The 51,346-nt window shown below is 51.8% G+C and overlaps 1 protein-coding gene across 1 annotated transcript; it reads right to left on the bottom strand.

Moving 5' to 3' along the window:
- Positions 1-3,374: 3,374 nt before the first annotated feature.
- Positions 3,375-47,176, bottom strand: DKK3 (dickkopf WNT signaling pathway inhibitor 3). Its single transcript, XM_034995078.1, has 8 exons — positions 47,053-47,176; positions 46,300-46,541; positions 38,169-38,303; positions 35,269-35,352; positions 8,364-8,456; positions 7,046-7,190; positions 5,915-6,071; positions 3,375-4,958 (listed from the first exon to the last, which is right to left on the bottom strand). The coding sequence occupies exons 2-8, from the start codon at positions 46,510-46,512 to the stop codon at positions 4,739-4,741; spliced, it is 1,047 nt and encodes a 348-aa protein (XP_034850969.1). The 5' UTR covers positions 46,513-46,541; positions 47,053-47,176; the 3' UTR covers positions 3,375-4,738.
- Positions 47,177-51,346: the final 4,170 nt, after the last annotated feature.

The following is a 51,346-nucleotide window of genomic DNA, read 5'->3' as shown; positions in this document are numbered from 1 at the left end:
TGGTTCTAATACAGGCCTACTTACTTGGAATGTAGGGGTTAATAAATTGAGTTTCTGCTCTTGAGGACCCACTCTCTGGAGCAGAAGAGGCTGATTGTAAACAAAATGGGCTTTGGGTTTGGTTTGGTTTGGTGTTCCTTTAAGAGTAAAATGGTAAAATTCTCACACCTGCTCCTCATTTTGTGCCTTCTGCCCTGCTTTTTGTTTTTGTGTTTGCTTGCAGGCATACCACAAATATCAAGAGTAAAGAAAATATAGAAAAGAACAATTTAAAGCTTCTTGCTTTTCAGTGCCTGATAGAGTGAGAACACAATGCTGCACTTTAACAATTTCAGCAAAGGGGTGGTGAACTTTTCAAACTCAATTTGTGGTGTTGGGAGTGGTAATTTACGTGAGGGAAGTGAACGTGTGTCCGCCTCCCTCAGGTTAAGAGAATCCTGTGAGGACCCGTCAGCCGAGAGTTAGAGCACGGACTGTGTGGGGCAGGCGACACAAGCCACATGCAATAAACTGTGACCCTGTTCCTCACAGGTCACACCAAGGTTTTGAAGAGCTTCTACCATGGGAAAGATGGGTTTGCGTCAGCCAGGCACGCCAGGTGAGAACCAAGTACCTACATATCTGAGACAGGTGCTGAAGGCGAGGGGTATGTTCTGGTCAAAGAAAAGCTTGTGGTTTCATGACATGCTGTGTCTGGCTGGTCTGTACAGAAGCTTGCAGCTGGAAGTCCAGTTGCCAAACCAAGGAGGTGTGAGTAGGGCCTGATAGTCATGATGAGATAAAAACAGTGAAGGAGCCCTACACTAGAGTCTTAGACGGTCTCTTCCATAATGGATGGAAAGTACTTAGAGAAGATGGGGGCAGGGGGAGGGAGGCTGTGAACCTACGCCTGAGCTAGAAAACCATTGCCAGGCTGCATGGTTGGAAGGGTGTTGTGTCCACTGTAGGCCGGGAGAGCGGGAGAGAGGGAGAACTTACAGCGTGGCCTAAGCTAAATGAGGGCATGGAATCAGAGCATTGCTAATCAGTGTCGTTGCTAAATCTGGAAGTGACCTGTGAATGTATGGAATACAATAAAATCATTTATTCTGGTTCATTCGCTGGTATTTGCTTTCCGATTGGAAAAGATCTCCCTCTGAATTTTGTCCCGTTGTTTAGCATCAAGACCCTAGCCAACTCTCGCATTTGTGACTTACAAATTATAGTCTAAAGTATATGGAATAGAGGATAATCTGAAGTAGCAGGGTTTTTTTAATTTGCTAAATAAAACTATTCCATCTAAATTGTTTAATTTTTGAAAAGCAAATCAATATTTTGGTCACTAGTATAAGGCAATTCAAGTCTTTTAAAAAAGCAAAACTGTGTGAAACGTATAGTTTTCTGGGGGGCTAGTAAACTTTTTATCAGGTTTGCAAAGGAATTGAGGGCCCAAATAAAGGTTGTGGCCAGTCGAGACTAGGTATACACGAAACCAGAAGACACTCCTTCAGGGTCGTTCCTGTGGGGAAGAAGGGTGCTATATGACCACTTGGTTAGATACAGTGTTTTCAAAACTTGACTTCTAGGAACAAGGGTACATGACAAAATCGAGAGTGTGTGAAGGCATGTGTGACCATTTAGAAAAGAATGCAGCAATCATAGTGGCAAAGTTAGGAGGGCAAAAAAGCGTCGGGGAGGAATGCTCTGCCCCTTCCCCGTGACAGCACCGGCTCTTCCTCCGCTTACCAGCTACTCTCTACTGGAGAAGCAGGTCTTCCGACTGGTCAGAGCCTGAGAATTCACCAGCCCAGGAATTATTAGTAGACCGTATAGCCTTGCCTGAGAAGTGGGGACCATGCTCCCTCTCTGCTTTCTTTGCTCCCAGTCTGCCTCTTTCCCCAGTACAGAGGGCACACTTAGTGTTCAGCATCTTTTATGATGCTTGAGTAACCCATTTAATTCAGGAGTACCGACTTGTTGAGATACAAATACGCAGGGGTTCTGTTTTTCCAGTAACTGTGCCAACTGTGTTCTGTTGATTGCAGTTTCCCCCTGGAAGGGGGCTCTGATGACAAAAGTGGTGCAGGATAGAATTCCATGGGGAGGACCTAGTCTTATCTCATGTTCCACCTTCTCCTGGCACTTAATATAGGTAGGGCCTGACATACAGTAGGAACTCAGTAACATTTTCGTCGACTGAAACCATTTCAAGCCTCTTCTTCAAACACTCAATTCAAATTTACCTTGCCTTCCAGCCACTGTGAATTACTTTGTTCCCTCTATATACCATCCCTTTTTCTGCCCCTGGCTTGGAGTGCCCCTGCCTACTCCTTCGGACCGCCTGATAAACTCCTCTGATCTTTGAGAGCCAGTCCCCATGCCAGTGCTCCCAAACCAAGTGCTCCTTTGAGGCTCCCATAACACTGTTCTGACACCGGGTTGACTGCTTTTGCTTTGTGGGTGCTGGGTTTAGTGTGTATGCCTTGGGAGGCCGTGATGCGTTCAGGGTAGGAGCCCTCTCTGGATCCACTTGGCACCCCCAGAGCCTATCACAGCACCTGGTTCTGAGCAGCTCTCAGTAAATAACTGTTGAGTGATAAGGATGTAGCGTGGTCGTGATGACTTTGACATTGAATAGAGAGCAGCTCTATATTTGATCTTAAAATTAATTAGTATATCCTGAGCAGACTATACTAGATACTATTTTTGTTTGACTTTTAGCTCTATCACCCAATATTTTTGAGCTTCCATTTTTTTCATCTGTTAAATGAAGAAAATATCCCTAGATTCAATGAAGATTAAATGAGGTAATATAGGTAGCCTACCTAATCTGGCGCCTGCCACCCAGCTGACCTTAATATATAGTAGTTTTATGATTACAGTCCCTAAAAGATCTGTGTTATGATTGGAACATTTGAATAGAAAGAAAATAGCCAGGGGCGCCTGGGTGGCTCAGTTAAGCATCTGCCTTCAGCTCAGGTCATGATCCCAGGGGCTTGGGATCGAGCCCCGCATCAGGCTCCAGCCCCACATCGGGCTCTCTGCTCAGTGGGGGAGTCTGCTTCTCTCTTTCTCCCTCTGGCCCTTCCCCAACTCCTGCTCTTTTTTTTTTTTTTAGAGTCATATACATTCCATTTACTCTTTCAGAAGACAGTGAAGTATTCCCACTCTTAAAATTAATCCCTGACAAAAATGGTTAGCATTTCTAAAATATTTTGGTGCTAAAACAGGTGTGCTTCACTTGTCTGGAAAATTCGCTTATGTGGAAGTCTTTTCGGGTTTTGTTTTTTTTTTTAACAAGGCAGTTCATTTCCATTTTATTTTTTCTGGCTCAAAGTGTTTTTTACTTATTCAAAGTCAAAAGGAAAAAAGACATCCAAGAACTACAAAGGAGAAGTTTAAGTGATTTATGCTTGATTTTTAAATGCAACATAGGTGTTTATACATAATTTAAAACTCAAAGCATGCTTATACAATCATGTGCAATTTTAAAATTTAATAACTCTGGATGAATACTTGATGGAAACAGTCCATGGCACCTGCAAATATCGCTTACGGAATAACATGCAGCCCAGTGCTCTCAGTTTGGATATTACAGCCGTATTTCATAAAACCTTGCTTTGATTTTCTCCATGTGGTTGATAATGGTCTGCAGTTGCTGGTAAGTGATTTTGCAAATTTCATTTATAATCCTGGCCCTACAATTACTTAAGTACTGTTTCTGGCAAGTGGACGTATATATTCTGCACCAACCAAGCACCTTCCAAGTCGCTAACATAACCACCTGCCATAGGGGGAGAGTGTTGATACCATTTGCTTCTGCACTGGGATGATGGCCACCCCCACACAAGGGAGAATGCTACGTCTAACAGTAGAAGTTTAATCTTACAGTGAACTAGACTGACCTCAATTCCGGATATGCCTCAAAAGAAAAATTCCCATCCAGCCACCTTTTAGAGGGAACTTTAGGTGGCACTGGCCTGGTGGGGAGGGGTAGGGAAAGCATGTGCTTGGAATCACACCTGGGAGCCATCCTGCACTGGTCTTCACTCGCTGTGTGACCCGGGCAAGCAACTTGGTGTCTCTGAGACTCCAAGATGCTGACAGATGGGGAGACCGCCACTGTCCTTGCCAGGTTGTGGTGAGGGGTATGAAACTGCTGCCCCCAGACAGACGTAGGAGCCGAGGAACACTGCTGACAGGACAGGGATGCACATGACACGGAGCGAGCGGAACACGTCACCCACAGCAGCGGAACGCACAGCTTGCCTGTGCCCATGGGAAGAAGTACATGGAAAATTCATTTGTTACATTTCGCCAGGCTCACATTTGCAAAGCAGGGCACTGTTCTCCATATGTATGAGTCCACATTTCCCCAAAACCCATCATGGGGACATCTGCATCCTTTTCCGGCCCCTCCCCTCCTCCAATTCTCAAGGTGATATAGAAAAAAGGAAACGTGCCAGGTGCCAGCCACGAGAGGCCCAAGTGGCCAGTAATCTGGACCAGCGCGGCAGCCCTGCACCCTCCCACACACTTCCCGCACCCCTCCCCCCTGCCTGACCCAGGCACCCGGACTGTGATGGATGGTGTACAGTCCGCGGGAGCTGGACAAATGCACAGCACCTCGTTTTGTTTTAAGCCAGAGGGAAAATGTACTGGGAAGAGGCCATGGAAAAAAGCCCACACCTAGAGGACACAGCTGGGGAAATAAATTAGCTATTTCTATCGCATGTCTACCCGCAGAACAGGCCTCCGTCTAAATCTCTTCTCCTTCCAGCAGCTCAGAGGCAGCACCGGGCTCCCCGAGTGCCATTTCCACAGACAGGCTCCTCTCCAGGTTCTCCAGCTCCTGGCGCACCTCTTCAATGAAGCTGCCATCCTCGTACTCGTCGGGGGCCTCCCTGGGCCCCAGGCTCTCTCCGTCTTCAGCTCGGCTCCCAGGGAAGGCCGGCTTGCACACATACACCAGGCTGTGGCTGGGGAGAGACCGGGGCTGGGCTCAGCCGAAGGCCCTGGCTCTGCGCTGTGGGGGAGGGGTGACGCGGGGGCCCTCAACACGCCCGCGCCCGAAACAAGGCCCCTCGCTTTGAGCTCACCCTCACACCTCCTCTAACACCTCAACGGAGTCTTACCTTCCCGTCCACATCGTACCTTAAAAAAGATGGCTGAGGGATGGTCACTTTTCCAGGGGCACCCCCACCCCGCACCTCCAGGGGAGGTCTGTCTTCCGGTGACACTCTCTGGGGCAGGCCCTGAGCACTGCGGGGCCTGAGAGTTTACGGCAGTGTGTGGCCCCTCTCAGCCGCCTGCCCATCTGGGCCTCCACGTGGCAGCAGCCCCTGACTGTCACATCAGCTGCACCTGTGGGCAGCCCCGGGGCCTCGTGAGGCGGGGCCGGGGAGTCCTGTGTGTCTGCCCAGCCACCCTGGATGCTGCTGGGCAGCGAGGAAGGTGAGTGGTGACTGCAGGGAGGCCACACCTCAGATGCTTCATGGTGTCTCAGCAGCTTAGGACACTATTAGCAGAGCCCAATTTGGGGGCCCTCTCTCCCAGTTTCCCTTCTACTTCTGTGCCTTCTCAGGCACCTCTGCTGGCTCTTCCTCGGTCTGTCCCTTACTGTGAAGGGCTTGGGTTCCCGCCTCAGCTCCCAGCTCTTCTGCCTCCTCCCCCTCCCCCTGGATCACCTCCTCATGAGGCTTCAACCACCATGCAGACGAGCTCCAAATCCGTAACCCCAGCCACACCTTCTCCTGAGCCCCAGACCGACGGTCACTGACTGCTGTGAGACTCAGCCTCTGGATGATCCAAGGACACCTCCACTTAAACCTACCCTAAACTACCCTAAACACATCACCCCTCTGCTCCTGAGATCCCACTGGGTGGCACCTCATCTGCTCTCGACCTCTGATAGGGAGGGCAGGTGGAGCCTCACCTGTGGGGCTGGCAGAGAAGGCCACGGGCACACGGGCATCGGTCCAAAGCTCCGTCAGACTCTAACTCCCAGGTGATGAGGTCCAGAAGCCGGCTGGCGGGGTCATGGCACAGCTCACCCTCCACGGGCAGGGGTGTGCACACAGGAAACAGCAGACCTGGGGCCAGTGGACAGTCATCCCTGCGTGCCCAGCATCGAGCAGGGGGGCACCACGGAAGGGAGCAGAGAAATGGGGGACAGCCCCGACCTTCCCCCCTCAACCGCAAAGTGGAGATTAAAACTGAAGAGGTGGGATGAGAAGAAACAAGGGCAGGATGGGCTCAGGAGGGCTGGAGCACTTAGGGAGGACTGCGTGGAGACGAGGGCTTATGCTGGGTTTTGAAGCCAAAAGCCTGGAGAAATCAAGAGTCTAAGAAAGGCCCTCAAGGCTGGGACACAGCGCCAATAAAGGCCTGGGGTTGGGCGTGGTGGGAAAGGCTGGGAGCCCTGGAGAGAGAAGGCGGACAGAGAAGCCGCAGCTGGTCGAGGCCTTGAAAGGCAGACTGAGGAGCCAGAACAGAGCAACCACGCTGCGAGAGCTGACCTGGGGAAAATGGCTGGGACAGCAGGGAGCAGGTGGACTGGGGGCTGCAGGGGCTGAGCTGGGGAGGCAGCTAAGGGAGAGATTTTCAGAAACCCGGCAGGAAGGGGAGTGCCTGAGCAACCTCACCCGGGAGGGGCAGTGAGAATGGAATGGGAATAGAAGGGGGCTGTACTCAGGAAAGAGCACGGAGCCAGGTGCTACCTTTGGGGCCCGGGAAATGAGCTGGAGGGTGGAGAGGGGTTGTTCAAATCCCACCCATCTGGGGGTGTTCCTCCTGCCCTGAGCTCATGCATCCTGAAGGAATTTAACTTCTCTAGGTGTCAACAGGGGACAGAGAGAGAGCAAGAGAGATGGTGGTCCCCTCCAGGCGGGGGCCTGCCTCAGGCAGAGGTTGTGGGGCTGGGACACACCCTGAGTGAGCATCTGGGGGCCTGCCCAGGCGGTGGGACCCTGAAAAGGTGTGTCTGGCATGGATGGAGCCCCAGGAAGCCTCGTGTGGTGGAGTGTGGGACAGGGCTTGCCCCGTACTCAGCGCAGAGCCCACCCACCTCTCTGGAAGGCACAGCACAGCCCACGCTGACAGTCCCTCTGCTTGTCACAGATGGTCCCGTTGCCGCCTTTGGAGGCTGTTTTGGTGCAGTGACCCCAGACGCACAGCTGGTCTCCACAGCACTCACTGTCCCGGGTGCAGAGCTGCAGAGAGGAGGGCAAACGCAAGCATGCCGGCTCACGCACTTGAGAGAACCCAGCCTGCTTGGCTCCTAGCCCTGAAAGCCTGAAGACGCCACAGGTGTGTTAAGCACATGCTCTCATCACCCCGGGCGAGGGGGCAAGTGGGGTGCGGGGGGCAAGTGCCGAGGCCTTGGTTTGTGGGGCTTTCAGTGGAAGGCAGGGGGCAGAGATGGGAGATGTGAGGGGTCTGACACTGGGAAAGTGGCAGCTGAGGCGAGTCCTGTATCTGGGTCTTCCTAGGCAACTTGAGATTCTGCAAAGGACGCAGTGTGTCCCGCAGTTTCCCCCACAGGCTTGTGCCTTGGCTCCTTTCTGTTAGCTCCGTAGTCAGGACGGAAGGTGGCTTCTGGCCCACAGAGGCAGGCAGCAGCCGGATTCTGAGAGCTAACTCAAGGCCCAACCCGGAGGCCTGGTGGATGGGGAAGGCCCGTGGGTGCCGCCGCTGGGAGTGGGCACAACAGCCTGGGACCCCGCGGTCGGGCTCAGACACGGCAGGCGCGAGGGACACCTGCAGTTGCCTGACCACGGACAGGGGAGTAAGAAGCCCTCCACTTCCCACATTTGTCATCATGCTGTGTTACTGTCTTAATCATGAAAAAGGACGAGAGAAGCCAATGAGCCCATATGGCTTTGTCCAAAACAGCTGTTGGGTGGAGGGAGTTTCCGCTTCCCGGGCTTCGTGCTTCTTTGTGAAATGCCTACCGGGGCCGCACTCTGCCTCCCTCCTGGCCTCCTTCTGCCTTCTCTGGGCGGATCGGGAGAAAGATCTGGAGGGTGGGGGTGGGGCTGCAGTAGTTTACAGCCTGGGGACGGGTCTGCCCCAGGGGAAGGGGCAGGTGTGGGGCTCTGTCTTCCCTCTCTCCCTCTGTCACCCACGAGGCAGGCAGTGGAGCCAGGGACCATGTGGCGGGTCTGCACATGGCTTCCTAGTCCCTCCAGGAGGCAGCCCCCCCGCTGGGCATCATGGAGAGGCTCTTCCCAGCATGGCCATGGTTAAGCCCACTGAAGGCTTCCGGAAGCCCAACTGAGAACCATGGGGCTGCTGGCCTTCCCCCCCAGGTCCTCCTCTCTGGGACCCAGCCCAGCCCCCATGGCTCCCATGCTGCAGCTGCAGGGGCCTCTGGGCGCACTCACGGTCTGCTGGTCCCGGCAAGGCTGGCAGGTGTACTCGAAGCTGGCAAACTGGCAATACCTGGTGGGCCCGCAGTCCTCGTCGATGATGCACTCCTGCGGAGAGGGAGGGAGCGGCTTCATCAGTGAAAGGCCAGGCAGCGAGCCCGCGGTGCCCTGCAAGGGCAAAGCCCCCCTGCATCCCAGGCCCCGCAGGCTCTGGGGGCTGCAGAAGGGGCTCCAGACCCCCCTCCCTCCAGAGCCCAGTTAGCTCCTGCGGCTCAGCGTCCGCACCCTCCAGGCCGGGCGGGGCCCTCGCCCCCACAGCACGCCTGGGCGTCTGCCCTCCAGGATGCCGTCCCAGTTCACACAATGTCATCTGTGTGCAGCCCCCCGCCACATATCCAGGGCGGGGAGCGCCGAGACGCCGGGCCGTCTCCAAGCAGAGCAGATGGATTTAATAAAAGAGTAATGACTTCCAGCCCCAGGGCGGTGGCACAGGAGGAGGCGGAGCCCAGGCTGTTGACCAGGAAGGAAAGGGCTGCAGAGGGCTTCGTGTGGCCCCCTCCTTAGAGTCCTGGGTCCGGGTTCGGGTCCAGGTCCGGGTCCGGCAGGCCAAGGCAGCTTCTAGCTTCCCAAGGGCGGAGGGGTGTGGCTGCCATGGGCGCTGCGGCCCAGGTGCCTTCTCAGGGCTGCCAGCCCGTGGGGCTGGAGAATGGAGAGAGGGAGGCCACGGAGAGGGCCGGTGTTGGGAAGAGTGCCCGTACCCCAAACTAGCCATACCATGTTGGGGAACCTCTCTGAGCCTCCATTTCTAGGTCAGCGACAGGGGAAAGTAATCTCTCCCTGCTGCCTGTCGGTCGGAGTCACGAGGCAGATTGGGGGTGTCGAGCCCCCCCGGGGGCTGCACCATGCCGGGTCATCGGTGGTGGGTCTTGTCAGGGCCTCAGCATAGCAAGGTGGGGCAGCTCGGCGAGAGGGGCCCTTCCTCGCAAAAGGAAGGGTCAATGCTTGTCCTCTTCCCATACGGGCAACCCGAAAATGCCAGCATGCCTGCCGGAAGGGCTGGGCCAGAGGCGGAGGGCTGCGCCCTCAGGCTGTTTGACCCCAGAGCCCATCATGCTTGAGAAGTCCACGGTGCAGGAAGTAAGCCACCAGACCATCACGCCCTCTAGACACACTCAACTTGGCCAGTTCGGCTGGAAGCGTCCAGGTCCAGACACTTCTTCCAAAGCAGAAGAGCAAGAGAATGGGGTGGGAGTGATGGAGGGAGGGCCAACGGGCTCGGCGGAGCTTCTCTGAATCAGGTGGCATCTGCAGGCACTCAGATGTAAACATGAATGTGAAAAAGTCCTTGCCCTCGGGGCGCCTGGGTGGCTCAGTCATTAAGCATCTGCCTTCGGCTCAGGTCGTGATCACAGCCTCCTGGGATTGAGCCCCGGATCGGGCTCCCTGCTCGCATTGGGCTCCCTGCCCAGTGGGAAGCCTGCTTCTCCCTCTCCCACTCCCCCTGCTTGTGTTCCCTCTCTCGCTGTGTCTGTCAAATAAATACATAAAATCTTTAAAAAAAAAAAAAAGTCCTTGCTCTCAAAAATTTATAACTCAATTGAAACCAACAACAACAAAAAAAAGGCAAATAGATAAGGAGACAAAAGATGCGAACAGACAATTTACGATAATAGAAACCATTCCGCCTCCTCACATAGAAAAAGATGTTTAACCTCACAAATAATTGACAAAATGCAACTTAGAAGAGCAGGATACCATGTTTTCACTTAGAGCGGACACCACTAAAAAGGCTGATAGTATCTGCAGTAGGCAGAGAAATGCCCCGCTCCCAAAAGGTCCACATTCGACTCCCTGGAACCTGTGCACGCGTGAGGCTACAAGGTAAGGGGACATTCAGGTTACAGGTGGAATTCAGGATGCTAGTCAGCTGACCTGATAAGAAGAGAATCCTAATTATCCAGGCGAGCCCAAGGTAATTGTAAGGGGCTCTGAAAATGGCAGGGGGGCAGAAGAGTGTCAGAGTAACACCAGGTGAGAGAGACTCCAGACTTCGCTGAGTTTTTAAGATTTGAGAGAGAGAGAGCATGCGCATGAGTGGGGGGAGGGGTAGAGAGAGCGGGGGAGAGAGAGAGAGAATCTCAAGCAGACTCCCCACAGCGCAGAGCCTGACATGGGGCTCAATCTCACGACCCTGAAATCATGACCGGAGCCGAAACCAAGAGTCAGAGGCTCAACCGACTAAGCCACCCAGGTGCCCCCAGACTTTGCCGGTTTTGAAGATGGGAGGGGACCACGGGCTAAGAACAATCTCTCCTAGAGCCTCTAGAATGATCGCAGTCCTGCTGACACTGTGATTTCAGATTTCAGCCTGGTGAGACTCGTGTCAGACTTCTGACCTCCGGAACTGTAAGATGACAAATTTGTGTTGTTTTAAGCCCACCAAATTTATGGTAGGTTGTTACAGCAGCAATAGGAAACGAATATAATATCCAATATTGGTAGGGATTTGAGGAAATAGGCATCGCCAGATGCTTTGGGGGTAATTAAAACTGAATGAGATGCGTTTTGCAGGCAATTCATCAGTATTCACACAAAAAATTTAAATGTGTATCTCCTCTGACCCTGTAATTTCCCTTCCAGGTGACAATCCTCAGAAACACTTGTCCAGATGGGCAAATATCGGGGTACAGGGATGTTTAAGGCTATAGTGTTGCTATATTATAATCCAGAAATAGTGCAAAGGCCCAACAAGAGGGAACGGATAAAATAGATATGTGGTCACTTCCCAGGGAAATGCCACTGGGCAGACGTGAAAAAGAATGAGGTAGTTCTTTGCACTGCACTGTTCACAATACCTCAGTAAGTAAATTGAGCAAGTGAAAGACCCATTGAATCCCACTTGTGTAAAGCCGGGTAACTATGTGTGATCCGCGTCTGCGCCCCGCATGGTGCCTGGCGTCTAGGGGGCGCACGAGAGTTCGGTGTGGGATGGAAGAAACCACTTGCACGGCACTGTGACCATCAGGCCAACAAAATGCTGATCATTAGCAAGTTTTTGGGAACCAAGGCAAAAAACCTACACCTTCCATTAATCTGGCTTCTCATTTCCCAAGAATCCTATAGACTTGGCATTTTCACTCTATGCTTCCTTTTCCAGATCTTAAATTTTAAAAAATAGGCCCTAAGACCCCACAAGCATCAATCCCTGCAAGGCACTGCTATTTACCACTCTCCATCACGAGGAGTGCACATGCATCCCTCGGAATATCTTCCTTCCCCTCATGACAGGGCATTCCCTGCAAAGCCCCAGCGAAGCAATTCAGTTTCTTCTAGGTACGGGAACATTTTTGGCACGGAACCTTGCCAAACACCTTTGAAAAGTCTCAATACGCTAAAACGCTAGGTTTCCTCTGCTGACATGTTTTTGCTAGCTACTAGAGCTCTGGAACGTCAGCTCAGCATGACTTCCCCTGCAGAAAGCCCGGGGCTCTTGTCCTGATCATTGGCCAGCCTGTTTGTTGTAGATATGTGCACTCGGGAGCCCCTAGAAATGTTCTTTAAGACCTGTCATCACTGGAAAACCTGGAACTCCAAGGTGTGAAGAAACCACAGAGGCCAAAAGAGCATAAACTTTGAATCCTGGTTTTGTCACTTAACAGCTGTGTGACCTTCGGATATACTGATTCAACCCCTTTTGAAAATAAGGGTGGGGGACGCCTGGGTGGCTTTGTCGGTTAAGCATCCAACTCTTGATTTTGGCTCAGGTCATGATCTCAGGGACGGGAGATCGAGCCCTGGGTTGAGCCTAGCGTGGAGCCTGCTTAAGATTCTCTCCTTCTCTCTCTGCCCATCCCCTTCCCACCCCGGCTCACGCTTTCTCTCTCTCTTAAAAAAAAAAGAGGGTGATAACAGGACCGACTTCACGGGGCTGTTGAGTTAGTGCCCTGTGAACGGTGGCCATAGCACCAGAAAGCCTTACCCCACGGAGCCCCCCTGCCAGGGGACCAGCTTGTCAGCAGAAGGACAGTCTAAACAGGGGCTGACGTCTCCACCAGCAGCTCTCTGTCTCCATCCCTGGCAACACTTGGGGATTTCACATCTAGTCCTGACTTATCTCGATCCAGAGGGTGTCAGATCAATGGGCTGTGGCCCGTACACACAATAGGAGTGAAGTTCCTGGAGCAGAGTGGCCTCTCCTTGTCGGACGACCAGGCTTTCCATATGATAAGCTCGTTAGTTTGGGGTCTCCTCTGAACACCTTAATTGCAGGAGACAAGGTCCCACCCTTCCTGGCGTTAGAGACCTGGGGGGCAGGGCAAGTCCTCCCACTGTAAACAGAACGGAGTAGGTGGGGGCTGGGGGGACATGGGTTGGTGCCTCCCACGCAGAGCCAGGCCTGGTGCTGAGAAATCCAAGATTTTATTCTATTCAGTCGTTCCAGCTTTTCTTACCTGCTCCCATCTGGGCTGATGTTTTCAAGGGGCCTCAGCACCCCGCTGGGCACAGGATGGCTGCTTCCCTATCTAAAGGGCCGTGGAGGCTCTGTGCTTGGGGTACCTCTGAGGCCATGAGGACTGGAAGAGGACCCCATGCCTCACCAAGGCAAAATTAAAGACACAGCCCGGTGCAGACCTCGGCCAGGGGTCACCTGGGAGGAGATGCCAGGCTGAGTGCCCGTCCTGCAGAGCTACACGACAACCCACGGCGTCCTGACGCAGCCTTGGCATGGCTGCCACTGGGCACACGTTCTCGCGGATCCCCTCAACAGGGTCTTTCACCCCCACCTCCCAGACGGGGAACTGAGGTGTACCGTGAAGGATCTGCCCTCACCCGGCTTAGAGGTGGAGTCGGGAGTTCAACCCTGAAGGCAGGCTCTTTCCATCTCCTGAGAAGATCATCGTTTTTCTCTTCCTTCAGCACTGCCTGCCTAGTCTCCTGTCCCTCGGTCACAGCTTAGCAGAGCCTGCCTGGGACAGGGCCCCAGACCCCACACATCCCCAGGGACAGAAGGCAGGAACACAGGGCCAAGGCCATGGCCCCTGGGCATCGGGGCCTCAGCGTCCCTTCCGAGCCGGCTTCGGGCCTCCTCCCCAGCCCTGGCCGCCCCCCGTCTGTGCTGCCCCTCTCCCCATCCTGCTGGGGAGGTCTGCCTAACAGCCGAGAGCCTAGCCATCAGGACGGAAGCCTTTCAGAGGCTCTGGTCTTTGCTGTCTGGAGGAGGAAGGAGCTATATTTAGAAAGCTCTGGCCAGAGGCCCCGCAGGGCTCCGTGCAGAGGCTGTGTGAGTTGGGGCTGGGGCTTTGGCAGGATGCTGGGCCTGGAGACCGCCCTGGTGCTTCGACGCTATCATGAAATAGTGGAAAACGGCAATGGTGCTGTTCTGCATCTTTGATTTTCCAGTTCAGAGTTTATCAGAGGAGGCAGGAGCCCAGGGTAGTGGGGAGAAAACAGCACATGAGCCCTGTCAGGCTTTCCTTAGCGTCCGTGTGGGGCGAGCGGCTCACGGCTTCTCTGTGGCCCTGGGGCTGCCACACTAGGCTTTCTCGCGCCGGCCAGGGGCATTGCCCACACTCCCTGGGGACGCCGGGCTGTCTCGTTCTTGTGAGGCCCCAAGGAGGAGGTCCCCTGGCTGGACGCCTCCTGGACCAGGGCCATCCACAGTGTCCACTCAAGCCCAAGGCTCTGGACAGAACACATGGAATGGAGGCCCAGGGGGCCTCCACCAACCCAAACCCGCTCGCCCTCAGAGCTTTGCCCACTGCAGCTGGAGGGGAGAGGGCAGCAGCGGATGCCCAGAGAGCACCTACTGTGTGTCTGCGCTTGCTTGAGCTCTCGCGGGTTCCCTGGTCCCCACAGCGTCCTGTGAGGTCAGCGCCCACTACGTATCCCCCAGCACGCGCTTGGCGCACAGCTGCCATTCTCTAGAAGGATAAAGGAGGAATGAACAGATGAACGGCTTCTCCGGCTCTACTCTGCAGAGAAGGAAACTGAGGCTCAGAGCCCAAGGCCATTGAGGGAGTCCGAGAAGCTAAGACGTAAACCCAAGGCCCTCAGACCACCGTCCCCCCAAGCCAACGCTCACTCTTCCCACCACACCTGCTTCCAAATGCCCAGTGTGGGGTGAATTATATGCCTCCAAATTCATAGGCTGAAGTCCTAACCCCCAGTACCTCAGTGACCCTATTGGATACTGAATTATTTTAGATGAATTTTTTAAGATGAGGTTATTAGGGTGGACATGGTATCCTTATAAAAGGGAAATTTGGACACAGGCACACATGGAGGAAGGACGATGTGAAGACAGAGCGAAGACAGCCATCTACAAGCCGAGGACAGAGGCCTGGACGTGCCCTTCCCTCACGGCTCTCAGAAGCAACCAACCCTGCCAACACCTTGATTTCGGACTCCCAGCCTCCAGAACCGTTCGGAGAATACACATGAGTCGTCCAGTCGGAGGGGCTTTGTTACCTCAGGAATCGAGTACAGGCCCTGCCCCCGGCAAGCGACGGCCCACATCTTCTCTGTTTTGGATCTTCCACCACATTCAGCCCCTGTTCCCGAGCATCAGCCTCTCCCTGAGGTGACAGACCGGAGGCCAGTGGGGACGCACTGGCACATTGTGAAGGATGTTGAACCTCAGGGACCAGAACGTGGTTTCCTGGCTGAGCCCACCATCAACCAGAAAGTTCTAGGCTCTGGTACCCCAGGCGAATTCTCTTGTTATTGAGGTTTGGGTGGACGGTCATTTCCTGGCCCCGAGCATGGGGTGGATCTGCCCCCAAATGCTCCCAGGATGACAGACGGTACGGTCTGTGAGATAAACAATGTCCCTCCTGCACGTTCGGCTACTCTCTGACCCCCCTGCTCCTCCTGAGCAGAGATGTTCCCCCAGAGAAAAGCGGACTATGGGGAACAGTCGTCCTGATTTGCACAGGACTGAGGGCTGCCAACGCAGAAGGTCCCGGGCACCCAGGAGAGCAGTCCCCAGTGAGGTGCCTGCCCCCATACCACCCTCTGCAGCCGTGTCCCCGCACTCCCCATACTGCTGACTTACTCCTGTTTCCTCCAGCCCCTCACGGGCCCCTGGCGCCAAGAGAACCTGGAGAAGCATGAGGGGCAGACACAGGTTTGGGGCACATGCCTGGGCTTGAATATGGGTTCACTTGTGTGATCTTGGGCAAATGACTGAGCCTCTCTCTGCCTCAGTTTCCTTATCTGTAAAATGAGAACCTCCTGTGGTTGTTGCACAGATTAGATGGGATGATAGGTACCTGTGTTTAGAACAGCACCTGGCCCCCAGGACTTAACCCCCGGGGTGCACCTCAATCTGGTGCTCACCTCACTGCAAGAGCTTCAACGTGCCCATGGAAAAGGCTTGAACAACCTTCTGAGCTTAAGCTTGTGCCAGTGGATTTTGTCCTATGTTTCTTTAAAGATTTTATTTATTTATTTGTCAGAGAGAGGGCGCGTGCACAAGCAGGGGGAGGGGCAGGGAGAGGGAGAAGCAGGGTCCCCGCTGAGCAGGGAACCACGATGTGGGGCTCGATCCCAGGACCCCGGGATCATGACCTGAGCCAAAGGCAGACGCTTAACGACTGATTTCGTCCTATTAATGGAATATCTTTTCTACTGAAAAGGCCCAGAATATCAGGTCAAGCCAGGGTTCCTCACCCATGCCCCCAAGACCGCCTCCTGCCCCCGGAGTCCTCTGCTCTGGCAGAAGGAGGGAGCAGGACAGTCACGCAAAACTACAAGGAAGCCCAGGACTCGCCATCTGACCAAGGAGGATAGCAGGAGTGCGAGGAAAAACAACAGAATCGTCCGTGGGTGCTAGGCACCTTGGCATCCATGATCTATCCTCGCTGTCTTCCGAACCGAACGAGAGGAGCCCCATTTTCTAGACAAGGAAACCAAGGCAATGAGATGAAATCACTCATCAAGGTCATGGGGAGGAAGTGGCAAGGCCAGGGCTCAGTCCAACCTAGTGCTCTGCAGAGGCAGGTCAGACCCCGGGGTGCAGGCCTGCTGGGGGCCCAGGTGCTGCTTCTGCAGGAGGGCAGGTCCCTGAGGCTGGAGAGAGGTGCTGAGAGAAAGCTGCAGGAAGCTGCCCTTTCATTCCAAGGGATTTCCAAGTCAGCTTTTCCCCTTCCTCAGCCTTTGTTTGACCTTAAAACCAGGCCAGTTGCAGGAATGTGTAAAATGCACATTTGTCTCGAACACGGCAGGGCACTCCCCCCCCGCCCCCCCACCCTGGATCCTGCACTGGAAACTTTCAGCCAGCTCAGGACAGGTGGGGGCCCCAAACCTCACCAGGAGTTCTGGCCCGACCACGAAGCAGAGCTTGCCCTATGGAAAAACCCAAGCAGGAGCCAGGAGCTGATGCTAGCTATTCTTATCCTGAAGTTCCAAGCATCTGCGGCAGCTTGGGTCCCCTGCGTCCCTTCCCGCCAATTCTTCCTTCCCCAGGTCACCCAGGCCAGGGAAGAGGAGCGTGCCTCCCCAGCTGGGCTGGCACACCAGGTATGGAGAACACCCACTCCTGACCCTTTGCTGCCATGGAGCCTTTGGGAAATAGTCCTGGAGTTCTTGCTCTCCTCCCGTCCCCCTCTGTCCCTTCCCCACCCCCCCGACCGGGCCTCTGGCAGCCTCCTCCCTGCACCAGCCTTCACACCACCGAATGTCTTCAGGGCTGGAGACGGGGTGTTCCAGACAAAAGCCTATTTCCTCCTCCAGGGATCCTGTCCTGCTGCCAGCCTAAAAAGCCAGCCAGCCCCACGCTCAGAACTTTCCAACACATTCTTTAGGCCTGAGTGAGGTTTCCCCTGTCAAAGTCATGCCTGTATTTAATTCCAAAGGAAATTTCCCCATGTGCCTGAGTCCTCCCTAACCGAATAAGCACTGTTGCCCCACCTCTGTTAGAAACAGTGCAGGGGCGCCTGGGTGGCTCAGTCGTTAAGCATCTGCCTTCGGCTCAGGTCATGATCCCAGGGTCCTGGGATCGAGCCCCGCATCGGGCTCCCTGCTCGGCGGGAGGCCTGCTTCTCCCTCTCTCACTCCCCCTGCTTGTGCTCACTCTCTTGCTGTCTCTCTCTGTCAAATGAATGGATAAAATCTTAAAAAAAAAAAAAAAAACAGTGCAGGGAGCCCTTTCCAGTCCCCACCGTTTCTGGGGTCTTGGGATCTACACAGCCTGCACCCCCCATTTCCCCCGCAGACAATGGAGTGGAACCACTGGGCCTGGCCTGGGTCTGACCTTTGCCAAACACACCTAGGACAGAGCGCGCCGTCTGCACAAGACACGTGCTGCTCTAGTCATCAGGAGCCTGCCAGGAACGTGGGGCCCAGAGCACCAACAATGTCAACACCCAGGATCAGAGCATCTCCAGGCTCCCAGCATGAAGAAAGGACCCAGTCCTGACCCCTGCCCTCCACACTGACTCCTTGTTCGGACTTGCATGTGACCCCTGAGTTTTGGGGCCTCACAGCAGGACTGCTGCAGTTAGCAACTAAAAATACAGGATGCCCAGTGAAACTTGAATTTCAGATAAATGAGTAATATTTTAGTGGAGTATGGCCCAAACAGTGCATGGGACAGACTTATATTAAAAATTAGTTTAGTATGATACAAGGCATCTTGTGTTTTATCTGCCAAACCTATCAGCAAGATTCAACAGGAGTGTTTCTTGGAAGACAGCGAGCGAGAGTGGCCTTGGGCAGGAGGAGGTTGAAGAGGAAGGACCAGTGACCACAGAGATACCCATGAAGACAAGCCAACAAGGACCCCAGGGAGCCCACTGTAGACTCTGGGCCCTCGGCTGGGAGCAGAAGAACACCCAGAGGGGCCCCGTGTGCAGGCACAGTTTCTGTACTGGGAGGAAAGGCCTCTGGATTCCCTAGGATGAGAGTGATTATAATAACAGAACAATCCAAACAGTCAAAGCTATGTTCCGTTCCCTGCCTGCCAGAGCCGTCCTACACCTAAGCACTAATTTCTGTAATCTTCACAACAGTCCATCGAGAGAGGCACTATTATTATTCCTTTCTATTTCATAGACGAGGAAACAGAAGAACAGAAAACTCAAGTAACTTGCCCCAAGTCACACGGTTCTTGAGCAACAGAGCCGGGCTATGAACCCAGACCTGCTGGCTCCTTGCAAGGTCAGATGGCCAGTGGGAGCCACGATCCAGAAACCTGCCCGGGGCCTTCCTGTGGGGCCTTGGCCTTCCCAGCCGGCCCTGCCCTCTGCCCACGAGCATTTCCCAGAGGGGTAAGAAGACCAGCAACAGAAGAGGGACAGAATCCCCAGTATCAGGAAAGGCACAAATCAGCTTCCCTGGCTGCTCAGTCTTCTCCCATCCACGGGGGAGTACGGCCCACCTCTCCTTGTGCGTTCCACCCCGAGGGGGCCCCATGGCCCCCAGGTCCGGGAAGTGGAGGCCGGGCTGAGCGGGGCCTCTCAGGAGCCACCTCTCTTAGGACTGCTATTTCTGTTCAGGCCCGTGGTGGCTGCAGCCCCGGCACGCGACCCCCTCGGGCCAGGCCGAGGTCCCACTGGGGACTCTAATGCTGCCAGTAATGGGCAGAGAGCCAGGGGCTTGCCAGGTTCCCAGGACCTGAATCCGGACCGGATCCCAGGAGGAGAGGCTGAATGCCGGGGAGAAACAAAGCCGGCTTTGCTCCTTGAGGCTCCTGCCCCGAGAGGCCTCTACGCTTGCCCTGCTCCTCCGAGTGCCTGGACATTGGGAAAGAGGGGCTCCCTCTCAGACTCCCAGGACCTTAGCACCAGAGCTAGCATTTCTAGGCCACCCCCCAACCCTAGTCTTGACCCCCCATGCTGGAAGAGAGGTCCATGGCGAGGGTCTTTATGCTTTCTTTTAAAACAAATGTTCTGGGCAATGAATGGCAGATGTCGGAAGGAACGTCTGGGTGGTGATAGTGGGTCCTCCAGAGAACCAGCCGCACCCCCCGCCCGCTGAGGTCACACCTCACTCTTGGCACCACTGGGGTAGCAAAGAGGCTGGTCACCAGCCTCTCTGCCGGGCTCCTGTGGCAGCCTAAATTGTCTTCCTAAGACACAGACCTTGATGACGCACGTCCCTAATCATAGTTGTTCTGAAAGCTGCTCCAGCCGCGGGGCCCTCGAGAAAGCTGAGTTCAGACTAATCCAATCAACACCTAACGGAGGAGACAGGAGGTCCTCCAGGCCCAGGAACGGCCAGACGGCATCTGTGACGCAAGCATAATAAAATAATGTGACAAGCGGGGAGTGAGTCAGAAAGCAGGCGTGTCCCCCAGTGACCTGGGCTTCAGGCAGTGGGGAGCTCCCTGCTCTGGCTGCAGCAGGCAAAGCCTAGAACCCATGAATTGCCCTACACAATATCCACCTCCTGTGGTTTGCATTCTTCCCCAGCAAGCTTCAGACCACCAACCTGGCTCCCCAGGATCTTAGCACCAGATAGAGGGTGTCCTGGATGGGGTCTCAACATTTCTGTCACTGGAAAGAGGTGCTCCTCACTCTTGCAAATTAATAACCTCGATTTTTGGTTTACGCATCAGTGAGGTCTGGATATAGTTGGCAAGAGGGCCAAGAATGCCCAGTCTCTGGATCTACAGGGCTCAGGTGAACTGGATTCTAGCAAATTCACGAATGATCTGAGTCCCCCTCAGTCACCCTGAGGACACTCTACCTTGCAACTCACTCTCTTTCCACCTTCCCTGCCAACCATGATCTAGGTCCAAACTCTGCATGGCGTACAGAGCCTATAAGTTCAGGTCAGCCTATGAGGTCAGTTCCCAACCTGCTTTCCTGTTGGGGTTCCTCACCACCCCCTAAGATCCAATCTTAGTCCCTACTTCTAGAATGCCCTCACTGATTCATCTTTAAGGAGCAGCACGAATGTCTCCTCCTCAATGAAGCCCTCCCTGACTCTCCCCCTGACAGCGAGCACTGTGTCCTTGGTGGCCCTAGCCCTCCGTATCCACCCCAGTAAAAGTCAGGTCAAGAGAGGAAGGCATTTGGCCTCTAAGGACCAATGGAGGTTTATAAGACTTGTCAAGAGGGGCACCTGGGTGGCTCAGTTGGTTAAGCGACTGCCTTCGGCTCAGGTCATGATCCTGGAGTCCCGGGATCGAGTCCCGCATCGGACTCCCTGCTCAGCGGGGGGTCTGCTTCTCCCTTTGACCCTCTTCTCTCTCGTGCTCTCTGTCTCTCATTCTCTCTCTCAAATAAATAAATAAAATCTTTAAAAAAAAAAAAAAAAAAAGACTTGTCAAGACCCACCATGCAAAAGCCAAGGTTCAGGTTGTAGGGGGGTAGACCACAAAGAAGCACGGCCGGTTGTGGGCCCTTAACGATCTCAAGCCGCCATTCAGAGCGAGGCGGCCAATTCCACATCCCCCTACTTCCTCGCCGTAGAGCTTGGTGGCTGATAGTATGGCTCTTTCATCTCCACTTTGGCCCTCTCTGGCCTCGGCCACTCTACAGCCTCTGTGGCTGTTGGCTGCCCTCCAGGCCAAGCAGGTCTGATGTCATTTTCCTTGGCCGGATGACTCCACTCACCGTTTAAAAGTCCAGCAGAGCTAGCATTTCTAGGAATTCAAGTGACTTTTCATAAAATACCAATCCATGTTGATGTTGAGTCTCCGGGGTTGGCTGCTGGGGGTGCCCCTGTGGTCCTGATCAGTCTCCGAGGAAGAGGCCAACCTCCAATCCTAGTCTTGACCCCCTGGTGCTGGAAGAGAGGTCCATGGTGAGGGTCTTCATGCTTTTTGTCTTTTAAAACAAATCTTCTGGACAATGAATGGTGGGTGTCAGAAGGAACGTCTGCGTGGTGATGGTGGGTCCTCCAGAGCCATGCTGTGTCTGAGGAGCCAAGAGCGCTCCTTGAACTATGATGTGTCAGGGCCCTGGAAGGAGATAGAGAATTGTGCCAGCCCTCCTGGAGGGAGAGATGGATTGGGGATACCCCAGGTAGGTCTCCTGGGAGACGGCTCCAGAAAGCCATGACAGGAATGCCTATGGGAAGGCGGGTCATGGTTCCTGTTTCTCACAAGCTTTTCACCACTGGTCTGAAGGGCTGCAGCTGCTTTACCCCTCCTGGCCTCTCTTGAACAAACTCAGCTCCCTCAGGCAAATCTCCATCACCTTCCTCTTCCTCCTTTTCTAGCTCTGAACTGATGCAGCTGTCTGGCTCCCGGGCGGCCTCCCTGTGCCTCCAGTCCTCGGCCACTTTTTGTGACGCACGCAACCAGAATGGGAGCTCCCCCTGGTGCTGGCATCCGCCCCGGACAAACAGCGTTCAGCCTGGGAGGACAGCAGAGTTGTTGCCTGGGCAGCAGTGTCTTGGGCCTGTACACTTGTGTGACGAGAGGGGACCACAGCCAGAGCCTCGGGTTGCAGGGCAGGATGATGCGCCACATGCCCAGGGCGGGATCCAGTCGGGGCCTTGTGGGGTAGCCGTCACTGCGTGTCCTCACCCTCAGAAATCTTATACAGCCCCTAATGAAATCACCTTGCTTCCCACAAAGCAATTAATAGGTTTAAACTTAGCCACATTCCCATCAGGTACCTGCGCTCACTAACCCTGGTATTGTTCGTGTGATCGGTTGTGTGACCCCTTCACTCGTCCGAGGGGAAGAACAACGCAGGAAATGAAGAGTAGGCCTAGGGCAGGTTTCAGGGCAGGGTGCAGGGATCCGCTATGCTTTTCAGTAATTACAGCTGCCTCGGTTCTGAGAGTGTTCCTACTGCTCAGGGACATCTCGGTTACGTGCACAACTCTTCCTCCGTCATCGGGGATGGATAGAGTTTCACAGTATTTACTCAGTTGGTATCTTGTTTACTCTTTTCATATGAGTCAGTGAGCTGACTCAGCCCAGCCCAATCTCTTCATAATGATTTTCCTTTGCCTTGGGAGGAAAATACTAAATGTGTCATGTCCCTTTTTACTCTTAGCCCTTGGAGATGGTGCCTAGACAAGATCTAGTTTCTCAGAGTCTGGTGTTCTGAGACTCGGCCCCTAGGCCCATGTACTGGAGAGAACCGTGGGGTGGTGAAGACTAGCCCAGCTTTCTTCTCTTCTTGTCCATCCCAAAGGTGTGGGGCTGGAGTCTTCAGTGGGGCAGGTGAGGTCTTCTCTGGGAAACTACAGTACGGTGATCTTCCTGACATACTGAAGTTCCCCAGCTGGACCTCTTTTCTATATGCTCGAGCTGAGTCTTCAGTGAAACAGGCCTCAGAGGGAGACGGAGGTCAGGAGGTACTTCAGGAGGCAGTTCACCTGGCGAGCGGCAGCCAAGGCCTCCAGCCTTCCCGGGGGGAGGTTGACCTCTGCCGGAGTCCTGAGCAGCAGGAGTCTGCAGGCTTCCTTCCCATCTGGGCCACACAGGTGACAACAGCGACCTGGGAGCACCTGCACACCCCTCCATCTGCGATGGACCCCAATCCCTGCATTTTCAAGAGCCCCCACAATGCTGGCGACCAGGGTTTGTTCAAACTTCAGGGGCCTGCGAATGGGTCTTCATGGTCTTTAGGATTCAAGCCACCTGAATGGAGGCTGGCATTACTCTGAGGGAGGGGTGTCAAGTCCCATCTACAATGGTGGGGATTCCACTCGGAAAATGCAACAGACGGATCCCCTTCAACAACCCCTCTTCCTGTGAGGCCACATCTAAATCCAAATGACTCAGAGGCCCCAGTGTGGGCACTGGCCTTTTTCAAAACAGGGGTGGGGGGGGCGCCTGGGTGGCTCACTCAGTTGGGCGTCTGCCTTCAGCTCAGGTCATGATCTTGGGGTCCTGGGATCGAGCCCCATATCAGGCTTCCTGCTTGGCGGGGAGTTTGCTTCTCCCTCTCCCCCTGCCAGTCCCCCTGCTCATGCTCTTTCTCTAAAAAAAAAACCCAAACAAACAAAAAACAGGGGTCTTCACCTTTTTTGTGCCATGGACTCCTACGGCAGCTAAATGAAGCCTATGGAACCCGGCTCAGAATAATGCATTTAGATGAACAGAGGAAAACACCCAAGATTACAAAGAAAAAAGACTGAAACACAATTACCCAAGTACTTTGAGATGCAGTGGTATGAGCTTCTTTACAAACACGCTCCTTAGTGAGACCTACCAGCAGGCCTGACGACGACCTTAATTCCTAAGCAGTGATGAGTGCAGGTGCTATTTCAAGACACCTGCAGCAGTAGGAGAATGGGAGATTGGTACTGGTAACAAAAGGACCGCTAAGGGGCGCCTGGGTGGCTCAGTTGGTTAAGCATTTGCCTTCAGATCGAGCCCCACGTTGGGCTCCCTGCTCAGCGGAGAGCCTGCTTCTCTCTCTCTCCCTCTGCTGCTCCCTCTGCTTGTTCTCTCTGTCAAATGAATAAATAAAATCTTAAAAAAAAAAAAAAGCACCGCTAAGAACACTGTGCTTTGTTGGCTACACTCAAGATTGGAGAAAGCGCCACTTGAATTTCAAAGTTAGTGAAGACAAATACGGATTTCTTTTCCACGAGTTCTAACCAGGTTAAGGAGGTGATTCTCATGCATATCCAAGGTTAAAAACCACTGCTTTGGTGCCTCCAATCTTGTGCCCTCTTTTAAAAATACATCTCAAAGAATTCCTTCAACTTAAAAAAAAAAAAACAGGAAAGAAAGAAAATTTAAAGCAACATGAAACAAACACAAAGTTGTTTCCCCGTGCAGAAAAAAAGTCACTTCCCCAGCCCTCTGCCAGGCTGCTGGATGGGGGAGCCAGCCTGGCATCCACCCTGGGCCTTGAACGCCCTTCCAAACCCCGCAGTCCTGGCCTCTTTCCTGCCCTTAGCGATCATCCTCTCTCCTCCCGACACTACCCACAAAGCTCTACCACCACGAGGGCTGCAAAAGGGGCTTGTGGGATTATTCAACCTTCCAAGTTGAACCGTTTATGTTAATGAGCCTGGAAAAGACCTTAATATGTTTCAGGTGTGGAAAAACACATGCTTTGGTCTCCTCTTGCCAACAAGTTGCCACGTCTTCTGGTGCTTCCCTGGGGTGGGATGGCCGGGGAGAGGGAAAGCCGTAGCTGGGTGCAGTGGCCCATGGACGGTGGTCCCGGCACACCCACGTTTCCTGCCCCAGACACCCGGGAGCCACCCATCCTCAATGAGGCGCCAGCCCCGAGGAGTCCAGCCAAGCTGAGAGCCAGGTCCCCGGTTCTGGAAGGACCCACTGCCCCCAGGCTAAGCTCCCCAGGTCTGCTTCCTTCCTCACTTCTCCTTGCTGGGCAAGCCACTGACCATCACCGGGCCACGGGAAGATGAAGGGTGCTAAGTGTGGCCACCTACCATGGCATGTGCCCGGCACCTGATCACTATGAGTGGCCGCCCATCTAACCCTTCTGAAGCATAGTGTTGTATGGGAGGAGGCTAGGCTTTGGAGAAAAACGGACTTATTTCTAAATCTCAGCTCTGCCCCTAACATGCAGGTCATTCTGTGCTTCTTTATTTATTTATAAGATTTTATTTATTTATTTGAGAGAGAGCGCGCATGCACGAGTGGGGGGAGGGGGGCACAGGGAGAAACAGGCTTCCCCCTGAGCAGGGAGCCCAATGTGGGGCTTGATCCTAGGACCCTGGGATCGTGACCTGAGCCGAAGGCAGACGCTTAACTGACTGAGCCACCCGGGTGCCCCTGTGCTTCCTTGTCTTTAAAACAGGGCCAGTGACCCCTGTTTTAGGCGGGCTTGGTAAGCATTAAGGAAAAGAGCTTATATGAAATGGTCACACAGTACTAGGCACATAGTAGGTGCTCAGTGAATATTCTCTTTCCCTTCACCTTCCAAATCTTAGCAAAGCTCTTGGTGGGGGGAGGGGAGCAGCTCTGCCAGGCAGGCACTGAGTAGGACTACTGGCCTTTCTGCTGTACGGTGTGTGTTCTTTCCAGGGAAGGAGGTCCCCATAGACGTTGTCGGGGGGAAATGGGGCCCAGAAGCAATGGAAAAAGCAAAAGGGTGCTGGGTAAGGAAATTTGTGCACATGGGGTTGAACCTCCACCCCGCGGCTTCCAGGGCTTGAGAAGGATGGAGGCTGCTGGCCTCCGTGCACCTCGAGCCTCCCGGGGCCCCAGGGGCCCTGCGTGCAGGCCCTCCTCTGTCCTCCAGCCCCGACATTTTCCACCCTGACCGCTACTCACGAGGCGGAGGCAGTGGGCTCTCCCTACCCTCTGTGCCTGCTCCCTCTTCAGGGAGGCCCTGAGTCATGAGACCATGGAAAATTCGGGCTGTTTCCCTGTGGCTACATTTTCCACATCACATTGTTTGAGATGTGCCAGTGGCCAACTTCTTCAGATACGGGCACACGCCACCCACTTAAAATGCTTTTCTCCGGGGCTTTAGAATGTTCCTCTTCAGGGGCAGCAGGTCTCACACCCGATGGGTGGCAAGAACTAAAGAAAATGGGTGAGAGATTCCATGGCTTCCTGAACACCCCTCCTCTGCCCTCCTCTTCCCGTGACCCCAGGGGGCTGTGCATTCCCCAGGAAGGAAAGATTCCAGCGCTCACTGCCACGGAGTTGTCCTTTGGTGATTTTGGTTTTTCATTTTGCGGGGGGCAGGGGTGTTTAATGACTCGATATAGAGGACAGGAAGGTAATGGGAGGTGGACGGGTTGTGATAACCTCTTCCAAAGCACCTGGAATCACGGCTGTAAACGTTCTTGACTTAATCAGAAATACATCTTTTGATTCAAAAGGCCAACATTTATGGAGGTGAAAAATGAAACTGACAGCAGCACTAGACGGAGCCAGGAGGTCTGTGCCAACAGTTCCACGACCCCATCCCCAGTCATTTTCCTACAGTCTGCCAGATGTGGCATGGTGAGCAGGCGCTCCTGCCCGACAGGGAGACCAGAGGAGCTCATCAGCTGTGGGGCATGATGGTGAGTCCCCATCCTCACCCAGGTCCCTTCCACTGGCCCTACCTGTGAGCCAGAGGGGACAGGGCTTGACCAAGGCCTCCTTCCAGGAAGCCCTCCCTACACCAGTGGGAATTAAAACACTATCACCACCGCCACCAAGCCTCCTTCCTGGAAGTCAGAGCCCCCACCTGAGACCCCGACAGGAAAGTGGGAGGCCTCTGAATGCCTCCATGATTCTTTTAGGAGACCATGGTGTGTGTGGGGGGGGTCTTATAAAGGAGGGTGTGGAGAGGTCACAGGTTGCAAATGGTCAAGAAAATCACATCTTTGGGTCCTAGAGCTGAATCTCCAAGATGTAGCCTGAGGCTGCATACAACCCGCCTGGGGTGAGAGGCTGGGGCAAGGGTGAGGACCTCTGGGGAGTGGTGGCAGATACACCTCAAAGACACCCCTTGAAGCTGTGGCTGCCATATGGCAGAGGCAGCCGCTGGGGCTGCTGCTGGGAAGGCAGTGTCTTGGCCAAGGGAAGCAGAGCCCAGGGATTTTTGTCCAGCCTTTCAGCTCACATCGGGCCCCTGGGTCCCCTAGCGCCTACGGTCACGGAAACCAAGAGGCAAAAAAAGTGTCCCGCCTCATGCTCCACTGGTGGGAATGTACATAGGGCAGCTGCTATGGGAAACAGTATGAAAGTTCCTCAAAAAATTACAAACAGAATTACAATATGATCCAGCAATTCCATTTCTTGGTTTATACCCCAAAGAACTGAAATCAGGGACTCTAAGATATATGTGCACATCCATGTTCATAGCAGCATTATTTACAATAGCTAAGAGGTAGACGCAACCCAAGTGCCCACCAACCAATGGCAACAGAATGTGGCGCATACATACAATGCAATATTATTCAACATGAAAGAGCAAAGAAATTCAGACACATGCTACAACATGGATGAGCCCTGAGGACATTACACTAAGTGAAATAAGCCAGTCACAGAAAAAAAAATACTATCTGATTCCACTCATATGAGGTCCCTGGAGTGGATAGACTCATGAGACAGAAAGCGGAAGGGTGGCTCAGGGGCTGGGGGAAGGGAGGCCATAGGGAGTTAGAGTTCAATGGGTATAGTGTTTCAATTCTGCCGGATGAAAAGATTTCTGGAGATCAGTTGCACAGCAATGTGAATGCACTTACTACTGAACCTTATACACAAAAATGATTGGGATGATAAATTTTAAGTTGTATATATTTTGCCACAATTTAAAAAAAATATTCCTAATTAAGAACATGGGTTTTAGGAGTTTAGGAATCAACAAGACCTAAGTGATTTGTTTTGTTTTGTTTTCTTTTAGTACTGGCTCTGCCACGTAGCTCTGTTGTACAACTGCTCGGGACCTCAGTTACGTCATCTGTAAAATGGGGTCAAAAGGGTATTTGCCTTGTATGGTTGTCACGTGGATCATGGGAGGGGAAGTTGGTCAGATCCCAAGCACAGAGCCTGGCGCACTGCCAGGACTCCACAAAAAGCAGCTCTTACCTTCATCATCATCTCTTACTATTAACGTCATTATGGTCATTAACTACTATCGAGCATTCAATACATCACAGCGCTGATGGGCTGGTCTGAACTGTTACCAGGATTTACCCTGAAAATGAGAAAGAGGTGGCTCTGGAGACGGGTTAGTTAATCTGGTCACTTTCTGAGCCGTACGGACTAAATGAGGGATAGGGTGGGATGTTGTGGCCTTTGATACTATTTTTTTTTCCCCTTGATGGTATTTTTAAAACAAAACAAAATGGACTCATGAGCTTTGTGGGTTTTGTAGAATCATGCCTAGGGGCCAGGAAGGGCAGAGCCATGCATCTTACGGCCAGGATGCCAAGGCTCAGGGGTGAATGTGGTCCAGGCTGCTCTCGGGGGGTCCGTAGGTCCCAGCAGCAGATGAACAGCCACACGCCTGCACGGGGAGCTCTTCGGCCCCCGACATGCTCCGGCTACTCAGAAGCCGCAGAAATCGGCTTGTTCTGCAGCAGACACCATCAGCCTCATGAGATTTCAAGTTAAATCACTGTCACTTAGCTAGTGGCCCCAAGCAAAAGCAGACTGTTCCACTTCTAAGTAAAAATTTCCAGATTCCAATCTCTGAGGCCAGGCATTTTGTAGGGCACAAGGGACTCAGACCTTGAACTTCAGCAGGATTAGGCAAAACTTTGTCCCCACCAAAGTGTCCACCATCTAAACCCAGTCTTCGTGGTTTTTTCCTGTGGGGATTGTGTGGAACCTCAACACATTGTACATACAGTACAGGTCATATGAAAATGTTTCAGACACAGGATGTTACTAACTCAACATGTATTTCTAATTCCTTGGCTGGGCTCTAGAAGCCCTTGCTGATCTAATTTCTGCTCCCCCCCCCCACACACCCTCCTCTGCTGCGTCCCCAAGCATACATCCAGCTCTGGCACTCTAAACTATGGAGTGTTCCTCAAACATGGTCTTCTTTCCATACGCCTCCTTGACTTTGAACAGAGAACACTTCTGCAAGGAATGCCCTTCTTTCCCACAACTGAGAATTCCTAGACATCACTCAAAATACAGGTCAATTGTCACCTCTTCCGGGAAGCCTGCCGAGAAATGTGAAGGGTCTAAGACCTTAGTCTACTTGCAAGATGACAAGTGAGCCTTCACAGTGTCACGGACGGCAGGAGAAGACATGAGACTCCTGGGTCAGAGACAAAGGACCTGATTGCTGACAGCGCAGAAACAGCACAATTGCAATGGTTCCAAGTCCCACGGGGCAACACAGAGGGGCCCCGGGGGTGCTGTGCATTCAGTGGGTATGCATCGGGGCTAAGGAATGTCAAGCTTAGAGACCCAAATCTTCTATAATGGACTGCAGTCAAAGCTGCTCTGCTCTGCCCAAGACAAGGAGCTGTCTCTGTCTTCCAAGGCTGCTTGCTGTACATTCTTGACAAGACAGTCTGACAAAAGGGCAATGAGTGTCATAAAATGAGCAGAAATGCCAGAGACTATGAAAGACTGTCTCCCAACAAAATCCTCCCTGCTCCCTGATCTGGCACCTGCACAGAGCTCCCACCATGCCCCGGATGACCTCTGCCTTAGGAAATATGAATTCACCTCGTAATGACCTGTGTATTTGTTTGGCCCACTACCAGCCTGGGTGCTCTCTGATGTTAGGGACTGTCTTTAGCATTTATAGGTCCGACAGGCAGGAAGTGCTCGATGAATGTGCAAATAAATGAATGAGTCGAATAAGCAATATTGGGAATTTTGATAGCTATGGTTTGGGGGCAATTAAATAATAACAACAGATGGCTGGCATTTACTGATGGCTTACTCTTGCATTCCAGGCAATGTATGGCGTGTTTTTTACCTGGATTGTTTTATCCACAGGACAACGCTATATGGAAGGTACTTTACGAACCCGCCTGTACCTATGGGGAAGCTAAGGCTTAGTGCAGTTAAGGAATTTCATCAAAACCCCACGGCTCCTAAGCAATAGAGCTGCACTTTGAACTGGATCTGCCTGTAGCCAGGCACTTAGCCACCCCGCTGACGGGCTCTCATATGGGGGTGTCTAAGCATCTGTTGGGGGTGTTTGTGGAGGGGTGAGGGGAGAAGGAAGGAGGGAGTGCCTGTCTTTTGCATTTACAGAGATGGAGGCAATAGCCTGCATGTCACCGTCACCCACTCCCCCGAGTGACTCATGGCCCATCAGCCTCTTCACATGGATACTGAATGCTCGGAGAGTTCTCCCCGGAACTTCACACCTTCCTAATCTGCCCCACAGTGGGGCAGATGGTGTCTGGTCTTGGGAACAGTCTGGAATGCAAAACTGACCTTTCTCCCTGCGCAAGAGAGTAAGGATGAGCCATATCTGTGAGGCTTCTGTATTTGCTATGACTCACAACTCAAAAACAGCCATTCCTCTTAACCTAAATAACCAAAGAAATATAAACAAAAAGAAGATCTAGATGGTCACCCGCTGTAACAGCCACCGGTGGCTGAGGGTAAAATTAGCACAACCTTTCTGGAGGAAAACTTGGCAGTATTTCTCAAAATGTTAGATATGCACCCCCTTCGACTTACCCATTTAACTTCTAGGACTTACACAGTGAAACTACTTGCAAAATCATTTAGAAGTATAGATAGACGTTATGGCAAAATTATAAATAATTCAGAAGCTCCTTTTTAAAACATTAAAAATATGTAAAAATTGATAAAGGAAAAATCTCTGCACATTTCAATTCCTCCAGGGATATCTACTATTGATGATATAGCATATATTTTTGCTCAGCTTTTTATGCATACTTTTTCTTTCAGAAAATGAGATTCTTTTATATGCAGAAGATGTAGACTGTATTTTCTATACTTTATGTAGTACATATACTGCTCTGCGATTGCTGTTTTTTCACTTAACGTTTTATTGAAGGCATCCCTTCATATCAGCCTACATGAAACCCATATGAAACTCATTTGTTAACTTCATACTATTTTGATTTGGGAAATAGAATCATGTATATTTAATGAACTCCCTCTTGAAGGATGTTTAGGTTGAGGAGAGTATAATGTAATATAGTCTGCTTCTAGCTCAAAAAGAAATGCCTGCTCCTTAAAGTCGGCCCACCCACATCAAATTTTACTTGGGGATCGTTTATCCATTTCTCAGAACCATCCAGAGCGCCTCAATTTTTCCTATAATTTTTTCCTACTGGATTAAGGCACAAGGGCCTTATACTTGGCCAGAAATCACAAAGTCAACTCAAACTATAAATTTAGAAATGCAAACGTACCCAGATGTCTGGTTATAGGACTAGAGACCTGCAGGCTCGCACAAGACTATTTTAGCACTCTTACAACCCTAAGTGTCTGTTTTCTGTAGAAACCTGTATACATTCTGCCAACTTCCTGCAACTTGTCAGCACCTGACCATCCACTCTTCTTGTCACTCACTGTGGCCCCTCCTTCCCTCAGTGTGTATTCCCAACGCCAACGCCCCAACCAGACACAAATGACTCGCCCAAAGGACAAAAAGCAGAGTGAGTCAACCTGAGCAAAGAGCTCTGGCGAAACCTGTGACTCAGAGGGTGAGGCGGGCCCCTGGAGAGCTTAGCCCCAGGCTACAGACATCAAAGGGGAGAAGCCCCGTGGGGGCCTTACACAGACCCTCAGCTGCCCGGCAGATTCCATTCTTTTTGTAGTAGGTTGCTGGGAACCAGGGGAGAAGCCGATGAGAACCCAGTTTTAATTACTTTTCAATAATAATGAGCCTTACACAAAGAGCTTTTATAAACCTTGCCTTCCTAGATTCTCACCCGATTTTGCCAACCAGGGATTATTAGCCCCGTTTGGTAAACAAAGAAACTGAATCACAGAGTTCAGAGTTCATAAGGGTCAGGACAGGGTCTGAACCCAGGTGGGCCTCACACCTTTTTCTGCCTGGGACTCCACCTTAGCCTCCCTGCCCAATGGGACTCTCCAGGAGGCAGGGCCGCTGGGAGCGGACTGAGTTTCTCTAACGGACTCATGCTCTCCCCTATGCATTTCTGTCAAAATAAACCTCCTATGACTTGTTACCATGGTGTCCTTAGCAATTCCACTGAACTGATAAGGGCAACTCCAGCATCAAATGTCAGGCTACCAGGAGCAAACAAAGCTGGAACCCCACCCGTGCACTGATCATTCTCTGGGCCAAGGTAGTCTTGGTGACTCGAATTGCTACGATTTGGCTGTTTGGGGCAGTGAAATGTACCTGCGGCTTCAGACGTCTTGAGCAATCTCTTGGAATTGGTTCGACGTGATTGAACCTGTAGGTTCCAACTGGGTATGTTCAGCTGGAACAACAAACCAACCCACTCTTCTAGATCACGTTCTAACGTGAAAACTGAAAAGACAGCAAAAGCATGATGTGCTAAGCTTTGTCATTGTGAGCCGGAGCTTAATGAGAGGACATGTCCCTTCAAAATGGGGCCTTGGCTAATTGGGCAAGATTCTTCACGTTTGGGGACACAGTTCTATAAATAAAAGGATCTCGCTTATGCATCATGGCTTGTCCCCTCTCTGGCTTCCGGCACACCACTTTCTTTCTGATCCCTCTGCTCATAAGTAGCCCAACATCAATCAGTCCACCCACTGGCCCGTGAAGGGAGCGGGGCTGAGGGCTCAGAACAAAAGCCTCACAGAAAGACGCCAGACCCCATCACCATCGCAGGGGCCCTCAGGTGGAATAATGAGGCACGCTGGCCTGTTCCCCATTCACAGCTGAATGTAAAAACAGACCAATGCCTTGGGCACTCTGTGCTAAATTTCCTCGACAGGCATACAGGATTACTGCCTGTCACTTTCCAGGGGCCTCCTCGGGTTACCATACATATTAATACACACACCCACGTTTGAAGAAAGGAAAATAGGGCATGCTTGGTGGTGATTTGTAATTGAATTCATCTGGGAATTTTAAATCCTGAAAATTCAGCCCAGGTTTACAGTATTTTAAGGTTTGAACAGCATAGGATTTTGTCCTTTTGAATGGCAAATCTCTTCTCTTTTCCATTTCAGAGAAAGTTTCTTTAGCTCGGCAGGCCTTTCCAAACCAACTGCAAAAATCATTATATTCAGAAACTAGGGAAAGGGACAGTGGTGACGTCCGTCCCTTTACATCCCTTGGAAGGCAATCTAGTCTTTACGGTTTCCTACTCACTTAAAAGGAGCTCCTTGTCTCTGTAAAGATGGTGCTCAAGCCCTAGCCCAATTGTGTTGGGACAATGGTGACCCGGGAAGCAAAGAGGAGTTGAATGGGAGACTTCCGTGCGCACGCGAAACCAGCTCTCGCTTCTCCAACTCTTGGCAAAGCCACACTGACAACGAGAAATGCCACCATTTCTGCCACATGATATCCCTTCCAGAGGTGGCTTGAAAAGTCTCCAGCCTGTTCTCTAAAGACCCATGGGATTTGCCAGACACTGGCCAGTCCAGCATCAGGTGCCCCACAACTCCTTTCTAGCCAAGCAAATCGGGATTTATTCCCACAGAGAAACTCAATGAGTTCCTGTCCCAAGGGCCTCAGCAGAAACCAAGAAAAACTCGGTTTCTGGGCTCTATCTCTTACCGTCTACCTCCTGCATTCTCAAGGCCATCATGTATGGGAGTTTGGATTGCACACCGCACAAAGGCACCGCATGTCCTCCCTCACAGGGTGGACCCAAGAGACTGTTCGCAGGTGTGGAGATGCTGGGCCTCCCAGCTGGGCCCAAAGCACAGACGTCTATGGGCACACAAGAGCACGCACACCTGGGCAAGCTGGTGAGCAAATTCACTGACTCAAGCACATTCTTGGCATCTTCAAGATCTTCTCTCTCCCCTGCCCACCACTCTCGGAGCCTCAGTTCCCTTACCACGGGGCTCAAAACCTGACCCGCTCCCCTCCCTTGGGGGCCAGCACAGGGGGCACGGGGTGTGGGTGTGGCAGGCCACCTGTGCTCCTGGCTAGTCACTGTCAGGCCTGCTGCCCTCTGGGCTCTGAGAAGCTCCTCGGAGCAAACATGGACCATTGTGCAATAAGATGCTTTTTTTTTTTCACTTGACAACAAGACTATTTTTCTTCTCTAATTCACCGCCCTGAGGGTTCTATTTCCCTGCTCTTTCTATTCCATGGCTTCTGCTGAGGCTTTCCTTTTCTCATGGGGCCCCAACCAGACCTAAATCTGTAATACTCTGAAGCTTTTCCCTCTTGGTACCACGACCATATCTATGGCTGTTTGTTTTGTTTTTCCTTCCCTCTCTCTCTTCCCACCTTTGAAAGCTAGCTTCTCTTTCCTCCTGACCTTAGTCAATCCTGTTTCCACTTCAAAGGCTTCTGTGACCGGGGTGACCCAGCCGGTAAGTGGCAAACTCACGCTTCTAGCCTCGCTGCTGGAGCTCTTTCCGTTTCAGCACAGATCTTGCCCCCACCCAGGTCCCTCAAATGGTGGGCCACCATCATCACACACAACCCTCCGGACCCCCCGGCCTGAAGTAAATGTCTGAACTCAGTGCCAGGAACAAGCAAAAAGATCCCACCAACTACCAACCACATCAACACCGCCTCCCTAGCTCCGATGGGTACACTTCTCTTCCTGTGATGATGCCAAAAGAGCTGAGGAAAAAATCCCTGACCCCCTCGGAAGGCCAGGGAAGCGCTCTGCACCTTGGAGGGTAAGAACTTGTAGCTGAAGTTTGTGTCAGGCATCTGGGCCCAGAAAGACTCTTGGGGTCCCCACAGAGGACGCACACATGTTTACGGCTGGCCACGTCACGTGGCAGTCATCTTGTCCACTCCTCACCAGCCATCCGCATCTGAAGCCAGCCACCTCTTTGAGAAGGTAAAGTGCACCTGAGTCACCTGGGGCCTGGGAGTCTGGAGACTAGTGACTCCAATTGGGTCATCTCCCGACCTGGTCCCAGGCTCTCCTTCTGTGAAATGTTGCCCCTTCCACCACTAGGACTCTGTCATTTTGTAAGAACCTCCCGCCACTGGACAAAGCAGCACGCCACTGTGGAGTAGGAACCATCACAAGGGGGCCAGAGCATGAGGCCTGGAGTGGGGCGACACCCCTTTTCCCTTAGGCCATGGGGTTCCACTAATTAAGGTGTTGTTGCTCTCAACCTGCCTGACCAGGGCCGAGATTACAAAAGGCCTGGCCACACCAGAGGCTTTGGGGATTCCAGGCTGGATGGGTCAGGTCTTGCTGCCGGGGCCCCCAGTCAGTGTACCTGGTACTTCCTTGTTCCCTTTCAGGGCTGAGAGGGAGCCACGCAAATGACAATGGAATTTCCTTTCTCTGTTGCTTCTGACGCAAAGAGCATTGCGCTAGAGCCTGTTACCAGACCGCATCGCTCTGGTCAGAAATGCAGGACCTGGGGAATCTTACTAGAAAGGAGGCAGGAGAGGTGAATGAGAGCTCCCTTCTGCCCACGGCCTGAAGTCTGGGGCACCCTTCGCAAGCTAAGGGGGTGAGCCCAGGAGAGAAGACAACTCACGTGGTTCCTTTTGCCTTCTTCATCTCCCACAGACGTGATGACCGTCTCAGAGAAGACCGTTTGTCCGGTCTGGTTGTTGGTGACCTACGGCAGAGCAAGGACAGTGAACATGAAACAGAAGGAATTCTGGGCAAATCTCACAAGCCGGTTTCTTTTTTTTCCCATCTTCTGAAGCAAGAGTGTCTGCCAAAGTCAACAGAATGCCCACCCGTCGGGCGGACAGGCCCCTCTCGGTGCAGCCATCAGAAACACAACAGAGTCTACCTCACGGGGCTGCTCCGCGGAGCGATGAGGGGGCTCTGTGCAGAGCACTCAGCGCAGAGCCTGGCACGCGGCAAATACTCAGCAGGAGCTGTTCTTGGGGTTCACCACCCGACACTCAACGTCAACGTCCTTTTCAACAACGACCGGTCTGGGTGTCTCATCAAACGTCTCACGAGAAGCAAGCAGGTTTTAGCTACAGCTGCCCCCCTCCAGATTCTGGTGAAATATTTCATCTCAGAAGTGCTTAAGTACAAAGGGAGGCTCCCCTATCTGCTGTCTGCACCTGATTGTGTTCATCGGCAGCAAACGCCTCCAAGCTGAGCCTCCGCATCCTGCCAGCGCCCCAGGCCACTCCTGCCCCATCCGAGGTCCTGTCTAAGGAACACTTGAGCTGGGGATGAAGAACAGAAGGGATGCCGGCACAAGGAGGTAGGACATCTGGGTTCTTTGAGTCTCGGCTCAGCTACCAACAACCATCTAGTGTGTCACCTGGAATAAGTCACTTCTCTGATTCACGATGTCCTCATTTCTAGGTCATCTGTAAAGTTCCTGCCAGCTCCAGTATCACAAGGAGGCTGCATCCAGAACAGAGTAGAAACCCAGCCTACTTTGTCATAGTGGACCAAATTCGAGTTCTGGGGAGATAAGGATCATGTCTTCACCAACATACTTTAATACTTTTAGCTAAATAAATCCTCAGATTTTTGCTGAATTAACTGATGGCATAGTTTCTAAAAATTCTACGGTCTTTTACTGCAGGTACAGGTTGCAGGACTTCTAACTGCCTTTATTATACTAATGTGCATTTCCCTATCTCTAAGAGAGGAGAAATAATTAAGATGTTTTCCAAATATGTTTCACCACCAGCCAGCCCCTCATGAAGCACTGCACAGGATAGACACTCCATGGAACCCACTGGAAAGCCGCTCCATGGTGCTGAGGACCTAACTTTACTGAAAGAAACAGGAATAGAAGAACAACTCGCTGTTGCAAGCGCTTTGTAGTTTACAATGAGCTCTCACGTACCTTAAGTCATCTGACTCCCAGGTTACTGTCATGTATGTATTGATCTCCCTATTTCATAAATATGGTTAGTGAGGGACGTAAAATTCAAATGATTTTTCAAAATCATACTAAGACGAACCATGAGAGACTATGGACTCTGAGAAACAAACTGAGGGTTCTAGAGGGGAGGGGGTGGGGGGATGGGTTAGCCTGGTGATGGGTATTAAGGAGGGCACGTTCTGCATGGAGCACTGGGTGTTATACGCAAACAATGAATCATGGAACACTACATCAACAACTAATGATATAATGTATGGTGATTAACATAAAATAAAATAAAATAAAAATCATACTAGTTACTGGTAGGACTCACACTTGGATTTTCCAACATCTACAAGAAGCAACCTTAAGCAGAGCCAAACCTGTTAGCTAATTATTGTCAAAGAAAATGACTCAATACTGGTTTTGACAAAAGTAAAACAATGACTTTTGGAAATATTCTCCAGTCCTCCGATGAGCAATGCTAAAGGATTCTGGTCAGCAGGTGACTCATTCATTTATCTGGGGGTGGGGTGGGGGGTACACACTGAAGCTGGGCCCATCAGCTGGGGGTACACGCTGAAGCTGGGCACAGCGGGAGGAGAGCCACACAAAGGCTACTTTATAATCAATGCAATGGCCCATAAAAATCGACCCCTTTATGCTCCATGACACAGAAACACTCTTGTTTCAACCAAGTCATTACCTGGGCCCTTGAACAAAAGTGGAGTCTCTCGTGAGAGCCATTGGGCCTTGCATATATGAGCTGAGATGAGTTTTGAGGTCAAGCTCCTTGATGCTCACAACAGAACATCAACTCGACAGCCTCTACCAATGACCCTGAATATCTACGCACCAGACTCTCTTCAAGAGAAACCAGGCTCACAAGGTCTGCCCTCCCTGTCCTGCCTAAGTCACACCGGACACATCTCATGCCAGGGCAGGCTAATGCTACGATGCCTCTGGATTTGCAACGTTTTCTTCCTCAAGTCAGGCGGGGAATGAACCTGCTTGCTCCTCATGCCAGATATGAAACCAGAAGACACTTAGCCATGTGGCGGGCTAGAAACAACTCTGCTATAGAAATTTGAGTGGATAACCAGCAAACGAATATTCAGTCATGTGGCGATAGCGTCTTCCCTTTCCAAAGACGGAGAATATCACATTTGAGTTCCTCCTAAGGAATCAGTGAAGATCTATTCACCAAACATGGCCTCTATTTCAACTCTCTACTAAAACACACATTAAAACCTCTGAGATAAATTCCTCAAATTCAATACTAGAGAAGTATCTCCCTAGACACTTGTTTGCACCCTTTTATCAAATGATAAAAAGCCCCAACCATTCCTTTGCAATCGGACTGGCAGGCAGCTTAGAGTTAAATTTATTACTTAAATGCAAAAGCAATTTAGGGTTCTGATACACAGCTCTCCCTCTTAAATAACTCCCTCACTTTCTCTGGTTTTTAATCTGTGTTTTACCAACTTCATTTGCATCTTTGGCTTGTGGATCAAATTTGTAAACAAGACCTTAGTTCTCTGATGGGACGGGGAGCTACAGAAGGGAGGTGGGCTGGCCACGGCCACCCTTACCTTGTGAATTTCTCGGTGCACATGGATGGTATTGTTTCCCACCTTGGTTTCCGTGTTGGTCTCATTGTGATAGCTGGAAGGTAAGCTTGCCACGTTCACTTCTGATGTTTTAGCAGCAGCTTCTTCTGCTTCCATCTATTAAATCAATGAACTTAATGAGAAAAATTGTTTTCTCTTGATATAAATCAGTCCATGAGAAAAAAAGAACCACTTCTCTTTTCCTCTTCTGCAATTACAAATAATGGTAGCAGTAATAGGTACCATTAACGGCCCACCAGGATAAGACATCGTACGAAATGTTTTACAAATAATATAGCCTTAAATCTCACAGCCTCCCTAGGAGGTAGGTGTGAATATACCCATTTTACAAATGGGGAGAGTGAGGCTCAGGGAGACTGGATAACTTCTCAAGATTGTCAGTGAAGGACATGACTCATGATCAGGGAAACGCAAATCAAAACCACAATCAGATATCACTGCACAACTGTCAGAATGACTAAAATAAAAAACACAAGAAACAACAAGTGTTGGCGAGGATGTGGAGAAAAAGTAACCCCCGTGCACTCTTGGTGGGAATGCAAACTGGTGGTGCAGCCACTGTGGGAAACAGTATGGAGGTTCCTCAAAAAATTAAAAATAGAATTACCCTATAATCCAGTAATTCCACTACTGGGTATTTACCCGAAGAATACAAAAACACTAACTTGAAGATACATGCACCCCGGTGCTTACTGCAGGATTATTTACAATAGCGAAACTATGGAAGCAGTCCAATTCATAAATGAATGGATAAAGAGAATGTAATATATATATATATATATATATATATATGTATAATGGTATTATTCAGCCTAAAAGGAATGAAATCTTGACATTTACAAACACATGGATGGATCTAGAGGGTATAATGCTAAGTGAAATAAGTCAGTCAGAGAAAGACAAATACCAGAGGATTTCACTCATATGTAGAATCTAAGAAACAAAACAAATGAACAAAGAAAAAAAAGAAACAAGAAAACAGATTCTTTTTTTTTTTTTAAGATTTTATTTATTTATTTGACAGAGAGAGAGACAGCGAGAGCGGGAACACAAGCAGGAGGAGTGGGAGAGGGAGAAGCAGGCTTCCCGCTGAGCAGGGAGCCCGATGCGGGGCTCGATCCCAGGACCCTGGGATCATGACCTGAGCCGAAGGCAGATGCTCAACGACTGAGCCACCAGGTGCCCCAAGAAAACAGATTCTTAACTACAGAAAACAAACGGATGGTCACCAGAGGGGAGGGTCGTGGGGGGCTGGTGAAACAGGTGATGGGGATTAAGAGTTCACTTATCCTGGTGAGCACTGAGTAATGCACAGAATTGTTGAATCACTGTGTTGTACACCTGAAACTAATATAACACTGTTCATTGGAATTACAATCTTAAAAAATTCACTGTAGTCTATCCACTAGACATATAAAAAAGAAAAAAAGGACTGCCAGGAAAGGGCAGAGCTGGGATCTGAGCATGCTTCCATTGAACAGTCTTGGCCCCCAACGGGGCTGCTGGGGCCCCGTCCATCTCCCCGTGACCTAACCCGGAGGTCATGTGCATTCAACTGCCTTACATGCCAACAACCAGCCCTGTCTCTCTCTGAGAGCACTCTCTGGCTGCTCAGTGTGCTCAATCTGCACAGATGCTAGGGAGTTAACACCCCAGGAACCGTCCTCAATCAGTGAGGGACAGGCTATGGGGGAAAGAACCCCAGCTCCCTCTCCCCTCAAAGGGGCAGTCTCTCTCTGAGGACCCCCAGTGGACTGAGCCCCAGTGGCGCCTAGCAGTAACCTGCTCATTAGCACATCCATCTCTTCTCATCCATCTTACTTTCCCATTTCCTCCTAGTGTTTCTGGGATCACTTCCCAAATAAATTATTTGCTCCCAAACCTTTGTTGTAGGGCCTGGTGGTGGGCAGACCCAAACAGCCCCCAGGACAGCCCCTTTCCTGAGTTAGGGCCACAGCTATGTCTCCTTCCCCACCCCACCTCTTGGGTACAAGAGGGACCCTTGTAGAGGGTCAGCTGACTAGTTCCCAGGGTCTACCCTCCTTCTTGCTCTTCTTCCACATGTGTTCCTCTCTGGCGTCAGGTTTCTGAGGCTGTTCTCAGATCCTCCAGGTTCATGAGCCTCCATGACATCTACACCAAATATATCAGTCAACCTGAATCTGTACCCAATTTCCCCTATGGATTTACCGCCGTGCCCCACCCCGAGTGGGCAGTTGATAATGGGGCCAGCTCACAGCTGGTTGGACTCAAAAAGAGGCCACATCATGGACTGTTTGAGCCAGATACTCTCTCTCTAGGAATTTAAAACAAGAGACACAAAGAGAAGTTCTAGTTGGTGGCTGGCAGTTTTCCAACACTATCTTTGACTCTGAGCTATTTTTACTTCTTAAAACTAATCCTCAAAAAGATTCCCCTATTTTTTAAAAAAATCACTGTCTTCTATTCCCTTATGTACTAAATGAGGCACCTCTTTTCTTGTCTCTCCCAACCAGATTTGCTGAGCTGGGGTGGATATGGGGAAAGAATTGCCATGTTTCAGTGCAGCACAAAAACTCCAAGCGGGGAGTCTGGAAGACACAAAAGCTCAAATGATCAAATAAGGACTTGCTCAGAAACTGCTGTGTTTGACCTTGAGAGGATTGCCAAGATGTCTGAAACTCAATCACTGGCTTCACCATCACCATCATCATCACCATCATCACCATCATCATCACCATCATCATCATCATCACCATCACCACCAGGATCACCATCACCATCATCACCATCACCATCATCACTGTCATCACCATCATCATCATCATCACCATCACCATCATCATCACCATCACCATCATCACCATCATCACCATCATCATCATCATCACCACCACCATCATCATCACCATCACCACCAGGATCATCACCATCATCATCATCATCACCATCACCATCATCACCATCATCATCACCATCACCATCACCATCATCATCACCATCATCATCACCATCATCATCACCATCACCATCACCATCATCACCATCACCATCATCATCACCATCACCATCACCACCAGGATCATCACCATCACCATCATCACCATCATCACCATCATCATCACCATCACCATCACCATCATCATCATCACCATCACCATCATCATCACCATCACCATCATCACCACCACAATGATGGCCTCCATGTTTGGGCATCAGCTATGCCTGAGCCATTGGATATGCTATGGATGCTATGCATGGCTCCTTGGATACTCACAGCACCTCCATGAGGAAGGTATTGCTGCCCTCATTCTGCAGATGAAAAGAACGAGGTGAAGAGAAGTGAAGGGACCCGTCTATCGTCATCACATTGTTAGTAGGCGGCAAAACTCAGACAGAACTCAGGTCAGTCTGACTCCAGATTTGGGGCCTTGTGCAGTATGTGCTTCTGCCCTGCCTGAGAAGCTTATGCATTTACTGGGGAGATAGCAGAGCCCCACAGCTAAACCAGTTTGAGGATGATGATGATGGCTTCTAGAAGCAAGCCACGGGTTCAAAAAAAAAAGAAAAGAAAAGAAAGGCCTCCAGGAGGAGGAGGAGGCACGATTGAGCTGGTCTCCAAGGATGGGTAGGATTTGAACAGAAAGCACAGAGGAGGCAAAGCTGTGGCTGCCTGGACAAGAATGGTGTGTGTTGTAGGCTGGGGGACAGGGTCCATGCTGGGCATGGGATAAAATCGTGGATGATGAAGGAAAGAGGGACTGACAGGCAGATCCAGGGGCAGTTCTAAAGCAGAGGGTGTTGGCCTGGTTCTCAACTGGGAGAGTTCATCAGAGTCATACCTGAAACTTTAAAAAGGTATCTATCATAGATATATAACCAGGAGAGTTAGGCCTGTATATTTACACACACACACCTGGATCCCTTCCCAGACCTGCTGAATTAGAACTTCGGCAGGTGCAATCCCAGGTATCAAAGAGCTTCTCAAATGATTCAGAGGTATTTCCTCCCCTCCACTTGCCCCCAGGAAAAAACCTCTGCTCCAGGCGATGGGGAGGGGTAACAAGTTCTAAAGACTAGTTGGTAAATAATAAAGAATCTGCAGAAGATAGAGAGGGGTGTGAGGGAACTGGCCAAAATGAGGCGTGGGAGTAGGAAGTTATACCTGGGGGAGGAGGGGACCGCTAGGTAGCAGAGGTTACAAATAAGTCCAGGTGGGCCAAGCCCCGGAGAGCTAGCCATGAGGTAAGGCAAAATGTTGCCCGCAGCATGTCAGAAGGAAGAGCCAGGGTTTTGGAGTTAGGGAAGGTGGGGCCAAGTCTCAGCTCAGCCCAGAAGCAGCTGTGTGACCTTGGCAAGACACCAAGTGTCTCTCCACCTCAGCTTTCTCGTTTGTAGAGTGGAGATGGTCCTACCTTGCTGAGTGGATGCAATAATTAAGGATCATAAAATCCAAGTGCCTGCCTCAGTACCTGGCACCCAGCACAGACGTAATACATAGCTACTTTCATAATATTGTCCTGTAAGAAAGCAGTTTTAGGAGAGGTTAGTTTGCTAGGGTATGTTCGGGTAGAAATGGAAAGAGCAGACAGTAGATACCATGTGTTTGAAGAATTCTCTAACAGAATGAAGTGGTACGGAGCTAAGATAGGAGGCAGGATGAACATGAAAAGGACTTAAAAAAATTTTTTTTTTAAAGTGAGAGATCTTGGGGCAACTGGGTGTCTCAGTCATTAAGCGTCTGCCTTCGGCTCAGGTCATGATCCCAGAGTCCTGGGATCGAGCCCCGCGTCGGGCTCCCTGCTCGTCAGGAAGCCTGCTTCTCCCTTTCCCACTCCCCCTGCTTGTGTTCCCTCTCTCGCTGTGTCTCTCTCTGTCAAATAAATGAATAAAATCTAAAAAAATAAATAAATAAATAGTAAAAAATTTAAAAAATAAAGTGAGAGATCTTGGCGTGTTTTGTGATAGAAAAGATACAGCTGGAAAAGAGTAAGAGACTAAGATGCTGGAGAGGCTAAATCCAGAAGCAGAAGGGATGTCTTCATGTTTTTACAATTCCCATTGGAATCAGAATCCTCCAGTCTGGCTTTCAAATGATTGACAAGTTACCAAATCTGGAGTTTGCTTTGGGCTGAGCAGATAGTCTTTTTATAAAACCTTCTTCCCTCTCAACCAGTGGTTATTTCAATAGAATGAGTTAATAGTTCTCTAAGGGCACCACGAACCCCAAAGTACAGTTTACAATGGAAATTTCAACCACAACTATTACCGCCACTAGCAAGAGAAACTTAAGCCCAAAGCAAGAGAAGTTGTGTCATAGAGGAGGAATGTGCATGTTATAAAATATGGCATTTATAGTTGGTTGACTGTGTGTGTCCATTAAAGGGGTAGAGTAGGAAAAATTAGAGAGATGAATCGTACTGGGGTTCTTCCTAGGACTGGGTGAGGTGACTAAGAATATTCCAGAACATGTCAGTTACAGATATCACAATGAGCAGGGAGGAAGGAGGGAAAGACAGTGGTTTTATCCTCAAAACACATTTATCAGTAACACAGAATATTAAGACAGGAAAGTAGGAATAGCCTAGATTGAACCACTTGAACATTTGCTTCCCCAAATAATGATCCTACAAGTAGAGTTAACTTCGTCTTTCCCTGAAGAGCAATCAACAGCTTGAGTCAGCTGGAATATTTAAAAGGTCAGGAAGTTACTTGAAAGAAGATTCCTGGAGCAACCATGTAAACAACGAATTCATCTGGCCTGGTCCTTCCCCTGGACAACAAGTAAACAGCAACTCTCCTGTGTTGATGAGATGTAAGGGGCTTTCTGGCAGTCTCTTTTTTAAAAAATTCATACTAATAGCCACAATCTCTTGAGACTCTATTATATATCAGATACTGCTGGTTCTTTGTTGGCATCATGCTGGTACTATTGATAGGATGATAATGGCAGCCATTATTTACTGAGAACCAACAATCTCCCATACCCCTGACAACAGCCTCAGGGTGGGGGGACTTACATCACACAACCTTACTTAACCCCATTTTAGATGGTCAGATAACTTGCTTTACTTGCATCAGCTCATTTAAATCCCCCCTTATCCTAAACGGGGCAGGGGGAGGGGGGAGACATTTCCTGGATCCCACCACTAGTAAGTGGCAGAGCCAGGATCTGATGAAGGAAGATTTGATCCCCACAGCTGTTCCGCCACACAGGGGTTCAGCCTCTCTCAACCTATCCCCACTGCCATCGAGAACACTCTGTGGGGCAGGGGTCCCACTGAGCGGGACAGAGGTAGCAGCCAGCAGCAACTCTCCTGGTGGCAAACTTCAACCAGCCTGTCTTCACAACCCAAGCAGAGTAGCATCTGGAAGGAGGAAGCTGGGCCCTGGCAGAGCCAATAGGGACAACTTCCACGGAGGAGCTATGCCACTCAGGTTCTGCTGGTCCCAAACTGCTCTGATCAGTGAAGAGACCAGAGAGGTCCCTGCTGCTCCCCGCCCCCTTCCCCAGCAACAGCTCCCAGTAGAAGACCGTGCTGCACAAACAAGTTCACACAGAACAGAAACATGGAGTTGACCTCATCGGTCTCACTGGGAATCCATGAGCAGGAGGGAAAATCCTGGAACCCAGATAAGGAAAGCAGATGACCCGCCCTGGCACCAGAAGAATCATGAACTCCAGTTAATAGGAAGGGGCAGAGTTAAGAGATATGGGGGCCCACCCAACTCCCCGCTCCTTTTAATTATTCCATGTCATGATTCTTTTGCTTTCGCAGGAAACAGAACATCTGTCCATGGGTTTTGGAATCTGGCCTGTCCAGTGGATGTTCAGGACAGCTTCCCACACACCTGCCTCCCAATCCAGTGTCCCCTCCACTGCATGCTCCATCAGGCTGACTGCTCTGGGAGGCAGGGTTGTGGGGAGAGTGTAGACCAGAGCTAGCATTTAAGGCTCTGTCCTAGTGGAATGTGGAGAAGCAGGGGTGGGAAGACGCCTCACCCACCAGCATGGACATCTGGTCTCTTGCTGACTCCTTCACTGGGATGGCTGGCTTCTCTCCAAAAACAGGCTGCAGCCAGAGCCAGGCCCAACAGTGACCATGCCCACTGACCCCAGGCACCAGGGACAGCTCCTGACACCTGGGCTGGGTGAGCTGGGCCAGCTGTACCTCCTGCCCAGACAGCCCTGCCAACACCCACGTGCTCACCCTAGGGGATGCCATCCATAGTGTCTGGTCCTGGGAGGTGACCGAAGGAAGAAGCCAGGCCAAGCTTTGCTAAGGTATGTGGTATCTGATAGTAACAGCTGTTGTACATTGCCCACCTATTCTATGACAGGTGCCCACACATACCATGGCATTTAATTCTAACAGGAAACAGGAGAGGATGTTAAGGGACTTGCCCAATGTCGCCCTGCTAGTGAGTGGCAGAGGAGGACCTTGAGCCTAGGACTGACTCCAAAGCAGTACTGGGGTGGAGGTGGGCAGCCTTTCAGTGCCCCTCCCCCACCCCCATCTGAACATTTACACTGCTGGGGTTTAGGATTCTGATTTTCCTTCTCTGCCTCGTGGCATTTGGGGAAGCCCAGACAGAGAAGCGGCAAAGCTATCGGGGCTTTTTGTCCTCACACGGCATCCTAACTATGTCTTGGGAAGATGGCACAAGATCAAAGCCCAACGTACAAGCTAGAAGTTGAGATCCCCGGAGCTTCCTCAGCCTCTCTGCGAAACCACAGCGCTGGAATACCAGGGGCCATGCAAGCGCCCGCTTACACAGGGGGGCGGGGGACAATTGCACGCTTAAAGACAATTGCGGGGTAGCGGCCAGCAGCCCGTAAACAGGTGGTGACCCCGGCTGCCCCTGGTTGCGTCCAGCCGGAGACTCTCGGTGAACGGGCTCAGATCCAGAGCTTTCGGCCGGAAGTCAAAATGAGGTGGGAGATGAGCTCACCCCGCGCGGCCGCCCGATCACTCCGAATGGGCCGCCGGCTCTTCCCGGCCCCTTCGCGGAACGGACCATCCCGGCCAGCGCTCGCAGCGCTGCTTCCCCCGGCCCACGCCGCCCCCAGCCAGGCGCTCCCCCCGAGCCCCATCCCGCCAGACGCACCCACCTCCTCCACCGCGCTGCGCAGTTTGTGCTGCGTGTCCTCCATCAGCTCCTCAACCTCGCGGAACATCTCGTTGAGGGTGGCCTCCTCCTGCGGGTAGCTGAGAGCCGGGCCGGGCTCGACGGCAGCCGCGGTCGCTGTGGGGGCCGGCGCGGGGGCCGTGGGGACGGCCGCCGCCAGCAGCAGGCACAGCAGGGTGCCCCCGAGCCGCCGCATCTCCGCTCTGCGCCCGCCGCCGCCGCCACCTGCGTCCCGGAACCCGGTCAGAGGCGCGCCGACCACCCCCTCGGCGGCCCCGCCGCCCCGCCCCGCCCCGGCGCCCCGGCCCGCCCCCGGCGCCCCTCTTCCCCGCACCCACCCTGGAGGGGACGAACCCGAGGGCCCTCCGGACGCGCGCCCCCTCCCCTCCTCGGGCCCGGCCTGAGCTCTTCCCCCTCCCACACCCCCAGGGATGCCCCCACCCGGAGCAGCAACAGAGCCGAATCCCCAACGCCCGCGGCGCCCCCGCTCACCCCCGCGCGGTCCCGGGTTCGAGCCCGGCCCCTCCACGACCAGGTCCGAGCGCAGCTCCGGCGCCGCGACCCCACACCCACCCCAGCCCCGTGCAGCCCACTCCGGGGCGATCCGAGCGCCCGTGGGCACCCTCCCCGCGGGGTCGGAATCCAGTCGAGCGCCTGGCCCCTCACCCGCCCAGGCGAGACCGAGCAGAGCCGCCCCCCCCCCCCCCGCAATTCCCCACCGCCGTCCCTCACCCACCCGACTGGACCGAGCTGTGCGCGGGCTGGACCTGCCAGACCTCACGGGGACGCCGCCGCGGGCTGCGGAAACAGGAGTAGGAGCGGGAGCGGCGCGGGGGCGGGGAACGCGCGGGGATGCGGCAGCGCGGGTACCCGGCGAGCCCGCAGCGCGCCCCGCCCGCCCGCCCGCCCGGCCCCCGCCCCGCGGGAGGGGCTGCCGCCCGGCCCCACACCATTGGCCCGCTGCCGCCCGCGACCTGGCGCCGCAAGCCTGCCTCCTCCGCCTCGGCGAGCCGCCCCTTCCGTGCATCCCTCGGCCGCCGCCGCGTCCCGGTCCATTGTCGTCTCCGGCTTGGATTCTCGCTGCAGTTTACCGGAGGCGCCGGGAGGGTGAGCTTCCCGCGTCCCCCTTGCCCCTCCCAAGCCATCCTCTAGCCGCATGCAGGGTCAAGGCCCAGCCCCTCAGCCTGGCGGCCAAGGCCCGTCACTGGCTGGCCTTCATCCGCCTACCGTGCTTGACGCCTTACTCCAGCCAAGCTAACCCACTTGTAGCTCCCGGAGTAGGTCGTGAGAATGTCAGCAAGCTCCTCCAGGGCGACAGAGCAGAGTGGCTGAGAGCAGGCAACGGCGGCCAGACTGCCTGGTGTGAATCCCAGCTCTGCTCCTTACGACTTTACCAATCTGGCCAAGTCCCCAGATGGGTCTGCGCTCCGGTTAGCCCGAATGAAAATGGAGGTTAGGGTAGTGAGTGTACCTAGTAGTTAAGGAGCATGATACATGCAGTCGAGCGCGGGGCTGAGTGGGCTCTGTTAGCTAATCACCGTGGGAACGCAACTTTGTCTTATTCACAGCAGTCTCCCCAGCACCTAGAACGAGGGGCACTCACTGTTTTCTAACAATTTTTTAAATATGTGAGTTTCCAGAACAGGAAGCACTCACATATTTTTTTAATAAACGAGTGTTTTCTTTTCTTTTTTTTTTTCTCAAAGATGTATTTATTTATTTGAGAGAGGGAGTGAGAGAGGGAAGGAGCGGGGGGGAAGAGGGAGGGAGAAGAAGACTCCCTGCTGAGCAGGGAGCCTGCCATGGGGCTCAATCCCAGAACTCCAGGATCAGGCAGACGCGCTTAACCGACTGAGCCATCCAGGTGCCCCTAAATGAGTGTTTTCTTAAACCTCCTCCGATTTCTCCCTATTACTCTTTCTGTCTGGCCAGCCCTCCCTTCTCCCATTGGTCTAGCTAACTCCTCCACATCTTTCAAGAACTAGGAGTCTCTCCTGAGCTTTCCCTACTCCTCCCCACTTCTCCTTTGTACCCCCACCCCCCAGCACCATGTGTTGCCCCATTGCCCCAGACTTGCCATGGTCTTTCTAGTCACTGGCCCGTTTCCCCCCAGTGACCAGGAGGAGCCCCTGGGTGGCAGAGAATGACTTGTTCACGTTTGTGTCACCATGGCCACAGCCATAATATACACTCGGCTTCTGAGAAATGGATGGGCTAATCAGTATAACAATGGCTGTTTTTTAAAAAAGATCTTATTTATTTGAGAGAGAGTGACAGACAGCATGAGAGAGAGAGAGAGCAAGAGAGAGTGAACATGAGCGGGAGGGTGGAAGGGCGGAGGGAGAGGGAGAAGCAGGCTCCCTGCTGAGTGGGGAGCCTGGCATGGGGCTCCGCCCGGCATGGGGCTCAATCCCAGGACTCCGGGATCATGGCCTGAGCCGAAGGCAGATGCTTAACTTACTGAGCCACCCAAGCACCCCAATGATACTTATTGATACTTTGAAATAGCAATACCATTCCTGAGTGCCATGTGCCAGGAACAGTTGTTAACTCATTTAATTTTCAGACAAACTCTGAGGTTGGTACTACTACTTTTATTCCCATTTTACAAATAAGGAAACTTTCTTAAGGCCACATAGCCATTAAGTGGTTGAATGGGGATTTGAACCCAGGAATCTGGTTCCAGAGTCTTCATCCTTCACTGCCAAACTCCTCTGCTCTAAACTGGCTGGGAGGTGTTGGAGCTGACTTGAGAGTATTAAATGAACAATTTCTGCAGGTGACCACTTGGAAAACGTGTTGAAGATGAAGGAATTCAGGACATGCCACTGCAAATACTGATTATTTTGAGCTGAGGGCACTTGAGAAATAGCAGATGCAGGAAAGGCTCTCAGACCTCCCCTTTCTACCTAAAAACAGGCCATGAATTGCCCCGTGAGGAAGGTGCCTTCCCTGTACCAGCAAGCGAAGAATGTCCTTATCATTAAGTAGGTTCTGGGAACTGATGTCAAAATGGATCTGTACAAGCAAATGCACTAAAATGACACTATCTTCAACTAGTCCCGCCCCCCCAATCTAGTCACTTCTCCACAATTTACCATCCAGAGCCTAGAGCCCTTTGCCTGGTCATTTCTTCACAGATTTATTGTTTTGTTTTGTTTTTTAAGATTTAATTTATTTATTTGATAGAGACAGAGATAGCAAGAGCAGGAACACAAGCAGGGGGAGTGAGAGAGGGACAAGTGGGCTTCCCACTGAGGAGGGAGCCCAACGCGGGGCTTGATCCCAGGACTCTGGGATCATGACCTGAGCCGAAGGCTGATGCTTAACGACTGAGCCACCCAGGCGCCCACAAATTTCCTGTTTCTTTGTCAAAAAGTCGGTAAGCTTTCTGCTCTGGTCACTTCCTTGGGTCCTCATTTTCTTGTGAAGTCTCCCATGTACATGTGAAATTTTAGTAAAATGTATATACTTTCTGTGGCTCTGCCTTATGTCAGTTCAATTCTTAGGCCCAGCTGGAGACCCTACAAGGGTAGAGGAGAATTTTTTCCTCCCCTACAGGACGCATGGCCTCTTTGTCCTGTTCATACACTTGAGTCCACAGCAGAGTGTCAAGTGGGGAGAAAGCATATTTGAGGCCTTCTTGGCACTGGACACTGTGCATACCCCAACTCCATAGTGAGGGCGTGGAGACTCAGAGAAGTTAGGCCATCCTCTCAAAGCCAGACAGTAAGCGAGGCGTCGTCTGGAAGGAGACTCAGGAGCTAGTGTTTCTTTGTGGAACTTTCCGCATCACTGTTTATCACAAAAAAATGAGGCTTCTAGCTATGTTCTCTTCAGCTTCTGAACCTCTGGGCTGGGCTTTCCTGAAAATCCAGGGAAAGCCCCTTCCCCCAGCATCCTCTGCTCTGTCCTCTGGATATTTGGCGACTCACCTATCCATTAGCTTTCTGGAGGTGGCTGAGCCCATGCAAAGCACCTGGGGCCAACTCTCCAGGCACACACCTTGCCGCTTGAGGTGCACATTCTAGGAAGAAACTGAAGCAGGTCTGCAGGCTGTGGCCGGGGGGCACCCTGGGGCTAAGCCACTAGCTGCCAGGGTGCGGATTTATAGAGCAAACTGCCTCTTTCAGCCCTCCATGATGCTGGCTGTGATGACTGGGAATTGTCCCCAATAAGACTTGTCTTCTGCCTTACTTGTTTTGCCATAAGGTCTGGAGGTCTTGACTTTCAGACTGAACCTTACAAAAAACAAACAAACCCAAAAAACATGTTGAGCTACGCCAAGTGTCAGGTGAAGGGCTATGTACTTTCTCATATGGGGTCTATATTTTGTATTCCAAAATGTGGGGATGTATTGATAGTTCCCATTATTAAGTGAAACTACAAAAAAAAAAAAGGGAAAAAAAAGAAAAGTAAGAATATCTACAGGCCTCAATATGAGAAAATATAGGTGTCCTGCCTGCCCAACTTCTTGCCAATCTGATCACCAGCCTGAGGCATTCACAAGCAAAGAGGAAAGACACTAGGGTCAGTGGAGAGATGACCCCCACTAGATCCACACACAGTCTGGGCTCCAAGAAGCTTGGGGGCAGGGGTAGGGGAAGCCCTGTGGGTTTGGGACCTGAGTTGAGAAAGGGTCACAATCTAAATGACCATTGTAAGGTGAGGGGTCCAGGGGCACTGGATCATCTTTAGGGCGAGGAACGTTCTAAAATTCCACAATTTCTATTATATCACTGGTCTAAGTTCTAAAACAATTAGGGACATTTGTTTTTTTCTTCTAAGGTATTGGAAGCACTCTAACATTATTATTTTAAAATACTAAGTTTTCACATTTCTCTATGAAGGACCTACAGTGTCCTAAACCGGTGTCCCATTTCATTACTGAGGAAGTGACAGCAGAGTGGGTGTCACCTGCTAAAAATTACCTAGAAAGCTAGCACCCACACAGCAATTTCATGGCTGGCTGTCTGCCCTCCAGAAACTCGTGACCATGTGCTTACAAAGACATGTATAAAGATGTTTAC

Source organism: Mirounga leonina, unplaced genomic scaffold (genome assembly GCF_011800145.1).
Source record: "Mirounga leonina isolate KUSES-001 unplaced genomic scaffold, KU_Mleo_1.0 Mir_92, whole genome shotgun sequence".
Lineage (NCBI taxonomy): Eukaryota > Metazoa > Chordata > Mammalia > Carnivora > Phocidae > Mirounga > Mirounga leonina.
This window is presented reverse-complemented; position numbering and strand designations above follow the sequence as displayed.

Coding starts and splice junctions, on each gene's coding strand:
- DKK3 (XM_034995078.1), bottom strand. CDS start 46,512: ATGCGGCGGCTCGGGGGCACCCTGCTGTGCCTGCTGCTGGCGGCGGCC. Junction 7,191..8,363: donor CTTGCCGGGACCAGCAGACC/GTGAGTGCGCCC, acceptor TCCTCTCTGCAG/CTCTGCACCCGGGACAGTGA. Junction 6,072..7,045: donor GTGCTGTGCCTTCCAGAGAG/GTGGGTGGGCTC, acceptor CACTGGCCCCAG/GTCTGCTGTTTCCTGTGTGC.